The sequence below is a fragment of the Arvicanthis niloticus genome, chromosome 19, assembly GCF_011762505.2.
Source record: "Arvicanthis niloticus isolate mArvNil1 chromosome 19, mArvNil1.pat.X, whole genome shotgun sequence".
Taxonomy (NCBI): domain Eukaryota; kingdom Metazoa; phylum Chordata; class Mammalia; order Rodentia; family Muridae; genus Arvicanthis; species Arvicanthis niloticus.
Window position 1 is genome coordinate 33,590,414 of NC_047676.1, and position 72,089 is coordinate 33,662,502.

General features: G+C 39.3%; 1 long non-coding RNA gene and 1 pseudogene across 1 annotated transcript; both read right to left on the reverse strand.

Annotated features, from left to right (window-relative positions):
* Positions 1-4,854: 4,854 nt before the first annotated feature.
* LOC117723736 (R3H domain-containing protein 1-like) lies at positions 4,855-27,072 on the reverse strand (annotated as a pseudogene).
* Positions 27,073-30,561: 3,489 nt separating this feature from the next.
* LOC143435069 (uncharacterized) lies at positions 30,562-31,425 on the reverse strand. The gene is made up of 2 exons (XR_013105037.1): positions 31,286-31,425; positions 30,562-30,803 (listed from the first exon to the last, which is right to left on the reverse strand). It is a non-coding gene; the product is annotated as an uncharacterized LOC143435069 (long non-coding RNA).
* Positions 31,426-72,089: the final 40,664 nt, after the last annotated feature.

The window sequence follows — 72,089 nt, forward strand, 5'->3', positions numbered from 1 at the left end:
TTGGCTAATATCCAAAATATATAAAGAACTCAAGAATTTAAACACCAACAACCCAACTAACCCAATGAAGAAATGGGCACATTGCTAAACAGAGAATTCTAAACAGAGGCATCTTGAAAGACTAAGAAGCACTTAAAGAGGTGTTCAAAGCCCTTGGTCATCATAGAAATGCAAATCAAAACAACTTGGAGATTCCATCTTACACTGACCAGAATGGCTAACATGAAAAACTCAAGTGATAGCACTTGCTAGTCAGGATGTGGAGCAAGGAGAACATTCCTCTCCATTGCTGCTGGGAGTGCAAACTTGTACAACCATTTGCTATTTTTGAACTAAGATTCTGTCATTCTGGTACAGCCGGGGCTGTACCATGTCAAGCATGATTAACAAGAGACCAGCACCACTGAAGTGAAACCTTTGCATTACTGGGCCAACTGATACTGGTTAGCATGATCTAAGGAATTAGCAGTGATTGAGAAGAGACCAGCATCACTGAGGTAAAATCTTCTGGGAAGTGTTCCCTGGGAACACAGAGAAGTTTGTTCCAGAACTGCCCAAGATTGTATCTTGTAATGGCGGCCAGACATGGTAATGTGTAAGAGTCGAAAGAGTTACTCAGGTGCTGCTGGTTTTGAGCCATCATAGGGTCTTGGTGAGCATCTGAGGATTGGCATTGTGAGAGGCCAGGAGAGGCCATTAACGAAGGGTAGAGCCTCAGTGGCAGTTGAATACCAGGATTGAAGAGGTTGTGAAGAGAAGTTAAAGCTTGTCTCCACAAAGAAAACCTATGAGAGGCTATTGGTGAAAGTGCAAACCATCTGCAGCAGAAGACCCCAGCATTTTGGTGATGCCAGTGCTGTGGGATGAGCATCAAGAATTGCTGCAGCCATGGAGTGGAGCCTAGAGGACAATCTGTGGTTGCCACAGAGGGCAGAGTGGAAAAGTGAACCAAGCCCTTTGGAAGAATCCAAAAGATCATGAATAAAGTTCAGATATTGTATGGCTGAAGTTTGATTTTCATTGATTTGCTTGTTACTGTGCCCTGATTTTTCCCTCTTAATATAAGAAAATATTTGGTGTATTTTTTATTTTACTGAAGCCCAGAATTGAGACTTTTGAATGTTAAGAGGCTGGATTTTAAAATCAAATGACTATTTTAAATATTTATTTATTTATTTATTTATTTATCTACATTTTATTTTATTTTATTTGACACAGGGTTTCTCTGTGTGTTGCCCTGGCTGTCTTGGAACTCACTCTGCAGACCAGGCTAGCAAAGATCCAACTGCTTCTGCCTCCCAAGGGCTGAGATTAAATTATGCATCACCACAGTTCTGCTGAAACTGGCAATTTTAAAAGGGACTGAAATGTTAATGTGTTTGAATTTGTAAATACTGGGGGATTTTTAAAGTTATTTGTGGTTTTTGGTGTTGGGATATTATGGTTGATTGGTTTGGTTTGGCTTCGTTTGGTTTGGTTTCGTTTGGTTGGTTTTGGTTTGGTTTGGTTTGGTTTGGTTTGGTTTGGTTTTTTGAGATAGGGTTTCTCTTTGTAGCCTTCCCTGTCCTTGAACTCATTTTGAAGACCAGGCTGACCTCAGACTCAGAGATCTGCCTGACCCTACCTGCTGAGTCCTGGGATTAATAGCCTGTGCCACCACCACCCAGCTTAAAGTTATTTGTTTTTAATGTAAGATCTCGGAGACAAATAAGAAAGGATGTGTTGCAGCTTAATAGTGATATATTTGTGTGTCAAAGTTGATAAGGAGTCAGTTGTATTAGCTGGTTTGTGTCCATTTGATACAAATTAAAGTATTCAGCATTTTCTCAATTAGTGATCAATGGGGAAGGGCAGCCCGCTATGGGTGATGCCGTCCCTGGGCTGATGGCCCTGGGTTTTAAAGGTAACTTTATTTGCCTGATCTTACTGCCTCCATCTGCTAACCTAGGCCTAGGCTTGGGAGCTTCTAGCCTCCTTACAATCTTATCTCGGCCTGGAATGTTTTCAGCCTCTGAGACTTACTGCTGAATTAGCTCACCCCTTCCTAGTACCTTCTGTTTTCTGGTTGGATAATTCAACTCAACTGTTCCGGTTCAAACTCCTCTCCAAACTGACTGGATCAATCTGGCTTCTCTCAGTTTCTCACTGAATTACTCTGCTTGGCCTCATACAAACTTTGGCAATCCAGTCTAATCTTCTGGCTCCTTCTCATTCTCTGGCTCCTTCTGTTTTTACCTGTGTTTAGCTTGTTCTCTCTTCAACCTTTCTCAGTATAATTCTCCACTTTTCCCTTTCCTCTTACTTCTCCTGAGAGTTGAGCACATCTTCTTCTGTCAAATCTTTCTCTGATTCAACACTTTCAAACACTGGTGCTTCCTTCTACAAACTAACTTCACCTTCATTGTTTGGGATTAGAGATGAGTGCTAAGGGCTGAGACACACAACTATAAAAGGCTTCTCTCAGTAAATAACACAATCTCGGGGTTCACAGTATGATCAAATATCCTGCAATACTGAGATCTATAAGAAAACAGGCTGAGCAAACCAGGGGCAAATGAGCAAGCCAGTAATTAGCACCCTCCCAGTTCCGGCCTCCAGGTTCCTGTCCTGTTTGAGTTCCTGTCCTAGCTTCCTTCAATGATGAACTATATGGAAATGTAAACCGAGTCACCCTTTTCCTCCTCAACTTGTATTTGGCCGTGGTGTTTTGGCGAACAGGGAGTGAAAGTGAAAGTGCAGACCACCTGTGCAATGACAGATCCTAAGGTACATTAATGACTTCGTATGGAGAATTTGAATTCTCATGGCAATGTCCTCCATTCAAGCAGAGGAAAGAAGGAGGCTGAGAGCAGAGCTGCAGCAGGCCATTCAGAAAGGGCATCTTGAAGAGAACTCCTGGACTATAGCTCTGGAAGAAGTAAAGTGAGCTCAGTGAACATGAGAAATTCAGGAATCCCTTACAGAATCATCTCTGGGCTGCACAGTCAGTAGTCTGCATCCTGTCACACAGTACAAGAAAGAACTTTGAACAATGTGACCAGCAAGATTCTGTCCATGCTGCCTTGCTGTCCACTGTTTTTGATACCGCTAAAGCCGTGGAATGTCTCCTTTAGTTTTTGTGAGGATTCTTCATCCCAACCTTCAGAGGACCAGAGCAGTTTACATTCTTGGCAATAGTCTACAAGGGTCCCAGTTCTCCAAACCCTTCCTCACCTCCTCCCCAGCACTGGTTCTCCTTCGTTTTCTTGATGACTGACATTCTGACTGGGATGACAGGGAATCTCAGAGTAGCCTTAGTGCCTTCCTCAGCAGCAAGTGAGGATGAACACTTTCCCCAGGCAGATTGAAATTTGGGCTCCAGGTTCTGAAAACAGGCTGTTCACTTTGTCGGGCCTTTTGTTGGCTGAGTGATTTGGTATTCTTTAATGATCTGAATTCTTTGAATATTGAGAAACTAATCTGATGCCAGATAGAGAGCTATCAATCAATCAATCAATCAACAATCTGTGGGCACTTGACAAACTCTCAATCACTTCCTTTGCTGGAGCTAAGGTTTCAGTGTCATGTCATATCTTTGGCCAGATGGTGGCACTATTTCCATGGTAACCAGAATCCTCCTATTCAGAGAGTTTATCTGTAGGGATATCCTAAAGTTTTTAGGCTGCTTCGTTTTCTGGTAGCTTAGAGCTTTTGGGTATCATAGGATGGTCTTGGAACCATTTGAACTGGTATTTCTACAGAGGGAGGGAAATAAATGAATTTTACTTGTATCCATACAGTTTTTTTTTTCGTTTTTTCTTAGCCATCCAACTTTTTTTTTTACATTTGTAAACATTTATTCTCTTGAACTGAAAAAGGCTTGCATCAGCACATTGTACAGCCTTGCAAAATTACACAGAAAATGAAAATAAGGCTCCTTGTTCATAAGTACAATGAATCTTTGATGTCCAGTACTCTGCTGCAAACAATGAAAACAAAATTTAAACCACTTGAAAAGTTTTCAGCACTCGTCAAGTTTCATCAGGAGACAAAATTCCCAAAGAGGGCAGTGCTGATAAGTGGCAAGGACACTTATTAGTTGAGAAACTATAGAGAGCTATCAATCAATCAATCAATCAATCTGTCAGTCAGTCAGTCAAAAGTCGAATAATTTTTCTGCCTAGGATGACCCCTATTTCTTTTTAATCTAAGTGGTTTGATTAAGAAGCATTGAGAACATAATTTACCTTACAGTTAACGGCCATACTACCTAAATGAAGAAGGAAGGACCCTGTTGGGGAGTTCTGAATTTCCTGAAAATTTTTCTGTGTTTAGTAATTCAGTGGAGGAGTAATTGTTGATTTATGGGTCTCCTTAGCACGCTCAGCACACCCCCCACCCCAGCCCCAGAGGAGAGTTTTGACATGGTTTTGACTTGGTTATTCCGCTCCTGAATTCTTTTTCTCCCAAAGTCTGAGTTGTTTCACACTGTGCTGCCTGCAAAAAGAAATACAGGTTTCGACTGGTTATAATCGCTATGAAGAGTAATTTGCTGTACAATAGAGTTTTGGATCTGATACAAAAATTCAGAAATATAAAACATAATAATTTTAAAAGTTAGGAGGCATCTGAATAGCGTTTCCTTAGAAAACGCTGCTAACTCTGTATCATTCCTGTGTGGATTCCTATAGTCACTGGGGTGAAACGGGTATTTTCCCCCTACCTTTACTGGGTCCCTGAACTTTCTTCCAAAAGCTGTAACATATGGCCAAGCATCCCAGGAGTCTCTATATTACACACACTCCACTTAACAAGCCAATCAGATGGGAGAGGGCAGGGAATTATAGAGTGAGGGGTCCAAAGGTAGCGGCTGGTTTACTGAGAACTTGCTCTTTCCAAAAATGTGGAAGTCATAGTGCTTCTCGCTCATTCTCAGCTTAAACTGGTTCATCTGCTTCTTCAGTGCACTCTGTGCAGCTGAAATGGAGGGGAAAGTAGCTAGGGCAGTGTATGTAGAGCCCAGGTTACTGGTCTTAGAGAGCTAAGGGGTTGACAGTGTTATCCCCACTACCACAGCAGAGAGGGTGACATCATAACTGGGGCTGAAACTGGGGGTCCCAGAGCCATCGGATCTTGGCGCCAATTTTGAAGAGTTCCCCCCCAACAAGCTTCTCAGCTTCCATTCGAGTTACTCTGTCTGGTAGTTCTGTAATTTCCAAGACCTTGTCAACAACTGCTTCTCCTGCTCGAAGTGAAGAACCCCCAAACTCGGGAGACCCTTCTTCAAGTCTCAGGAAATCATGACCACCCAAAAATCACAAGAAACCATACCTGGATGCAATCAACAGAGATTTATTGGGGAGGCTGTTGGTTGGCTAGCCAAGGTCAAAACTGCTCTCCCAGTTACACATGATTGGTTCTATTTTCACTCGGATACACATGATTGGTTGCTTTACAAATTTTGAATACCAACAGGTTGTAACACTGGAAAGACCAAGGGGGTCGGGGTAACCCAGAACAGTGGAACATTTCAGAGGAACCTACCCTAAATGATTAGAATCATGTGAAAATCACTCTGCACAATCATTCTTCTCAAGAATGTAGTTTTACCATGTCACTGTGCCCTATCCTGTCATTACCAACTATTTCAGGTTGACTATTTTTCACTTATTCCAGTCATAGCCCCACCTAGATGGCTTGCATCTTTTTTTTTTTTTTTTTTTTTTTTTTTTTTTTTTTGGTCAGGAATGTGTCTTCCTGCTTTGGGCTTTTCCCACCCACTGGTGGGTCTACTCCCTGAGGCTTGAGGAACGTAATCCATCGAGTGTCCTCTGATTCATGGATAATGTCCTCCACCCAGAAGGAATGTGTCCCAGGGCAGTGACAGTAAAAGCTTTATAACCAGTTCCGTTTTTTTGGAACTAGTGAGCCTGAATATTTCATAAAATGGTCTTTATAATTTTTCATTCTACATCAGGTCTGTGAATGCAACTTTCTTAGCTGGTCTACATCCTCGGTTTCCATGCCTGCTGCCAGACTGACCGTGTTGATGTGGAATGTGTCCATGCAGAAGAGTAGGAGGGTTGTACTGCAGGGCTGGCCTAGCAGTGGGTACCTGGCATCTCCCTGTCCAGGAACAAACGGTCTAGCAAACTGGGACATGATGGAAAACAGTAGTCCCGAGGGACAGATGATCTTTAGCATAGACAGCTGAGCTGGTGCCAGTGACTGCACTGGAGAAGGTATGGGCTGCTCAGCTGAGGGCCCTGCTGGACAATATTATCCAGGTTGCTAAATTCCATACACTTCTGCCCTCTCTGATGGTCACAGTAGTATTTGTTTTGTTTCCACTGTGAGGGTGTGTGAATTATTTGGTAGGTTGAACTTCATGGTGATGTGTTTTGAGGAAATGGCACTTGTTCTGACCCTGGATGTTGTAAGTAACCGACTGCAGAGCTTAAATTACTTTGTTGGCCAGGTGGAATGACACTGTAGTAGACTGGCATTCCTGTTGTGGGCAGAGATCCTTGACTAGACTGATTAGGGAACACAACAGGCTGTTGGTAAGTCTGATGGGCAATTCCTTGAGAACCTTGAGGCAGTGAAACCTGATGTGATGGCACTGAGGGGTAGGGGATGACCACTCCTTGAATATTAGGTGCAGTGCTGTTTGGCTGGCCTCCTATGAGCCTTTGACTCTTAGGTGACTGAACTCCAACTATTCCTTGGTAGGTTGTTGCTGGGTGGGCATAACTTGCTAACCTGTGTGCTGTGCAGGCTGTGGCAGTGGTTGGTTTAGGTGTAAACTGTGATGAACAGAAGGGATGGGTCGGTGCTAAGGCTGGCTGGAATGATAGTGGCCTGGAGCACAGTAAAAGGCTGGCATCTGTGGTGAGGGCTTAGGAAGAAACCCCTGTGGTGGGAGCCGACTTTTAGCAGAAGGTGGCTAGATCAACTTTGCAGCCATCTCAAGCCTTAAACCCTGATAAGAGACTTGTTTTTCAACAGCCTACAACAGCTGAAGCACACTCTGATAAACATCTTGTTTATCCCACATAGCTTGTTTTGCTGTTTAGTGACCCCAGCTGCATGGTGCATGTGGTAAAGTGTCTTCAGCTGTGTTCTCCTGCTTGTGCTTATAAATACCCAGGATTTCCTTGCAATAGGGGGCAATAAAAGAGTCAATAGGAGACAGTAAAGGAGACTTGACTACACACCCTGTTGTGTCTCCATTCTTTGGGTCTCTTGCCCCTGCACCCCCACTCTCTCTCTTGACCAGAGCACTTAGCCCTAAGCATGAGGCAGCTCAGGCTGGGACACCCCTGCTGCTGGATCAAAGGCTGGCTGACAGGATGCCCAGAGGCAGAGAAACTGGCAGTGGGGACTCATTGCCCAGGTGGTAGGGAAGGAGGAGGGAGAGGTGGTGGAGGATGTGGGGGTGCTGCCATCACTAACTAGACTGCTGTGCTGACTGTAGAACAACAGTGGACTGGAACGTGGTGGTGTGAAGGTCAGAACCTTCAGCTGATGGCTGGCGGGCAAGACTCATGTGGCTGAACTGTAATCACTTGATAACATTTTTCTGAGTAACTTTTCACTGGCTTTTTCTTCATCTGTTTCATCTTTTGAGGGCTTTTCCTCTTTCTCAAATGATTGTGTCAACTCTATCTGAATTTTCTCCTGCAAATCAATATTGTTGTCAATACAATGTTCATTTTTCTCTGCTGAAATCTTCCCATAGTTTTCTGATTTGATAAGATTTTCGACTCTGGTTGTATCTCTCATTTCTGCCTCCAAATTTTTCATTGTTTCAGTTTCATCTTTTATAATAATATCAGACATCCTCATTAGCAAAGGTTATTTTAGAATTCTACAGAAAACTTGAAGCCTGATGTGTCCTCTGGATCTGAGATTGTGGTGTTCCACAAAAATAAAATAAAATAACCCAAGGTTCCTTTTCACAGTTGTCAGCCAGGATGTCAATTGTATTCAACCAACAACAGTAATCGGGAGGGAGGAGTCCCATGTCCTTGTCACCACTGGAGATTCCTGGGCTGCAATGGACTGACTGTCTTGGATCAACTGTATCCTCCGTTGCTCTCACTCACCTTTCTCCTCACTTGGCCCAGCACAAGGTCTAGCCATATTTATTCTGGATTTTTCCATTTGTTTCCAGCTCTACCTGTATTTGCCAGTAAATCCATAATAAAAACCTAAAGCCCTTAGTAGTATTCTGGTCTTCGGTTTTGTTTGTTTGTTTGTTTGTTTGTTTTTTAGTTTTTTTGCGGGGGGGGGTGTTTTGTTTGTTTGTTGTTGTTGTTTTCTGATTTTTTTTTCATTCAGTCTACACTACCACACCCAGCTCCGGCGTGTAAATAACATTTTTAGCATACAATAAATGAAACATTTGCGAGGAGTATTAGGCAGTTCTCAGTACGTCTTTATTTCGAAAATGAAGGCATTCGGTAGGGAAGCAAGCTTACAGGGAACAGGAGCAAACAGGAGTCTGCTGTTCTCTAAGGCTCCGTGGTGCCCAAGAATGAAGGGCACCCTGGGCAGTGAATCCACTCCAGGAGGCAAGACAGAAATGGGCCATCTCCTCAGCAGGGGTGTCAGGCTCACCCACTGGGCAAAATGCCCTGGCTCAGAGGTCTGGGCTTCCTGTCCTGTGGCCCCCAAGCTTGCATGGTGGTGCTTGGGCCTGATCCCTGACTCCCACCAGAGCCTCTTGTTTCTGGCCTCTGGCACAGAAAGTAGCCACTGAACTGCTGGGCTTGCTCTGCACACAGCAATACTGTATTACCAATAACAGCCTTGGGCAGCCCTGACCCAGCTCCTAAAAACTGTGTAGAGGGGCTAAGGCGCGCTACAGGGATGCAGACCAATGCAGGTGTCCCCGGGATAGTTTCTTCAGTCTTGCAAGGTTTAGAATAATAGATCTTGCTAAAGAGTTTGGGCACAGTGAGCCAGAAATGGCCACAGAGGATCTGCTGTAAAGTCTTAAACCAACTTGATTTTTTTCCGATGACAGTTTCTTTAGTCTAGCAAAGTTTAAAACAATAGATCTTTCTGATCTTGGGTATAGGGAGGCAGAGCCTGCCGCAGCCAGCAGGCTCTCCGGTTTTACAGGACTGTGTCACTGGGACAGCCCAGGGGAGTGAAGTGTGAGGCTGATGTCAAACTCTGCGATGGAAACGATAAAAATTATATCGTCCCCCCCATCCCCTCAGGCAGAAACCAAACGCTGCTGCCTAAGAGGGTGAACACATCTATCAAGATACTAGCCTTAAAAGGCCTACCCTGCTGAAAGGACCTAAAATCGCCCAGGAAGGCCAGCACTATGGGAGTGGTGCATTGCTGGGCTGGTGGAGAAATCACTGTGTAGTCTGCCCAGACTGATGTGTCTTCCCTAATGAGGTCTTTGCACTCACCAGGGGCTTCACAGATGAAGGTCAGATCTCTGCTGAAAATGCACAGGCAATTCTATTGCTGTGGGGGGGGCGCATACCTAGCTGCTCTGGTGTCTAAAGGGTCCCTGGACCCCTACTAAGCATTTGCCTTCAGCGTGGGGGGGGGGGGGGGTGAACCAGCTAGGCAACAAAACAACAAAACAAAAAACAAAATAAACCAGGCTAACCCTCTTGGTAGGAGCCACCTCTCTTGCTCTCCTTCCCCCTTCTCTCTTAGCCCAGTTTCGTTTTAGAGTTTTACAGATGCCCCTCCCACTACCCTCTTCCTCTCCTTCTCTTAAATCCATAATAAAATCCTAAACCCCTTAGGAATAGTCTGAATAGTCTGGTTCCCCTCTTCCTCTTCCTCCTCCTCCTCCTCCTCCTCCTCCTCCTCCTCCTCCTCCTCCTCCTCCTTCTTCTCTTCCTCCTCCTCTTCTTCCTTCCCTTTCTCCTCCCCTTCTTCTTTTCCTCCTCCTCCCCCTCTTCCTTCCCCCACTCCTTCTACTTCCTCCTCCTCCTCCTCTTCTTCTCATTCAGACTGCAGCACCACACCAATCTCTGTCCAGTAAATAATGCTTTTAAGAATAAAGTAAATTAAACATTTGCCAGAAGTTTTAGGATGTTGTCAATTCGTTTCTATTTTTAAAATGAAGGCTTTGGGAAAGGAAGCATGCTTGCAGGGAGCCATAGCCTGAAGAAAACAACACTGTGAAACAAGGCAAAGCAGTCTTCCTAGGCCAGGACCCCATGGGGTGGCACTCTCCAGCCATTCCTCCTGAGGTATGCTAAGCCTCAATCATGGGCAGACCAGATATTTGGCAGACTGTACAGCAACTTGCTGGTGGATAAAGATGTTAAGGGAAGAGAGAGAGAAAAGAGCTAGCAGGGGTTCTGTAAAGGCAAAATAAAAATCTGCTTTGTTGGTCAATAACTCTAGAATTCAGTTCTAAAAAAAAAAAGAAAGAAAGAAAAACCATTACAACCTTTGGTTAAGAAATTACAGTGGGATGGGTAGGTGGTTCAATGGTTAAGGGGCCTCAGCTCTTGAGGAAGCCTCAAGTTCAATGCTGGCAGACCACAGCCATCTGTAACTTTAGTTCAAGGAGATGCATCACAGACCTCAAGCCTCCAAGGATGACTGCATTTATGTGCACAAACTCTCAGATGCACACACACACACACACACACACACACATGCATACACACATGCACACGCACACATACTCACATACTTAAAAAAAAAACTAAAATATTAAATGACCACAGGAATTATGATGGGACCCATTACAAAGTGCTTCTGTCTTTGCAACTTTTTTTCTGTAAGTCAAGAATTAATTTTAAAAGAAAAGTTCTAAAAACTACATTCTCAAAACTACTTAGTAGGTGGGCATACAGACATAGCCTTTTGTCCCAGCACTTGGGAGGCTTATAAGATGTTCATTTTAACAAATATGAATATTTGTTACTAAGTCTTCAGTAGATTCTGATCACTATAAGGAGAATCTGTGTTGCAATTGGCAGTATGTACCCGATCATTCCAACACTGACCATGTATGCTTTCACTATTCCTTTCTAGTTTATTATGTGTTTTTGTTGTTTTTTTTTTAAATCTCATGTGCACAATGAAGGAGAGTTGGCTAAGTTACATTTAAGCAATTCTCTTATTGGTTTCAGTGGACTGCACTCTTTTAAGACATTTATTTTTTTTTTAACTTGGTCTTTTTCTTGATGATGCTGAGAATGGAACCCATAGCCTTTGCCATTCTAGACAAGTGTCAATTGGTGAGGTGAATTCCTAGTCCTCAGACTTGCATTTTTTCTTTTTTTTTAACAAGAAAATGTAGGTTGGAGAGGATGGTTAGATAGGTAAAGAGTTTTTCAGGAAAACCATGAGGACCAGACTTGATCTTCATCACCCACATAAAAGCCAGGTCTTGGGAAGTGTGCCTATAAACTCAACATGGACAGGCAGAGACAAGGAGGATCATGGGTACTTGCAGGCCAGCCTGGCTAGCTGATTCAATTAATCCAGGTTCAGTGAGAAAACCTGTCTCCTAAAGAAACGTGAAAGGTAATAGAGAAAGATACATGGCATTAACGTCTGACCTCCACATCCAGGCATGTGTACACACATACACACACACACACACACACACACACACTTTTTTTTAAGTTTGTAAAAACAAAGCTCAGTGTAAAGCATAAAAATAAAAGACATTTATGTTTGAGGGCCTAAGACTTGAACATCCATCAAAATCACCCTTAAAATGCCAAGATGACAAACTAGCAGAAAGGAAGTGTAAAACATAAGCATAGATTTTAAAATGTTGTGTGAAATACTAGAGGGAGATTAAAACCATTTGGCTTGTGATAGAACACTGAATGGAAAGGAATTGATAGCACACCCAAGTTGTACAAAGAACAACTGATGGAGATGTGTCAATATCCCTTTTCCATTAGGAAAAAACAAAAAAGAGCTGTGTGATGTAGACTATCCTGCCCTCGCCACTCTCACATTCTCTTCTGACAGTCTCTGGAGTTTTCTGGCATCTTGGGCTAAGGGGCCTCTAGCTTCTAGGTGGGCAGGGTCTGTCCATAATTATTAATAAGGAAGTACAGAAGTGATATTGCATTTATTCCTTGTTACCTGGACAACAGAATTATACAACTTCACTCACACTCTGACCAGACTTTTTCCAAGGACTCTCTTCACTCTAAAGCACTTGGAATGTCCTGTGATACAGATACTGTCATTTTCAAGTATTGACATTAAACTGTTGCTAGTGTGATAAATAAGGTTGCAACAAATGTGGTGCTGAGCCACCCAGAAGGGCATGGCAGAATCTCTTTTCACAGATACTTTGGTTGCAGTGAACAGGAAAACCCCAGCTCTTTCTGTTAAAAGAGCCAGTGAGTTTGAATAGAAACAGGATGTGAGAGCTGCAGTGGGCAAAGTTGAAGCAGGACTAAAATAGACATTAAGGCTGGAGGCACAGGCTCAGGACCACACTGTAGCCTGAGAGCTAGTCAGGAAAGGGAAGAGAAGAGTTTAGCACAAAGGCCATGGCTGGAGAGACAGTGGGAGAGAACACATCCACTCACCGCCCTCCTCCCTCTTCAGTGGACATTGGATGATGAGTGTCTTCCTTTGTCATTGTGACAACTGTTCTGTTCTTTCACAAATGCTTCATTCTATTAAATACCAGGCATTGGTCAGGAAGTTGGCAATGGTCCCTCTGCCCTGCAGTCCAGATTCTGTTCATGGGGGAGATGTAGGCAAACTGCATCAGAAATGGCATGTGAGGTCTTAGGTGTCTCCACCATGGGACAGAAACAAATACAGTCATCTCAAATCCATTCCCAGCTGGGCGGTGGTGGCGCACGCCTTTAATCCCAGCACTTGGGAGGCAGAGGCAGAGGCAGGCAGATTTCTGAGTTCAAGGCCAGCCTGGTCTACAGGGTGAGTTCCAGGACAGCCAAGGCTATACAGAGAAACCCTGTCTCGAAAAACCAAAAAAAAAAAAAAAAAGAAAAGAAAAGAAAAAAAAAGAAAAAAAAATCCATTCCCCTCTCCTCAGGCTTCATACTTCAAGTCTCTTGAGAATAACATCGAATTGGGGAAACACAGATCAAAACAGTTACAAGTATATATGTATGTTTTGCATATGATAAGGCATTTCATATTAATAAGCCGAAATTGTGCTATAGTAGTTTTATTCCCACATGGAGATAGGATTTTAAATGGCTACTTCATATGCAACATAAATATATACCATAGATAAAGACCTAAATATAAAAACTAAAATCTCCAGCTATAAGAGAATGTAGACTATCACTTTTTCTGTTTTCTCTTTGCAGTGCTGAGAACTGTGCTATGACAGGGAAGTGCTTTGCCACTGAACTACAGCCACAGTCACTAAAATAGCACTATGTCACTGAACTCAGACAAGCTATAGGAAGCAGCATATAAAGCAGATACTAATCTGAAACTTTGATAAGTTCATATATAGAGATCTAGCTAAGAACTACACCCGCTGGTCATAAATAAGCCAAAGCTGGTGCCATTCCTCAAGGAAATATACTGCATGCGTATGACAAAGGAGAAGTTTACAGACTATAAAATAAAGAATATATATACTTGACTTGCAATTATTTTGTTTAGATTATAATAAAGTTACTTGATTTCTAACTTTCTTTTCCTCCCTCCAACCTCTTGTTCACTTTCAAGTTCATAGCCTCTTTTTCTTTTATTGTTGCTACATATATGTGTATGTTTACGTAAATATATGTGCATAAATATATAAATACATCTGCTTAGTCCCTATAATATAAATTGTATGAATGTTTTCGGGGCTGACCACTTATTATTGGATAACCAATTGCTGTGCTTCCCTGAGAAAGGCCATTTCTCCTATTCTCAGCATTCCTTGGCTCCCTGTGGTTCTTTGTCTAGAGTGAGGACTTCATGAGCTCTCCCTACCCATTTAGCATGACTATTGGTATTAAATATGACCTTATTAAGTCCTTGGGATGCCCCTACCTCCACACCCCCACCAGTTGCAGATTTCCATTCATTCTCATGTCCATCTATCCATCTCTCCTGTCCCTCCCATACCTGATCCTGAACCCTCTATTCTTCTCCTCATCCCTTCTCCCACCCAGTTCCCTCCCTCTATCTGCCTCATATAACTATTTTACTCCCCCTTCTAAGTGAGATTCAAGCATCTTTTCTTGGCCTTTCCATCTTGTTTAACATCTTTGAGTCTGTGAGGTGTAGCATAGGTTTCCTGTGTTTCATAGCTAACATCCACTTATAAGTGAGTACATACCATGCATGCATGTCCTTTTGGGTCTGGGATACCTCACTTGAGATGATATTCTCAAGTTCCATCATTTGTCTGAAAAAAATCATGATATCTTTGTTTTTAATGGCTGAATTTCATTGTGTAGATGGACCACACTCTCTTTATGCAATCTTCAGTTGAGGGACATCTGGGTTGTTTCTAGTTTCCGGCTATTACGAATAAAGCTGCTATGAATATAGTTGACCAAGTGTCCCTATGGTATAATGGGACATCTTTGGGGTAGATGCCCAGGAATGGGATAACTGTGTTTTGAGTTAGAACTATTTCAGTTTTCTGAGAAATCAAGGCCACACCTCTTAATATAGCTACTCCCTATGAGCCAAGCATCCAAACACATTAGTCTATGGAGGCCATATCTATATGAACCACAACACTAGTCCATCCTCCTCAGCCTCCTAGACCGGAAACGGTTATGAGAACGTGCCACTAAGAGGTAGTCAGGTACAGGCTGCAGCATCTAAGCTCCAAAAAGGCTCAGTGTTTAAGGCAGGTCTCCACACAGCTTTCCATCTATTGTGCTTTCCACCTTGGAAATCCAACCCAAGAAGACACATTTTGTCCCTCGAAAAACAAATGCATGGAAAATTTTGTATTTGCATAAAGAATGATAAGCAGATGTTTTCCTGATTTAGATGAAATGGGGGTTTATTCATGAGACTTAGACAGAGTCATATTTACAGACTTATCAGGAACAAAAGACTCTGGGCAGGAGGAACTGAAGATCACCTAGCTTGTCCCGAATATTTGATGGGAAATGTTTCCCTGGCAGAGAATTTGTCTTTCTAGTGAGAATATAATGAGCATTGTCCTAGAAGAAAGAGTGTTGTTTTTTTTAAAAAAAAAAAAATCTCAACTGTTTGATTTTACCAATGAAGACTCAGAAGCTAGACACAGTGGTGAAAGCCTGCTAGCTTAGAGAGGCAGAGAAAGCACCCAGCTGACCTTCCTACTCCACCACCACTGGCCCAGAAGGAAAAAGCTCTTTCCCTTTCTTCGCACTGTCTTAAATATCCTCCAACTCAATGACCCTCCTTTCTCTTTAGTTACGTTCACTCACTATCAACAGGTTGCTTGTTCTGCCTCTCGATGGAAGGTTGACTTTATTTCCCAGTTTGCAATCTCGGGGTTGACAATGTGATCAAATATCCTACAACAAAAGAAGGAATGGGATGGAGGCTGTTTTAAACCTGTTCTTGGCTGTTTTCTCTAGAACATTTTCACAGTGTTCTAGAGAAATCAACTGGCAAAGACCATAACCAGTCATTTAAGGGGCAGCAGCTTGCTTCCCTGCAAGCATAGCTGCTTGCCCATATAAGTTCTTGCCTAGCAGGTAACACCTCTTGCCCATTTTCCTCTGTGCTCTTGAGGCATTTCTACCAGAGATCTTAATTTTTAATCTAGTACTGAATGGGAATCCGCTTTCTGTAGTCCTGAGTTAGAAGAGGAAACTGTATATGCTGATGTGAGACTGGTCTATGATCACCAAAATCTCCTGATTTCTACTTTGTTTTCGTTTAATCCAAAATTTTATGAAACTGCATAACATATGGCCATTTTCATGGAAGACTGTAATGTACTTCAGTCTTAAAGAACACACGATCGTGATTTTAATCACTAACAAGGTAGGTAAATGGCCGTTCCAAGTTAAATAACCCTCTCTAACGATGAACCAGCATGACTCCATCTTCAAATTTGAAGCCATCTTGTCATGTGGTCAAAACAAAGCTTGTTTCTATTTGACCATGTCTTGACTCATTTTCTGGAATTTGACTTATTCCACGTCCCATATGTTGACTGCCACCCTGATAAGATGTTCTGTCAGATAAACTTGAGACAGTCTACCAAGTTCCTATGTAACCAAAAACCCTTGGAACCTGCCCCTTGCCATGCAGTTTTGGGGGGAAATATCAATTTCACTTTCCCCTATGGTCACTGCTATTTTTTTCAAACCCTGATTTAGGGAGATTATCCTATATGACAGAAAGTAAAGCTTGCTTAATTTAGATAATGGTTCTTACTCTCCTTTGGTGGAATTAGCACCTAAGCCCAGACTCTATTCCCTGGAGGATCTAGGAGATCAGTCTGTGGACTAGTCATTTGACTCCTTGTGTCCAAGATACCTATTTAAGTTAGTATACCTGTGTCCAATTCTTTTCAAAATGTGTTTAAAGTTAACTTAGGGGTCAAGTGGGTGGGTAGGCAGGGAATCAAGCTCTTATTCCCCTTGGGACCTTCTCTTTGTTCCCACAGTCTTACGAGAATTCTACAAGGACAAAGTAGCAGGTCCAGTCTTAGCATGGCCATGGCTCAGTGACCAGACTGAAAGAGTCCTGAGCTTAACCAGTCAGTCCTAGTCACTAGGATGGCTGTCCTTCCTACCTGAAGATATTCAAGCAATATCTAAGCCAAACAACTTCTTCAACCTGACTCTAACACAACATTCTTACAGGTCAGGTATTCACAGTGACAAAGCAATAAAAAGTAGCTCAGACTTGTTTATTATATATTCCATCTCCATGGGATTCAAACTTAAAATATTCTACATGTTTAAATTTCATCTGCGTGAAATTTTGCAATGTCACAAACCAATCAAGTCTTGTTTAAAGAGTGCTGACCTGTGAGTTTCAAAATAATTCCCATTAGTATTTGCTGCCAAATTATTGGGGTTTTTTGTCAAATTTGTATTTGAAACAGAAGTTCTGCAAGTATGTCTTGTATTTTTTTTTATTGTTGATAAAAAATTGTAGAACTCTACTCCGAGTCTGTTCTTTACAAAAGAAATTATTGAGGGCTGTCATCCTCTCAGTGAATCCAAGATATATTATCTGAGTCTTCCCATCTCTGTGGATAGGTCCAGATGATGTAAAACTAAGGAAAATGTTAAAAATTCAAACAAAATAAAAGGATGTTGGACAGTATTTCTTTACAGTCTTTATTTTATTTCCTACATAGACTTCCTGAAAAATGAAGTTCAAAGAACAAACTCAAAGACCTTAAGAGATTATACTTAAATGTTCTCATCACACTGACATCTGTGTGATCACTCTCTAGCCTGGTGCATAACTTACCTCACAGGTTAGGTCTTACTGGGGAGAAAAAAATTCAACTACACTTCCTGGGAATACTGAAAAGGTAAAACTGCAACTCATAGTCCAACAAAGTACAAAAGGAGTATCTTGAAATCACACCGGATGTTGACCATGCTTAAACACTAGTACCCACATCCTCAGTAGAGATGCTGTAGAGAACACAGTTGGTACTGCAGGGAAAGGGTGGGCTGCAGAGTGAGAGCTACTAACTTTTCAGGCATTGTCTTGTGCAGGTGAAATCCCAGGAGAAAGATCAGAGCTGACTCTCCCAGTTCCTGAACACTGTTTTACAAACCTGCTTCCTCCACTCTAGGCCCAGGAACTGAGCAGATCCCAAAATGCAGCTCTGCCCCCCATCACACAGAACCCAGAGGGGGCTCCCAGGAACTCTAACCCGGGCAGTATCTTAGGTAAGCAGACAGCAATATCTGCCCCAAACAGGGAGTAGCTGGGATCTACAAGGACCCAGGAAGTCACTCCCGGCCCAGAGCACTAGTTCCTTCCAGTCTGGGCCAGAGCACTGAGGAGATCTTGGGCAGCAACTCTGCCCCCAATCTCTAAGAACCCACAGGAAGTGGGCTCCCAGAGCTCTAACCTGGGCAGTATCCTGTCTATGCCTGAGCACTGAGCAGATTTGGGGCCCCAGCTCTTACCCCAGTGGTTACACCCACCCCACAAAGTTCTGATACAACCAAGATAATAGGAAGAACAGGCTCCAGTCAGAGACAGGGCAAGTAGAACTAAGGAGATCCACATGGCAAAAGGCAAGCACAAGAACATAAGCATCAGCAACCCAGGGTACTTGGCAACATTAGAACCTAGTTCTCCCACACAAGAAAGTCCTGAATTCCCTGTATTACTAGGAAAGCAAGATTCAGATTTAAAATTACTTCTAATGATGATGATAGGGGGCTTTAAGAAAGACATAAATAACACTCTCAAAGAATTTGAGGAGAACACAGGTAAACAGGTAGAAGCCCTTAAAGAGGAAACACAAAAATCCCTTAAAGAATTACAAGAGAACACAACTAAACAGGTGAAGGAATTGAACAAAACCATCCAGGACATAAAAATGGAAATAGAAACAATCAAGAAATCACAAAGGGAGACTACCCTGGAGATAGAAAACCTAGGAAAGAAATCAGGAGTCATAGACACAAGCATCACCAACAGAATACAAGAGATAGAAGAGAGAATCTCAGGTGAAGAAGATACCATAGAAAATATTGACACAACTGTCAAGGAAAATGCAAAATGCAAAAAGTTATTGACACAAAATATCTAGGAAATCCAGGACACAATGAGGAGACCAAACCGAAGGATAATAGGTATAGATGAGAGTGAAGATTCCCAACTTAAAGGGCCAATAAATATCTTCAACAAAATTATAGAAGAAAACTTCCCTAAAGACCAAGATGCCCATAAACATACAAGAAGCCTATAGAATGCCAAATAGACTAGACCAGAAAAGAAATACCTCCTGTCACATTATAATCAAAACACCAAGTGCACAAAACAAAGAATATTAAAAGCAGTAAGGGAGAAAGGCCAAGTAACATATAAAGGCAGACCTATCAGAATTACACCAGACTTCTCACCAGATACTATAAAAGCTAGACGATGCTGGACAGATGTCATACAGACCCTAAGAGAACACAAGTGCCAGCCCAGGCTACTATACCCAGCAAAACTCTCAATTACCATAGATGGAGAAACCAAGATATTCCATGACAAAACCAAATTTACACAATATCTTTCCACAAACCCAGCATTACAAAGGATAATAGCAGGAAAGCTCCAATACGAGGAGGGAAATTATACCCTAGAAAGAGCAAGAAAGTAACCCTCTTCCACACAAAGATAACTTCACCTCTAATAACAAAAATAACAGGAAGCAACAATCACTGTTCCTTAATATCTCTTAACATCAATGGACTCAATTCCCCAATTAAAAGACATAGGCTAATGGACTGGATACATAAACAGGAACCAGAAATTTGCTGTATACAGGAAACCCACCTCAGTGCAAAGATAGACTCTAGCTTAGAGTAAAAGGCTGGAAAACAATTTCTCAAGCAAATGGTTCTAAGAAACAAGCTGGAGTAGCCATTCTAAAATCTCCAGCCTGAGAACACAAAGGGAGGGACTCATGGCTCTACCTGTATAGGTAGTTGAGGGTGGCCTTGCCAGGCATCAGTGGAAGTGGATAGTCTTGGTAGCTGAAAGTTTGGATTTCCTAGTGTTGGGGAATTGCAAGAGCAGGGAGGCAGGAATGAGAGGATGTTGAGAGCACACCCTCATAGTAATTGGAGGAGGGGGGATGGGGTAAAGGGTTAGGCATCAGTGGAAGTGGATGGCCTTGGTGGCTGAAAGTTTGGATTCCCTAATGTTGGGAAATTTGAGAGCAGGAAGGTGAAAATGGGAGGATGGTGGGAGGACACCCTCATAGAAACTCCCAGAATTATATGGATTAGACATGACGGAACCAGGCCTCTAGAAGACTAGATTCCAGAATTCAAGCAAACAGTTATCTTGATACTAAAATTTGTTTTGAGAATTGTATATTGCAGAATACATAGCTTTGGTGTATCTATTCATCAGGCAAGCTGAGCAGACCTGCTCAAACCTCTGATGCCCTGGAATTCCAGCTGGATGCAGTGAACACATAGTGTCAGAGGCTTATCAATTTCCTCTTCCCCTAACCCCTCTTCTAACATCTCAACACCCATAATCAGCTTGAAGAACTTAATGAAGAGTCAGCGCCCCTATTCCCTGGGCTTGGGGACTGAGGTGGTTAATATTGGGCTGTCTCTCTAGGGAAAAGTAGTGGTTTTGGTGGAACAGGGAGGATTAGCTAGGATTTATTGCATAGCCATAACCTACTGGTAGAAATATGTATAATTGTTATTAAGATAAAGTTATAATTTCTTAAATGGTACAAAATTCACTTTGATTTCAAATTTAAGGTTTTCCTTGGTATAAGCTTCTTATTAATATAAAAGTGAGATGAATGTTGTTACTATCATAGGCATTGTGCCTGTATAACACATTTAGGAATACAAGGCTTAGACCCAGTCCTTCTTTAACTTTTTTAACTGATTTGAGATGGCTAGACTGTGAGTTAAGGGACTATAGCAAATTCATGGCTTTTGAGTTTATTGTTAGGGTATTTTCTATATTTTCTTTAGAAATAGCTGAGAGGAGTTAGCAGACAACAGTCCAGATTGCCTTACATGGATAATTGGTTTTCAAAACATCAGAAATCCACAGAATTGACGTTACAAACATTCCTGTATTAATGTTCATTTTGATTAGAGACCTGTCCAATTGTGGTGAGACAGCCACTAGGCAAGAATTGCCTCTTTCCATCTACAGACAAATTACTGTCCAGAAAAGGACATACTTGCAGAATAGTCAACTGATTATATCTGCCAAGACAGAGTAATCAGCCCTTAATAATTCTGCATCACTAGGTTTGTCAGATGATACTGGATGCTTCAACATTCTATAATATAGGGACTGTTGAGGTGTTCAGCAGTAGCTATAAAATGGCTAAGTTTTAGAAGCTATGCTTTGTGCTTCCAATAATTTCAGTTAACTCAGTCATTCTGGATTTCTGATGGGATTGAAAACTTATAGTCTCATAGCCAATCCTTGCTATTTACTTTGAGAGAAAAGATTTGAGAGGATGGTTTTCAGGTGACATACATTCTAAAGCCAAGAAAAAAAAAAAAAAAAAAAAAAAGCCAGGTTCAGAACTAAGTCTTTTATTTAGGAGAGATGACAGAAGTTCTGCTTAGTCAACAAAATGATGGACTGGGTATTAGGTCTATCTTGCACCTTACTGACATAAATTGGTACAGTTATGCTCTAACTGTATTTTGAGAGAAAGGTTTTATTTTAATAGGAAGGGTGATATGTAGGAGGAGTTAAGGTGGGAGGAGTACAGAGAGGAAGAAGAGGAGTAAGGAGAGGAGAAGGAGAGGAGGAGCTAGGTGATGAGAGAGAAAGAGAGAGGGGGGCCAGACATGGAGGCAGATGTTCACATGTCTCTGCCAGTAAAAGACATTTGATATATATCTAGATTGGGTATCAGGTTACACTTCTGATTGATATTGAGCATTATCAAACTTTTTTTTTTTTTTGGTTTTTCGAGACAGGGTTTAGACCAGGCTGTCCTGGAACTCAGAAATCTGCCTGCCTCTGCCTCTGCCTCCCAAGTGCTGGGATTAAAGGCGTGTGCCACCACCGCCCGGCTGCATTATCAAACTTATAAAGCCTTTGGTTAACATTAAAAAAAAAAATTGTGTAAAAGCAAAAAGGAGAAGGGGGTATGGGATAGGGGTTTTCTAGTGAGGGGAAATGGGGAAAGGGGATGGCATCTGAAATGTAAATAAAATATCCAATAAAAAATAAATTCAGGTTCTTTCTTTCCTTCCTTCTGTGGTCCTTTTCTTCTTTCCTTCCTTAATTCTTTGATTCAAAAAATTTTCCAGTCTGTCCCAGAACTCACTGTGTAAATCAGGCTGATCTGGAACTCACAGGGATCCACCTGCCTGAGTGAACATGCCTAACTCAGATCTAGTTCCTACAGGGGCTAGACTTAGTGGAAGACCAACAGTTGAAGTAAGGATTAGAAAATACCAAGCTCTTCCAAGACTGGAAGTGCATAAAGGCCACACTCTCAAAGCCAGGAGGCTGGGTTTTCTGTGACTGGGCCAGTATTGCCAAGATCATCCACTCCAGAGGTTGTCGAACCACTCCAGGTAAGTCAAGTTGTGCAGCACAAATTTGGGATCTGCTAAAATAAAAAAAATTCTCTTGACAAGGTGTGCCAGTTTGTACTTGTTATCCCTACCCTAAGGAGGTAAAGAAAAGCAAATCTGAGTCCAAGACCAGCCTAATCTACACAGAGCTCCAGAATAACCAGGACTACATAGAAATGTCTCAAACAGAAACATAAAAGATACCCCTAAAGGGCTGGAAAAATGGCTCAGCAGTTAAAAGCACTGACTGCTCTTCCAGGGGTCCTGAGTTCAATTCCCAGCAACCACATAGTGGCTCACAACCACCTCTAATGGGGACTGATGCCCTCTTCTGGTGTGTCTGAAGAAAGCTATGGTGTACTCATATAAATAAAATAAAATCTTTAAAAAAAAGAAAGAAAGAAAGAAAAGAAAGAAAAAAGATACCCCTGGCGTATTATATGCACCTGAAGGAGGCAAAAGGTGAGGGTTCTCCTGGACAAAGGCTACTTTTGAATTTGGAGGGTTGGGGACTCAGTATGGCATTAATGATCTTGCCTGGCATGCACAAGACCCATGTTCTATCTGGTAAATCCAGGCTGGAGGAAGCAAGGCAAGGTGGTAGTGCCAGGAGATCCCCTAGATTAATCTGAAAGGAAAGGTCTGGGTAGCTGTCACGCCCCGCTCGACCAGCAAGGAAGATGCAAACAACTGGATCCTTCTCAACAGTCTTTATTGCAGAAGTGCTCTTTTAGTTTTCAGGAGGAGACCCTGAATGCCCAGGGCGAGCTGCTTATATACCCTCAGCCCTGGGTGGGGAAGGGGGGGGAGGGGGAGGGGGAGGAGCATGTGGAGGTGCGCGATTGGTCAGAATTGCAGTTCCTCATTAGCATATCACATTAGCATACCCCACCCAGGAGGGGTGATTGGTCAGGATTGTGGTACCCCATTAGCATACCCTGCTCGATTGATTGTGGTACCTCATTAGCATACCCCATTTGGGAGGGGTTTGGTGCCAAACTGAGTTGATGCATGTACAGTGCACTATTTACTCTTAGCCGATACCAGAGGCCGAGGCCAGAGCCATCTTGACCTGCAGAGTCATGTTGGCAGCCTACAAGTAGCTCAGTAGAAGTCCATGATAATTCAGAGTTTTCCCAAATTCTCAAAGTTGCTGCCCATGTGCAATCTATGGCTCAGCACACATGAGCAGCAGGATGTCCACCAAGGTCCCCAGGAGGACTCCATCTGAAGAGAGAAAACCACTGTTAGTCCTATGACTAATATGTTCACTCCACCCCTCATCTTTTCCCTAGGGCTGATGGGAACAAGCAAAAGAAACTTGTCCTAAGTACTGCCATTTTGTTTTCAGGCTCCATTTTAATCATAGGGTGAAACTAACTTCAAGTTCCCAGGCCCTGAGGCAGCTGGGGACTTCCCAGTAGCTAACTACCTTCTGATATTCATCTTTCCTTCCCCCAAACATAGCAACTGTTTCTAATACAAAAGAATAAATAGATTTGATTGGTTGGGCTATAAAACCTACATTCTCTATCAGTTGACATAGTTCAACCACAAAAGGAAATAAGAGGTTTTCAAGCTTAAGGCTGGGTATGGGAGCGAAGTCACAGTTCCGTTCCCAAGTCTGTTATCTGCCCTGATCAACCAGTAGTGGCTTGACTCCAATAAATTTTTGTCACATGCATTGCCCTGGTGTGTGAGCTATGTTGGCTTCCATACCTTGACCATCTCAAAAACAAATATGACATACGAATTTCCACGTGTCTAATACTTTGTTCCTCTGTATCTTTGTTTTTGTCGTCCACATCTCCTGGGGATACTTGTTGCTCCCTCCAGCTCTCACCCTGGAAGACCTCCGTGCCCCTCTTCATGGCACAGTTATTATATCCAGGGCAGTATCTCAGGCAGTCCCACCTCTCAAATACAAAGGAAACATAGTATGGTTCCCAATCAACAATCCAGTCATCCTCATAGCATTGGCTTGGCTTTGTGCAGAAATAAAGTAGCCAGAACTTGGAATATCATAAACTCAGGACTGACAAGATGTGTGGACTCGGCAGTGCCTGCTCAGCAGAATCTCCTGTTTTTTGGTTTGTTTTTTGTTTTTTGTTTTTTTTGTTTTTTTTTTTTTTTTCCATAAAACAGGGACAGGATGGTTCCATCACCTTGGCTTCACCAAGACAATGCTGAGGGCAACTCCTGGACCTTTTGATTCAGAATGTACCAGTTACTTAGTTGTTGGTGTCTGAGAATCACCACAGGAACCACTCAAACACTGATCTCAGTCAAATAGGGATGGTTTATTGAACACCACACCTCAAGACTGATCAATCAGGGCCACATTCCAGGCTCAAGAGCTGAACTGTGACCCCCAAGTCAAGGTCCTATGAGGCTTTATAAGCCTGAGATCCACAAACATCTGTGCTAAGTAATTTCATCAATCAGGATGTAGGGATGGGAGGAAGCATTCCTTAGATACATGTCTTTGTTGTACACTAATTCTTCTCCCATTGGTTGGGGTATTCAACTGCAGCAGGGTACTTGCCTTGTCTAACATTCATGTCTTAATTTGTCAACCAAGACGGGACTTGTCTAACGTTCATGTCTTAACTTGCTAACCAGGATGTCAGTTACATACAGTACATTTTTTTTTCTGTCAAGTAGGATGTCAGTTCCCAGGAAGGTCTTGGGAACTTAAACTTTACTTGACCCCTAATCACAATGGAAGTCTTATTCTAAATAAATGCAGGTATCTATTTTTGTTGGGGTTCATCCAGAGATAGCTTATAAAGGCAAACACCACAAAAGCTTATACAAAGGTGCAGGAAGTGCTGCTGGTGTGGCTCTGGTTCAAGCTTATTTTAAGCAACTAAACCAAGCAATTCTACTGACTTCTCTCATGATTGCTTTCCGGGGGGGGGGGGGGGGGGGGCGGGGGGGGCCAGAACATAACAGAATATGTAATCAACTTGGGCATGAGAAAGTTTCCTAATAACAGCAGAAACATCACATGACAAAGTTTTCTTATAATATTAGGAACAGAACAGAATAGCAGGCTAGCCAGGTAACAATGACCTAGACCTTAACATTTTTACCTAGACATTAATATTTTATCTAGGCCTTAATATTTTACCTAGACCTTAACATTAGTTATACTCTGACTTCTTGGCCCCTCCCAACCGCTACCCTGCAGAGAGCTGGGTTGTAAACCTACAATCCCAGCAGTTAGTTGCATATGACTGACACCTGGCTAGACATGGGTAAATTTTAAGTCCTGTGGAATCACAGTCAGGGAGTGTGGACAGTACCTGTGGTGCAAACAACTTCATGTCTGGCTTCAGCTTGTTTTACTCCTCTTGCCTGGAGTGGCCTGGTGCACAGAGCCAGGGACCCCTGCAGATCTAAAGGAAACCTGATAAAATGAAGGATCTTTAAAATCAGGGAAGCAATAATCCTACCACACAGACAGCGCCATCACAGGAAACCTGATGGAACTCTTGAGACAAAACTAAGAAAACCATTCAGCTGCCCCCATGAGTCCTCTGTGAAAAGGAACAGTATAGGCTCAGGATGCCCCAAGACTAAGTTCTCAGCACAGAGATTTGTTTCAGAGGAACAAAGGACAGGGAATAAGGGACAAAGACAGGAGATAAAGGATAAAGGAGAAGGAGAAAGAGACAAGAGAGAAGGGAACAAGGTACTATGCCAGGGAGGGAGGAGACTGCTTCTGGAGAAAGGGGAGACAGAAGTGACCAATAGGAAAATGGCAGTTTTTAAAGGGAAAGGAGGAAATCTTGTGTTAGAATGAGGTGTTTGATTTTAATTGGGCGTACAAATAAAGTGAGCCAAAGGGAGCCTTTGATCGGTGGACATCAGTCAATACTTTAATAGCTAGACCTTGGTAGTCAGCCTCAGGAGGAGGAAGTGGACAAACAAGGGAATACATCTTGATAGCTAGCTTTAAGAATCTAATCGAATCGAATCGAATTGAATCAAATCTAATAGTTTTTAGCAAGGCAGAGGGAATGGGGGAGAAAGGCAAGGCCTGCCAGAGCCATGTTTGCCATGGCTGCACTAAAGGATGTAATTTAGACACAGTTAGTTTGGGTCCCTTCATGTACACCATTCCCAGAGAGAAATGTGTCCACCAAGCCAGCAGCTACCAGAAAAACTCTGCTCTAGAGATCCTGGGAGTGTCTGGCTCAGGTAATCTTCAAGTGAAAGTCTGGGAAGAAACTTCAGGCTAAGTTTCCCTGTTTGCACCAGGCAGGGGGGCCTACAGCCAGAACTGTAGCCATACCAAAAAAAAAAAAAAAAAAAAAAAATCAGAATCAGCTCCAGAAACAGTGACATCAAACAATGTCCTCTGGCTCAAAACAGGGGGGAACATGGTCCATCCAAAAGCAGTGCTTCTTCCTTTGACAAAACAAGAACCTAGAGACTCTGTCCCCAACATCTGCTATCTTGTCTCAGCTTTCTTCAGTCAGTGTTTGGAGGGCAGAGGTAAAGAATTTCTGATCCAGGTGGGAGGAATTCATCAATGGTTGGCCCCCTTATGGGATTTCTAGGTTGGTTCCCTCGCTCATCTGCTGTGGAACTGTAAGGAACACTGATGGGCAAGTTTCTCTAGGGCATGTTGACTTGAAGTCTTTGAGATAAATACCAAAACAGGTAAGGCTGGGACCCATGGAATGTTGTTGTTGTTGTTGGTAGTGGTGGTGGTGGTGGTGGTGGTTTTTCTTTCTTTTTTTTTTTTTTTTTTAGATCCTCCATCTTGTCCTCCATAGAGGCCAGAGTGGTTTACTTTCCCACCAACAGTCTGCAAGAGTTCTCTCTTCTCTTCTCCATCCCTGCCCCCTGCCCCCTCACAGCCTCTCCAGCACTGGCTCTCCTCTGCTTTTTTGAGAACCAGCACTGCCATTCTGGCAGGGATGAGGAGTCTCTGAGTAGTGTTAGTACCTTCCTCAGCTGGCCAGCAAGGATGAACCAACACCTCCCCCATGCAGATTGACATTTGCACTTCAGCCTCTGAAAGCAGGCTTGTTCACTCTGTCAGGCATGCTGTTGGTTCAGTGACTTGGTGTTTTCTTCTTTCTCTTCTTTAAAACCCTGGGTTCTTAGTGTCTTCTAAAAAGGAATCATCTTCCAGACAAGAAGCTATCAGCAGGTTCCTCCCCTGCAGTTTTTGAGCATTTCCTTTGCTGGGTCTAAGGTTTTCAGTTTCATGATGTTTCACTTGCCAGTTGCTGAAATTACTTCCTATTCAGGAAGTGCTTGGGCCATGAGATTTTGTTTGTTTGGGGGTTTTTTGGTTTTTTTTTTTTTTGTTTGTTTGTTTGTTTGTTTGTTTTGGTTGCTGTTTTGATTTTGTTGTTGTTGTTGTTGTTTGGTGGGGTTGATGTTTTTGCTTTGTTTTGTTTTGTCTGTCAGCTTTTGGAACCTCAGGTATCACAGAGGGTGACAGAGAGAGGAGTTCTTCTAGTGACCACCCAGTTTTCCAAGGACAGTTTGATGATGAAGGTACGATCACTCACTTCTTAAAAGTTTATTTTTTGCATCTTGGTGAAAACTCAGGTGTAGCTTCTGGCATGGGCTTGTCTTATAGAAGAAGCTGATCTATCTATCCAGGTATCTGTCAGCACTCTGGCTGCTGTTTCTACTTCTCATGGCTCTGGGAGACTCCCAGAAATCAGGCATGGTAACAGTTCCTGTATTGTTTCTTTTCAGAACAATTTGGCTATCCTGGATATCTTGCAACTCCACATGGGTTGCAATGATTAAGAAAACTGACCCAAAGCCTGACTAGGTGAAGGTAGTGTGAAAATAAAATTTGAAAGCAGCATTGAAACAATAACAAAAAATTCATGGTCGGCAAAGACCACCAACAATTTGATAAATATAGTTATAATAAAATATTAAGTCCCTGCAGGGGCAGGGTGACCAAAAATAAAGGTATGTAAGGGCGTGCCCAGACAAGTCCAAACAAGCCCAAGTGAGTAATGGGCTATCTGGTGTTTACTTCTCTCTCCTTCTCTTTCTGGGAGGTCCCAGGTTCTGCAAGTTCTGCCAGTTATGCAAGTTGCTGATGTTTGAAATATCCAATCATATGTAACCTTGCCAAATTTTCCCGCTCTCCCCAACCCCTACCCATAAATATCCCAAGATTCCTGGGTTCTGGGTCTGAACCTCTATCTCCTGTGTGAGATATGTTCCGGCCCGAGGGCCCTCGTCATTAAACCTCCTCTGCAATTACATCAAGAAGGTCTCTCGTGTGTCCTTTGGGGCGTGCAGGTCCGGACTTGGGTGAGGGTCCCCTTTGCGGGGGGTCTTTCAGTAGCTGCACTGATGGTGGCTGTGCTGAGGTGACTGGCCTGGACTTCGAAGCCACCCGCCCCTACAAATGCAAGTAGAGAGCTGGGATGACAGGTGTGCTCCACCTCACCCAAATCTCCCCTGTAAATAACACTTAAAAGAGTAATCGAAACATAGGCCAAGATCATGAGGCAGATACCAGTGCATTTTTATCTTCAATGAAGGCAGTGGGTAAGGAAGCATGCTTGCTGGAAGCAGCGGCACTTGCTGTTCTCCCTGTTACCAAGCACTGAAGGGCAGTGGGCAGATGGAAAGAGGACACTAAGTATCAATCAGCTCTGAGAGGCCTGAAAAAAAAAATGTCTTCCCCAATTGGGGACTGGGGGACAGGCTAACTATATTGACCAAGGCACCCCAAACATCAGGGTTTTGGGAGTGCTCTGGGGCTGCTGCAGTGGTGGGCCTGCATGGCACATCTGAGGGATACTGCTCTGGGACCATGGCTCTATTGTCTGTCTCCCAGCTGCCTGGAGAACCTGCCAAGCCCCCAACACCAACCTGGGAAGCAGTTCCTCAAGAGACATCAGTCTTCATCTCATAAAATCTCTCCTGGGGGCAGGAAGCAAGGCATTGACCAAGAAAGCAACTCTCCCCAAGTCTTCCCCTTGAGGCTGGGGTCCAGTCACTGTTCCTCCTCGGGCATCCAAAGCCTCCACCACTTGTACAGACTACACATCTGGCTCATGGCACAAACAGAGCTCTCACAGCAGGAGGACTTATATAGCTACTTGGAATCTCATGGTTTCTCTGTGACAGTTTTTCGGCCTTACAACATTAATACAATAGAGGTTGCTTAAAACTTGAATGCCAGGAGGCAGAGTCTGCCTCAGGCAGTGGGTTCCCAATTTTTTTTTTGTTTGTTTGTTTGTTTGTTTTGTTTTGCTTGGGGGGCGTGGGTGTTTTTAGTCTACCCACTTCTGAGCCAGGACTCCAAACCCATGAAGGAAAAAGGATGATAAGGACGAGAAGAAACTAAAATTATTTTCTTCTTAAAAACTGAAACCAAACAATGCCACCACAAGGTGAACACTTTTTGCCAAAAAATTTAAAAAATAAATCGAAGGCCAACTATGCTGAGCCCATCCAGAAGCACCTAGAAGGGCCCTCACTAAGGGAGGGAGCTCTAGGGGACTGCTGCCAAAAGGACTGTGCTCCCCTGCCCTGCAGGGCCCCATTGTAGCAGAGGACTCCAGGTGGAGTCCCTCTGTCCCCCATCTTGCCTTCCCCGAAGGAATTATTATTATTTAATTATGTCATACTGTTTCTTGGTCCCATGTCACCTCTTTATACCACTGATTGAATCATATCATCATCCATCCACCACTTAATTACATTTTGAGAACCTCATTTAATTATGTGTATTTGATTACAAGACATTTCATCTTTTCTTCAATTTCAAACTTAACTTTTTGGATAGAGTGTGGCAGAGCCTGCCTAACCAACTGGGCTGTCCCTACTTGCAAACACCAAACATGCTGTAGAAGAAGCAGATAGTAAAGTTTCTGAGGAAAACAGTTTAAATTAAATCGTTCTGAAAACCGGAAACCTGACTCTGCTACCAGATAGAAAAGGATGAACCACACACATCCTGCAGAAAAAAAACAAGCAGTAGGCAATCCATGCTGTAAAGATCCAGAAATGCATCACAAGACTGCACTGGGAGTGTGTGTGCGGAGGTCTCTGGCTCCAAGCAGAGTGGGGGCCACAGAAAACTCACACTTCATGATGTCTTCCAACAGGGAGAGATTCACCAGACTATTCCAGCAGCAGGTCAGTAAGATTTAACCAAAAGTAACTAAAACCACATATGTATTTGAATTAAAAATTGTATTTACCAAACAAGGACTCTGGGTGGCTCAATCCTGCCTGATGCTGGCTGAGCTAGAGTGACAGGGCTGCAATTTGCAGCAGACCTCCTCCTGCCTCAGCAGGGTAGAACCCTGGGATGACAGTTAAGCACCTTTCTGCCCCACCTGGGTCTAGTGTGTAAATACTGTTTTTGAGCATAAGATAAAGAACAACATGGCCAGAAAACGAATGCAGTTCTCAGGGTGTTTTTATTTCGAAATTGAAGGCAGTGAGTAATCAAGCAGGATTTGCAGGGTGCAGGAGCCCCAGGGAGCCTGCTGTTCTCTAAGTCTCCCTGGGGTCACTGATTGCAGGGCAGCAGCCAGGTGGGAAGGAGATGACTGGGCAGGGAAGCCATTCCAGGAGAGCAGAGCAATTTCGGTAAAATGTTCAGCAATTTGGATAAAATGTTCAGCAATTTCCTCAAGGTTTCTAGATGACAGAAATGGTAAATTCTTACAAATGGTAAATTGTTCAGCAATTTTGGTAAACTGAGGCAGAGGGCCACACTGAAGCCATAATATCTTTTTTTTTTTTTTTTTTTTTTTTTTGGTTTTTCTAGACTGTGTAGTCCTGGCTGTCCTGGAACTCACTCTGTAGACCAGGCTGGCCTCGAACTAAGACATCCACCTGCCTCTGCCTCCCAAGAGCTGGGATTAAAGTCCTATGCCACCACTGCCCAGCAAGCCCTAATATCTTATTGTAGAATTTCTTGGTAACAGTTATTATTATTATCATTATCATTATCATCATCATCATTCCTAAACCTGTAAGAATTATTAACATTAACATTAACATTAACATTATTATCATTATCATCATCTTCATTATTTTTCTTACAATCTTACAATTCATTATTATTCTTACAATTCTTAAATTGTTCATCAGTTTGGTTTTAATGAGGTAGATCCTACCATAGCCGGTGTGCTGCTGTAGCATCTTATAGTTATCGGTATCGGATTTTCAGTTTTCTGTAGTTCGATACAACAGATCTTGCTTTCCAATTTAGATAGAGTGAGGCAGAGCCTGCCTCTCACACTGGGCTGTCCCTTTTTATAGCCACCTAGTTGTGCGTGGGGAGGGGGAGCGTGCGTGGGGGGGGGGGGGTTGAGCTGGGGCAGGGCGGGGCTCCATTCTCACTGGCTGCCACAGCACAAGCAGGATGTGGAGAAGGCAGATAGTAAACTTTCTTGCAAAACCGGTTTTTAAAATAAACCCTTCTGAAAAACCTAAACCAGACTCTGCTACCAGATAGAAAAGGCTGAACCACATAACCTGCAGAAAAATGAACCAGCCAAACAGGCTGAAAGGATCCAGAAAGGCAACAAACTGGCTGCTCCTCGCCCAGCAGGGAGGGCATTTGCTCCAGTATCTAATAAGACACTGAGCTTTAAATTGGAAGCTGCTGGCAAAGATGGGGTGTAAACAGCAACAGCATCAAATTCTGGAAAGACCCAGTTTCCCACTGGGGAGCCTGAGCAGCACTAGACACTGTACTTGACTCTCCTGATAAAACATCCAGCAGCAGATCCTTAAGATTTAACTTCCATCAAATTTTGGAATCAAACTTAACATTTGTATTATGTCCTTACATTTGTATTGTAACAATTCTTGAGTTTAGGATTAACTTTTGAAGAAACAGTATTGGTTTTCATCTACAAGTACTGTTTACCCTGCAATGCCAAAAATATGTTTTGTGACTGTAACGTTTGGCCATCTCCTTCTTGGACGATTTTTCTTCAACTCATGTCAGCATCAGTTCTTTATTTCAATTCATTAAGTTTCAATATTTTATTATCTTACTTTTAATTTCATTCATTAAATTTCACTGCATCTTCTTTTTGCAATCCATCATTTTATTTCATTTATTTTTATATCAGTTACATTTCATCCACTGTCTTTTATTAAAAGTCATGCACTAGATGTCAGGCCTAAACTTTCTTTCATAATGTCACAAAATCGTTTTATTTAGCTTGAATTTAGTCTAGTATCTACTTGGGTTGTCATTTCATGTAGCCCTTTGTATTGTTTCATTTCTTCCTTTTCCTTCATTACCTTTGATTCCATTAGAATCAATTGCATTAAATTATATTTTTTCATCCTCCCAAGGCATTATCATGGAGCTTTTCCTCTTATTTTGTTGATACTGTCTCACTTTATGTCATTATTTCATCTCATTTTATATTATTCTGTCTCATTTTTCTGATACCGTCTCACTTTATGTCCTTATAATAATCTCATTGTTTTAATTAATATCGTGTAAATATTCATCACGTGAAATTTAATTGCCTTGCGTATATTTTGCTTCATATTTCTATTTAATTTTATTACATATTCCATGTAACTACATTTTCATTCACAGTAGTTTTATTTGTTAACTTACTTATATATTTTATTTTATGTTTTCATGTTTTATTTACTACACTTCCTAACATCATATGCTGTTAAACTTTATTTTCGTTGAGTAAAATTTGATCATCCTTTTTCTCTCTTTTATTACATGAAATATAATAGCTTTCATTAAATTTATTTCTAGTTTCCCAATCATGTCATCTCATCCTTTTACTTTCTTTCATGATTATAGTTTAGTCCATTTTTTTCTCTTACACTCACTCTCTAAGTTTCACTTCAAAGCCTGTTTTCCTTCTACAGTTACTCTTATTATGTTGCAATTCCCTTCATTATTAGATCACAATTTTTTAGCTTCTTTTCATTATCTCATTTCAGGGGTCTACTTGTTCCTGCATTTTGAAAAGGTTTCATTCATTTGAATTAAGTGAATACTTATTATTTAAAACAAAAAATATATAAAATATATAATAACATATAAACATAAAACATGAACATGACAATAAGTTATACAATTTTAATTTTAAATATTTATTTATGGTTTTTCATATAACTTTTTTTCTAAATCTGTTTGAATTAAAGCGATCTTAAACGATTTCTTTTCATTTGTTATGTCATTTAGTCATGTCTTTAGCCTACTTCACCGTTTCCTGTACAATTCTTTTGTTACACTTCATTATATTTGAATCCATTGCGTCAAGTTATGTTAAGTTAGTTACTTAAAATTGAAACTCTTATATTGAATTATTGTTAATGGTTAGATTAAATTAAATTGCATTAAATGAAGTTATCTTCCATCCCTTTCAGCTCTTTGTTTTATATTTCATGTCCTATCAGTCCATTTTTCGATATCTCTCTTTGTATCATCTCCGTTGTTTTTTTCTTTCACTTCACTTCATTACATTACATTGCTTTTGATTACTAAATGTTGTATCGCATTTCGACTCCTTTCACGATTTTAATTCCACGTCCTAAGCTCTCCTCCTTTCACCTCATTCTCTATAATCATCTCATTATTTTCCTTGATTTTCTGTAATTCTTGCACTACAGGACATCTAATTGTCTCCAATAAATTTTACTTATTTCTGTTCAATTTCGTTCCAGCTATGTACTTCATTTCATTACATTTTTATTCACAGTACTTTCATTTTTTCAAAATTCCTTCATTTGTTTTTAGTAATTTTTCACTTTTTTTATTTTACAATTCTTTTTCTTATTGGATATTATATTTATTTACATTTCAGGTGTTGTCCCCTTTCTCCACTTCCCCTTCCTTGAAACCCCCTATCACATCCCCCTCCTCCTGTTTGCTTTTATACCATTTTAATTACATGTGAGTATTAAGGTCAGGTCTAGGTTGAGTGACTAGCAATACAATAGATGCAAATAGTCAAAGAACAAGCCAGACCATAAACACAAATAGTCAAAGAACAAAGAAGGCAAGAAAGTTCTGTGAACACACCTGTGATCACTGTTTCTAAGGGCTTATCAGGATGACCAAAATATCTGAGCCTACTTCTCTGTCCTAAGCCAAAGGCATTTTCATGTCTGAAGCCTATTTCTTTGTTCTAGCCTAAGATTTAGATTCCTGTCTGAAATTGTACTTTCCTTTTCAATTCATTAATCGATATTTCATTTTTACCTATATGTTTAATTTTCATTTTTATTCATTTAGCTATTTAGTCATATATTTTATTTTTCTCCTGTAAATTTTTTTTATTTTCAACTCTTCCTTCCTTCCATCTTTGTTTGCTTGCTTGCTTCCTTCCTTCCTTCCTTCCTTCCTTCCTTCCTTCCTTCCTTCCTTCCTTCCTTTGAGGGCAATGAACCAGCCATTTAATTGGAACTCAGGAAGGCAGAAGTTTCAGGGCTGCCCACCTTACCCCTCTTCTAAATCCAGATTATATTGGCCAGGGCCATCTGTACAGCTGGGGAGACCAGATCCAGCTGGAAGGTGCTTCAAAAGAGAAGGGCATGGATAAAAAGAAAACCGGGACAGAGTCCCCAAAGGAAAATCTTTACAACAAGGGGTTCTCCTCTCCTCCTCTCCCTAAAAGCAAAGTGTTACATAAGCTCAAAATAAAATATAAACTATAAAGTAAAAATGCTGCATTAGAAGAGTTTGTTGTGTTAAGCCTTTATGATAGGGAGACTGGCCCTAAAGTCTCAAACATCCAGTAAAATCCATGCAAGTGCAGCCTATACCTAAAGTACTATGTAAATATTGCATTGAAAAAGCCCTCACTGGCTGCCACAGCACAAGCAGGCTGTGGAGAAGGCAGAGAGTCAACTTTCTTGCAAAATCGGTTTAAATAAAGCCTTCTGAAAAACCGAAAGCAGACTCTGCTACCTACCTAATAGAAAAGGGTGAACCACACAGCCAGCAGAAAAAGGAACTGAAGGAAGGCCAACCAGGCTGAAAGGATCCAGAAAGGCAACCAACTGGCTACTCCTCACTCACCCAGCAGGGCATCTGCTCCACTATCTAATAAGACACTGAGCTTTCAAATGGAAGCTGCTGGCAAAGATGGGGTGTCAACAGCAACAGCAGAAAATTCTGGAAAGACCGAGTTTCCCACTGGGGAGCCTGAGCAGCACTAGACATAGCAGCAGGTCAGTAAGATTTAACTAAAAGTAACTAAAACCACTTATGCATTGAATTAAAAATTGTATTTACCAAACAAGGACTCTGGGTGGCTCAATCCTGCCTGATGCTGGCTGAGCTAGAGTGACAGGGCTGCAATTTGCAGCAGACCTCCTCCTGCCTCAGCAGGGTAGATAGAACCCTGGGATGACAGTTAAGCACCTCCCAGGCCCACCTGGGTCTAGTGTGTCAATACTGTTTTTGAGCATAAGATAAAGAACAACATGGCCAGAAAACAGAGAATGCAGTTCTCAGGGTGTTTTTATTTCGAAATTGAAGGCAGTGAGTAATCAAGCAGGATTTGCAGGGTGCAGGAGCCCCAGGGAGCCTGCTGTTCTCTGAGTCTCCCTGGGGTCACTGATTGCAGGGCAGCAGTGGACCCGCGGGGGTCCCTCCTCTCCCACCACAGCCTCTGGCTTCGGGCTGCCAGGACTGAAGGCAGGCACCCAGCTGCCAGGCTCCCATGGCACTCTGCTAGGATCCCTTTGCCAGGGAGAGCCCACAGAGCCCTGAGCCAGGCTGGGGAGTGCTTCCTCCCTGGAAATGCACTCAGCCCCTGAGGAGAACTGTCCCAGGGGCAGCAAGCAGGGCACTGACCAAGGCTGCAGCCATTCCCCAGTCTGGACCCCACAAGGCCTGGGCTCTGCAGCTGCTCTTCTCTCCCAGGCCTCCCCAGCCTCCTCCACTCTCACACAGCAGATATTTGGCTCCCTGGCACAAATAGGAGTCCCAATAGGAACATCTGTGGAGCAGTCAGGGTGGTTCATCTCCTGCTCTCTCAAGGTTTCTGGATGGCAGTTTTTCATTCTTGCACAAGGTAAATTGCTCAGCAGTTTGGATACCATGAGGCAGAGCCGACCTAGGCCAGTCTGCTGCTGGAATATCTTAGTATAGAGTTTCTCCGTAAAAGTTTTTATGCTTATTATTATCATCATCATCATCACCGTCATCATCATCATTATTATCCTTGAAACTGTAAGAGTTTTCATTATTATCATTAATATCATTATTATCATCATCGTCGTCAGCTTCTTTCTCTTCATCATTGTTATCCTTACAATGGTAAAAGTTATCATCATCATCATCATCATCATCATCATCATCATCATCATTATCCTTGAAACGGTAAGAGTTATTATTATCGTCATCATTATTAATATCATTATTATCATCATCGTCATCATCTTCTTTCCCTTCTTCATTGTTATCCTTACAACGGTAAAAATTATCATCATCATCATCATCCTCATCATCATCCTCATCATCATCAATAATATTATTATTAGAATCGCAAATTTTTCAGCCATTTGGTTTCAATGAGAGGGAGCCAACCGAAGCCAGTCCGCAGCTGTAATATCCTATTATAGAATTTCGCAGTAACAGTTTTTTGTTTTTACAAATGGTCAATTTCTCCGCAGTTTGGTTTCAGGAAAGGCAGAGACTACTGGGTCCGGTCTGCTGCTGCAGTATCTTAGAATACAAGTTCTCAGTATCAGTTGTTCAGTTTTCCATACAACAAATCTTGCTTTCCAATTTAGATAGAGTGAGGCAGAGCCTGCCTCTCACACTAGGCTGTCCCTTTTTATAGCCCCCACCCACCACCACCAAGTTGGGGAGAAGGGTGGGGCAGCAGGGCGGAGCTCTGCCCTCATTGGCTGCCACAGCACAAGCAGGCTGTGGAGAAGGCAGAGAGTCAACTTTCTTGCAAAATCGGTTTAAATAAACCGATTTTTAAAATTTTGTTTAAATTAGCCGATTTTTAAATCGGTTTAAGTAAACCGATTTTTTTAACTCGGTTTAAAGAAATCGGTTTTTTTAAATTCGGTTTAAATAGACCGATTTCTTTTTTTAACTCGGTTTAAATGAAACTGATTTTTTTTTAAACTCGGTTTAAATAAACCGATTTTTTAAAAAACTCGGTTTAAAGAAACCGATTTTTAAAAACTCGGTTTAAAGAAACCGATTTTTTAAAAACTCGGTTTAAATCAACCGATTTTTTTTTTTAAAGTCGGTTTAATAAACCGATTTTTTTTCTCGGTTTAAATAAACAGATTCTTTAAATCGATCAATTGCATTAAATTATATTTCCTTTCATCCTTCCAAGGCTTTATCATGGAGCTTTTCCTCTTATTTTGTTGATACTGTCTCCGTTTCTGTTGTTATTTCATCTCATTTTATATTTTTCTGTCTCATTTTTCTGATGCTGTCTCACCTCATGTCCTTAGAATAATCTCATTGTTTTAATTAATATCAGGTAAGTGTTCATCACATGAAATTTAATTGCCTTGAGTATATTTTGCTTCATATTTCTATTTAATTTTATTACATATTTCATATCAGTACATTTTCATTCACAGTAGTCTTATTTGTTAACTTATTCATATATTTTACTTCTATGTTTTCATGTTTCATTTACTTACACTTCATAATATCATCATATGTTGTTATACTTTATTTTCTTTGAGTAAAATTTGATCATCCTTTTTATCTTTTATTACATGAAATATAATAGATTTCATTAAATTTATTTCTAGTTTCCCAATCATGTCATCTCATCCTTTTACTTTCTTTCATGATGATAGTTTAGTCCATTTTTTTTCCTTACACTCACTCTCGCAGTTTCACTTCAATGCCTGTTTTCCTTCTACAGTTACTCTTTTTCTGTTGCAATTCCCTCCATTATTTGATCACCATTTTTTTAGCTTCTTTTCATTATCTCATTTCATGGTTCTACTTGTTCCTGCATTTTAAAAAGGTTTCATTCACTTAAATTAATGGATTACTTATTATATAAAACACAAAAGATATAAAATATAGAATACAATAACATCTAAAGATAAACATAAAACATGAACATGACAGTAAGTTAAATTCCCAGTGCTTACATTTTTTTTTTATTCTTTCAGTGTTTCATTGCCCTTAGCTCGTTGCCTTTTTATTTTAACACCATTTCATTTTGTTTTGTGTCATTTCATTCTTAAATCTCACCTCATTTGTGTGTCTCTTTATGTCACATCATATTTCATCTGGACTCATGTCAATATTTTAATTCCATGTCCTGATCTCTCCTCATTTTCCCACCTTCTTTATCATCATCATCATCTTATTAGTATAACTAATTTTCTGAACCTATATCATCACCTGAAATTTGTGTCTATTAAATTTTACTCCATATTTCCATTGAATTTAATTGCAGTTTTCTACTTCATTACATTTTGTTCACAGTAGTTTCCTTTCTGTAATATTTTTATTCATTTTATTTTGTACAATTTTAAATATTTATTTACGGTTTTTCATATAACTTTCTTTCTAAATCTGTTTAAATTAAAGCGATCTTAAACGATTTCTTTTCATTTGTTATGTCATTTAGTCATGTCTTTAGCCTACTTCACCGTTTCCTTTACAATTCTTTTGTTATACTTCATTATATTTGAATCCATTGCGTCAAGTTATGTTAAGTTAGTTACTTAAAATTGAAACTCTTATATTGAATTATTGTTAATGGTTAGATTAAATTAAATTGCATTAAATGAAGTTATCTTCCATCCCTTTCAGCTCTTTGTTTTATATTTCATGTCCTATCAGTCCATTTTTCGATATCTCTCTTTGTATCATCTCCGTTGTTTTTTTCTTTCACTTCACTTCATTACATTACATTGCTTTTGATTACTAAATGTTGTATCGCATTTCGACTCCTTTCACGATTTTAATTCCACGTCCTAAGCTCTCCTCCTTTCACCTCATTCTCTATAATCATCTCATTATTTTCCTTGATTTTCTGTAATTCTTGCACTACAGGACATCTAATTGTCTCCAATAAATTTTACTTATTTCTGTTCAATTTCGTTCCATCTATGTACTTCATTTCATTACATTTTTATTCACAGTACTTTCATTTTTTCAAAATTCCTTCATTTGTTTTTAGTAATTTTTCACTTTTTTTATTTTACAATTCTTTTTCTTATTGGATATTATATTTATTTACATTTCAGGTGTTGTCCCCTTTCTCCACTTCCCCTTCCTTGAAACCCCCTATCACATCCCCCTCCTCCTGTTTGCTTTTATACCATTTTAATTACATGTGAGTATTAAGGTCAGGTCTAGGTTGAGTGACTAGCAATACAATAGATGCAAATAGTCAAAGAACAAGCCAGACCATAAACACAAATAGTCAAAGAACAAAGAAGGCAAGAAAGTTCTGTGAACACACCTGTGATCACTCTTTCTAAGGGCTTATCAGGATGACCAAAATATCTGAGCCTACTTCTCTGTCCTAAGCCAAAGGCATTTTCATGTCTGAAGCCTATTTCTTTGTTCTAGCCTAAGATTTAGATTCCTGTCTGAAATTGTACTTTCCTTTTCAATTCATTAATCGATATTTCATTTTTACCTATATGTTTAATTTTCATTTTTATTCATTTAGCTATTTAGTCATATATTTTATTTTTCTCCTGTAAATTTTTTTTATTTTCAACTCTTCCTTCCTTCCATCTTTGTTTGCTTGCTTGCTTCCTTCCTTGCTTCCTTCCTTCCTTCCTTCCTTCCTTCCTTCCTTCCTTCCTTCCTTCCTTCCTTCCTTTGAGGGCAATGAACCAGCCATTTAATTGGAACTCAGGAAGGCAGAAGTTTCAGGGCTGCCCACCTTACCCCTCTTCTAAATCCAGATTATATTGGCCAGGGCCATCTGTACAGCTGGGGAGACCAGATCCAGCTGGAAGGTGCTTCAAAAGAGAAGGGCATGGATAAAAAGAAAACCGGGACAGAGTCCCCAAAGGAAAATCTTTACAACAAGGGGTTCTCCTCTCCTCCTCTCCCTAAAAGCAAAGTGTTACATAAGCTCAAAATAAAATATAAACTATAAAGTAAAAATGCTGCATTAGAAGAGTTTGTTGTGTTAAGCCTTTATGATAGGGAGACTGGCCCTAAAGTCTCAAACATCCAGTAAAATCCATGCAAGTGCAGCCTATACCTAAAGTACTATGTAAATATTGCATTGAAAAAGCCCTCACTGGCTGCCACAGCACAAGCAGGCTGTGGAGAAGGCAGAGAGTCAACTTTCTTGCAAAATCGGTTTAAATAAAGCCTTCTGAAAAACCGAAAGCAGACTCTGCTACCTACCTAATAGAAAAGGGTGAACCACACAGCCAGCAGAAAAAGGAACTGAAGGAAGGCCAACCAGGCTGAAAGGATCCAGAAAGGCAACCAACTGGCTACTCCTCACTCACCCAGCAGGGCATCTGCTCCACTATCTAATAAGACACTGAGCTTTCAAATGGAAGCTGCTGGCAAAGATGGGGTGTCAACAGCAACAGCAGCAAATTCTGGAAAGACCGAGTTTCCCACTGGGGAGCCTGAGCAGCACTAGACATAGCAGCAGGTCAGTAAGATTTAACTAAAAGTAACTAAAACCACTTATGCATTGAATTAAAAATTGTATTTACCAAACAAGGACTCTGGGTGGCTCAATCCTGCCTGATGCTGGCTGAGCTAGAGTGACAGGGCTGCAATTTGCAGCAGACCTCCTCCTGCCTCAGCAGGGTAGATAGAACCCTGGGATGACAGTTAAGCACCTCCCAGGCCCACCTGGGTCTAGTGTGTCAATACTGTTTTTGAGCATAAGATAAAGAACAACATGGCCAGAAAACAGAGAATGCAGTTCTCAGGGTGTTTTTATTTCGAAATTGAAGGCAGTGAGTAATCAAGCAGGATTTGCAGGGTGCAGGAGCCCCAGGGAGCCTGCTGTTCTCTGAGTCTCCCTGGGGTCACTGATTGCAGGGCAGCAGTGGACCCGCGGGGGTCCCTCCTCTCCCACCACAGCCTCTGGCTTCGGGCTGCCAGGACTGAAGGCAGGCACCCAGCTGCCAGGCTCCCATGGCACTCTGCTAGGATCCCTTTGCCAGGGAGAGCCCACAGAGCCCTGAGCCAGGCTGGGGAGTGCTTCCTCCCTGGAAATGCACTCAGCCCCTGAGGAGAACTGTCCCAGGGGCAGCAAGCAGGGCACTGACCAAGGCTGCAGCCATTCCCCAGTCTGGACCCCACAAGGCCTGGGCTCTGCAGCTGCTCTTCTCTCCCAGGCCTCCCCAGCCTCCTCCACTCTCACACAGCAGATATTTGGCTCCCTGGCACAAATAGGAGTCCCAATAGGAACATCTGTGGAGCAGTCAGGGTGGTTCATCTCCTGCTCTCTCAAGGTTTCTGGATGGCAGTTTTTCATTCTTGCACAAGGTAAATTGCTCAGCAGTTTGGATACCATGAGGCAGAGCCGACCTAGGCCAGTCTGCTGCTGGAATATCTTAGTATAGAGTTTCTCCGTAAAAGTTTTTATGCTTATTATTATCATCATCATCATCACCGTCATCATCATCATTATTATCCTTGAAACTGTAAGAGTTTTCATTATTATCATTAATATCATTATTATCATCATCGTCGTCAGCTTCTTTCTCTTCATCATTGTTATCCTTACAATGGTAAAAGTTATCATCATCATCATCATCATCATCATCATCATCATCATTATCCTTGAAACGGTAAGAGTTATTATTATCGTCATCATTATTAATATCATTATTATCATCATCGTCATCATCTTCTTTCCCTTCTTCATTGTTATCCTTACAACGGTAAAAATTATCATCATCATCATCATCCTCATCATCATCCTCATCATCATCAATAATATTATTATTAGAATCGCAAATTTTTCAGCCATTTGGTTTCAATGAGAGGGAGCCAACCGAAGCCAGTCCGCAGCTGTAATATCCTATTATAGAATTTCGCAGTAACAGTTTTTTGTTTTTACAAATGGTCAATTTCTCCGCAGTTTGGTTTCAGGAAAGGCAGAGACTACTGGGTCCGGTCTGCTGCTGCAGTATCTTAGAATACAAGTTCTCAGTATCAGTTGTTCAGTTTTCCATACAACAAATCTTGCTTTCCAATTTAGATAGAGTGAGGCAGAGCCTGCCTCTCACACTAGGCTGTCCCTTTTTATAGCCCCCACCCACCACCACCAAGTTGGGGAGAAGGGTGGGGCAGCAGGGCGGAGCTCTGCCCTCATTGGCTGCCACAGCACAAGCAGGCTGTGGAGAAGGCAGAGAGTCAACTTTCTTGCAAAATCGGTTTAAATAAACCGATTTTTAAAATTTTGTTTAAATTAGCCGATTTTTAAATCGGTTTAAGTAAACCGATTTTTTTAACTCGGTTTAAAGAAATCGGTTTTTTTAAATTCGGTTTAAATAGACCGATTTCTTTTTTTAACTCGGTTTAAATGAAACTGATTTTTTTTTAAACTCGGTTTAAATAAACCGATTTTTTAAAAAACTCGGTTTAAAGAAACCGATTTTTAAAAACTCGGTTTAAAGAAACCGATTTTTTAAAAACTCGGTTTAAATCAACCGATTTTTTTTTTTAAAGTCGGTTTAATAAACCGATTTTTTTTCTCGGTTTAAATAAACAGATTCTTTAAATCGATCAATTGCATTAAATTATATTTCCTTTCATCCTTCCAAGGCTTTATCATGGAGCTTTTCCTCTTATTTTGTTGATACTGTCTCCGTTTCTGTTGTTATTTCATCTCATTTTATATTTTTCTGTCTCATTTTTCTGATGCTGTCTCACCTCATGTCCTTAGAATAATCTCATTGTTTTAATTAATATCAGGTAAGTGTTCATCACATGAAATTTAATTGCCTTGAGTATATTTTGCTTCATATTTCTATTTAATTTTATTACATATTTCATATCAGTACATTTTCATTCACAGTAGTCTTATTTGTTAACTTATTCATATATTTTACTTCTATGTTTTCATGTTTCATTTACTTACACTTCATAATATCATCATATGTTGTTATACTTTATTTTCTTTGAGTAAAATTTGATCATCCTTTTTATCTTTTATTACATGAAATATAATAGATTTCATTAAATTTATTTCTAGTTTCCCAATCATGTCATCTCATCCTTTTACTTTCTTTCATGATGATAGTTTAGTCCATTTTTTTTCCTTACACTCACTCTCGCAGTTTCACTTCAATGCCTGTTTTCCTTCTACAGTTACTCTTTTTCTGTTGCAATTCCCTCCATTATTTGATCACCATTTTTTTAGCTTCTTTTCATTATCTCATTTCATGGTTCTACTTGTTCCTGCATTTTAAAAAGGTTTCATTCACTTAAATTAATGGATTACTTATTATATAAAACACAAAAGATATAAAATATAGAATACAATAACATCTAAAGATAAACATAAAACATGAACATGACAGTAAGTTAAATTCCCAGTGCTTACATTTTTTTTTTATTCTTTCAGTGTTTCATTGCCCTTAGCTCGTTGCCTTTTTATTTTAACACCATTTCATTTTGTTTTGTGTCATTTCATTCTTAAATCTCACCTCATTTGTGTGTCTCTTTATGTCACATCATATTTCATCTGGACTCATGTCAATATTTTAATTCCATGTCCTGATCTCTCCTCATTTTCCCACCTTCTTTATCATCATCATCATCTTATTAGTATAACTAATTTTCTGAACCTATATCATCACCTGAAATTTGTGTCTATTAAATTTTACTCCATATTTCCATTGAATTTAATTGCAGTTTTCTACTTCATTACATTTTGTTCACAGTAGTTTCCTTTCTGTAATATTTTTATTCATTTTATTTTGTACAATTTTAAATATTTATTTACGGTTTTTCATATAACTTTCTTTCTAAATCTGTTTAAATTAAAGCGATCTTAAACGATTTCTTTTCATTTGTTATGTCATTTAGTCATGTCTTTAGCCTACTTCACCGTTTCCTTTACAATTCTTTTGTTATACTTCATTATATTTGAATCCATTGCGTCAAGTTATGTTAAGTTAGTTACTTAAAATTGAAACTCTTATATTGAATTATTGTTAATGGTTAGATTAAATTAAATTGCATTAAATGAAGTTATCTTCCATCCCTTTCAGCTCTTTGTTTTATATTTCATGTCCTATCAGTCCATTTTTCGATATCTCTCTTTGTATCATCTCCGTTGTTTTTTTCTTTCACTTCACTTCATTACATTACATTGCTTTTGATTACTAAATGTTGTATCGCATTTCGACTCCTTTCACGATTTTAATTCCACGTCCTAAGCTCTCCTCCTTTCACCTCATTCTCTATAATCATCTCATTATTTTCCTTGATTTTCTGTAATTCTTGCACTACAGGACATCTAATTGTCTCCAATAAATTTTACTTATTTCTGTTCAATTTCGTTCCATCTATGTACTTCATTTCATTACATTTTTATTCACAGTACTTTCATTTTTTCAAAATTCCTTCATTTGTTTTTAGTAATTTTTCACTTTTTTTATTTTACAATTCTTTTTCTTATTGGATATTATATTTATTTACATTTCAGGTGTTGTCCCCTTTCTCCACTTCCCCTTCCTTGAAACCCCCTATCACATCCCCCTCCTCCTGTTTGCTTTTATACCATTTTAATTACATGTGAGTATTAAGGTCAGGTCTAGGTTGAGTGACTAGCAATACAATAGATGCAAATAGTCAAAGAACAAGCCAGACCATAAACACAAATAGTCAAAGAACTAAGAAGGCAAGAAAGTTCTGTGAACACACCTGTGATCACTCTTTCTAAGGGCTTATCAGGATGACCAAAATATCTGAGCCTACTTCTCTGTCCTAAGCCAAAGGCATTTTCATGTCTGAAGCCTATTTCTTTGTTCTAGCCTAAGATTTAGATTCCTGTCTGAAATTGTACTTTCCTTTTCAATTCATTAATCGATATTTCATTTTTACCTATATGTTTAATTTTCATTTTTATTCATTTAGCTATTTAGTCATATATTTTATTTTTCTCCTGTAAATTTTTTTTATTTTCAACTCTTCCTTCCTTCCATCTTTGTTTGCTTGCTTGCTTCCTTCCTTGCTTCCTTCCTTCCTTCCTTCCTTCCTTCCTTCCTTCCTTCCTTCCTTCCTTCCTTCCTTCCTTTGAGGGCAATGAACCAGCCATTTAATTGGAACTCAGGAAGGCAGAAGTTTCAGGGCTGCCCACCTTACCCCTCTTCTAAATCCAGATTATATTGGCCAGGGCCATCTGTACAGCTGGGGAGACCAGATCCAGCTGGAAGGTGCTTCAAAAGAGAAGGGCATGGATAAAAAGAAAACCGGGACAGAGTCCCCAAAGGAAAATCTTTACAACAAGGGGTTCTCCTCTCCTCCTCTCCCTAAAAGCAAAGTGTTACATAAGCTCAAAATAAAATATAAACTATAAAGTAAAAATGCTGCATTAGAAGAGTTTGTTGTGTTAAGCCTTTATGATAGGGAGACTGGCCCTAAAGTCTCAAACATCCAGTAAAATCCATGCAAGTGCAGCCTATACCTAAAGTACTATGTAAATATTGCATTGAAAAAGCCCTCACTGGCTGCCACAGCACAAGCAGGCTGTGGAGAAGGCAGAGAGTCAACTTTCTTGCAAAATCGGTTTAAATAAAGCCTTCTGAAAAACCGAAAGCAGACTCTGCTACCTACCTAATAGAAAAGGGTGAACCACACAGCCAGCAGAAAAAGGAACTGAAGGAAGGCCAACCAGGCTGAAAGGATCCAGAAAGGCAACCAACTGGCTACTCCTCACTCACCCAGCAGGGCATCTGCTCCACTATCTAATAAGACACTGAGCTTTCAAATGGAAGCTGCTGGCAAAGATGGGGTGTCAACAGCAACAGCAGCAAATTCTGGAAAGACCGAGTTTCCCACTGGGGAGCCTGAGCAGCACTAGACATAGCAGCAGGTCAGTAAGATTTAACTAAAAGTAACTAAAACCACTTATGCATTGAATTAAAAATTGTATTTACCAAACAAGGACTCTGGGTGGCTCAATCCTGCCTGATGCTGGCTGAGCTAGAGTGACAGGGCTGCAATTTGCAGCAGACCTCCTCCTGCCTCAGCAGGGTAGATAGAACCCTGGGATGACAGTTAAGCACCTCCCAGGCCCACCTGGGTCTAGTGTGTCAATACTGTTTTTGAGCATAAGATAAAGAACAACATGGCCAGAAAACAGAGAATGCAGTTCTCAGGGTGTTTTTATTTCGAAATTGAAGGCAGTGAGTAATCAAGCAGGATTTGCAGGGTGCAGGAGCCCCAGGGAGCCTGCTGTTCTCTGAGTCTCCCTGGGGTCACTGATTGCAGGGCAGCAGTGGACCCGCGGGGGTCCCTCCTCTCCCACCACAGCCTCTGGCTTCGGGCTGCCAGGACTGAAGGCAGGCACCCAGCTGCCAGGCTCCCATGGCACTCTGCTAGGATCCCTTTGCCAGGGAGAGCCCACAGAGCCCTGAGCCAGGCTGGGGAGTGCTTCCTCCCTGGAAATGCACTCAGCCCCTGAGGAGAACTGTCCCAGGGGCAGCAAGCAGGGCACTGACCAAGGCTGCAGCCATTCCCCAGTCTGGACCCCACAAGGCCTGGGCTCTGCAGCTGCTCTTCTCTCCCAGGCCTCCCCAGCCTCCTCCACTCTCACACAGCAGATATTTGGCTCCCTGGCACAAATAGGAGTCCCAATAGGAACATCTGTGGAGCAGTCAGGGTGGTTCATCTCCTGCTCTCTCAAGGTTTCTGGATGGCAGTTTTTCATTCTTGCACAAGGTAAATTGCTCAGCAGTTTGGTACCATGAGGCAGAGCCGACCTAGGCCAGTCTGCTGCTGGAATATCTTAGTATAGAGTTTCTCCGTAAAAGTTTTTATGCTTATTATTATCATCATCATCACCGTCATCATCATCATTATTATCCTTGAAACTGTAAGAGTTTTCATTATTATCATTAATATCATTATTATCATCATCGTCGTCAGCTTCTTTCTCTTCATCATTGTTATCCTTACAATGGTAAAAGTTATCATCATCATCATCATCATCATCATCATCATCATCATCATTATCCTTGAAACGGTAAGAGTTATTATTATCGTCATCATTATTAATATCATTATTATCATCATCGTCATCATCTTCTTTCCCTTCTTCATTGTTATCCTTACAACGGTAAAAATTATCATCATCATCATCATCCTCATCATCATCCTCATCATCATCAATAATATTATTATTAGAATCGCAAATTTTTCAGCCATTTGGTTTCAATGAGAGGGAGCCAACCGAAGCCAGTCCGCAGCTGTAATATCCTATTATAGAATTTCGCAGTAACAGTTTTTTGTTTTTACAAATGGTCAATTTCTCCGCAGTTTGGTTTCAGGAAAGGCAGAGACTACTGGGTCCGGTCTGCTGCTGCAGTATCTTAGAATACAAGTTCTCAGTATCAGTTGTTCAGTTTTCCATACAACAAATCTTGCTTTCCAATTTAGATAGAGTGAGGCAGAGCCTGCCTCTCACACTAGGCTGTCCCTTTTTATAGCCCCCACCCACCACCACCAAGTTGGGGAGAAGGGTGGGGCAGCAGGGCGGAGCTCTGCCCTCATTGGCTGCCACAGCACAAGCAGGCTGTGGAGAAGGCAGAGAGTCAACTTTCTTGCAAAATCGGTTTAAATAAACCGATTTTTAAAATTTTGTTTAAATTAGCCGATTTTTAAATCGGTTTAAGTAAACCGATTTTTTTAACTCGGTTTAAAGAAATCGGTTTTTTTAAATTCGGTTTAAATAGACCGATTTCTTTTTTTAACTCGGTTTAAATGAAACTGATTTTTTTTTAAACTCGGTTTAAATAAACCGATTTTTTAAAAAACTCGGTTTAAAGAAACCGATTTTTAAAAACTCGGTTTAAAGAAACCGATTTTTTAAAAACTCGGTTTAAATCAACCGATTTTTTTTTTTAAAGTCGGTTTAATAAACCGATTTTTTTTCTCGGTTTAAATAAACAGATTCTTTAAATCGATCAATTGCATTAAATTATATTTCCTTTCATCCTTCCAAGGCTTTATCATGGAGCTTTTCCTCTTATTTTGTTGATACTGTCTCCGTTTCTGTTGTTATTTCATCTCATTTTATATTTTTCTGTCTCATTTTTCTGATGCTGTCTCACCTCATGTCCTTAGAATAATCTCATTGTTTTAATTAATATCAGGTAAGTGTTCATCACATGAAATTTAATTGCCTTGAGTATATTTTGCTTCATATTTCTATTTAATTTTATTACATATTTCATATCAGTACATTTTCATTCACAGTAGTCTTATTTGTTAACTTATTCATATATTTTACTTCTATGTTTTCATGTTTCATTTACTTACACTTCATAATATCATCATATGTTGTTATACTTTATTTTCTTTGAGTAAAATTTGATCATCCTTTTTATCTTTTATTACATGAAATATAATAGATTTCATTAAATTTATTTCTAGTTTCCCAATCATGTCATCTCATCCTTTTACTTTCTTTCATGATGATAGTTTAGTCCATTTTTTTTCCTTACACTCACTCTCGCAGTTTCACTTCAATGCCTGTTTTCCTTCTACAGTTACTCTTTTTCTGTTGCAATTCCCTCCATTATTTGATCACCATTTTTTTAGCTTCTTTTCATTATCTCATTTCATGGTTCTACTTGTTCCTGCATTTTAAAAAGGTTTCATTCACTTAAATTAATGGATTACTTATTATATAAAACACAAAAGATATAAAATATAGAATACAATAACATCTAAAGATAAACATAAAACATGAACATGACAGTAAGTTAAATTCCCAGTGCTTACATTTTTTTTTTATTCTTTCAGTGTTTCATTGCCCTTAGCTCGTTGCCTTTTTATTTTAACACCATTTCATTTTGTTTTGTGTCATTTCATTCTTAAATCTCACCTCATTTGTGTGTCTCTTTATGTCACATCATATTTCATCTGGACTCATGTCAATATTTTAATTCCATGTCCTGATCTCTCCTCATTTTCCCACCTTCTTTATCATCATCATCATCTTATTAGTATAACTAATTTTCTGAACCTATATCATCACCTGAAATTTGTGTCTATTAAATTTTACTCCATATTTCCATTGAATTTAATTGCAGTTTTCTACTTCATTACATTTTGTTCACAGTAGTTTCCTTTCTGTAATATTTTTATTCATTTTATTTTGTACAATTTTAAATATTTATTTACGGTTTTTCATATAACTTTCTTTCTAAATCTGTTTAAATTAAAGCGATCTTAAACGATTTCTTTTCATTTGTTATGTCATTTAGTCATGTCTTTAGCCTACTTCACCGTTTCCTTTACAATTCTTTTGTTATACTTCATTATATTTGAATCCATTGCGTCAAGTTATGTTAAGTTAGTTACTTAAAATTGAAACTCTTATATTGAATTATTGTTAATGGTTAGATTAAATTAAATTGCATTAAATGAAGTTATCTTCCATCCCTTTCAGCTCTTTGTTTTATATTTCATGTCCTATCAGTCCATTTTTCGATATCTCTCTTTGTATCATCTCCGTTGTTTTTTTCTTTCACTTCACTTCATTACATTACATTGCTTTTGATTACTAAATGTTGTATCGCATTTCGACTCCTTTCACGATTTTAATTCCACGTCCTAAGCTCTCCTCCTTTCACCTCATTCTCTATAATCATCTCATTATTTTCCTTGATTTTCTGTAATTCTTGCACTACAGGACATCTAATTGTCTCCAATAAATTTTACTTATTTCTGTTCAATTTCGTTCCATCTATGTACTTCATTTCATTACATTTTTATTCACAGTACTTTCATTTTTTCAAAATTCCTTCATTTGTTTTTAGTAATTTTTCACTTTTTTTATTTTACAATTCTTTTTCTTATTGGATATTATATTTATTTACATTTCAGGTGTTGTCCCCTTTCTCCACTTCCCCTTCCTTGAAACCCCCTATCACATCCCCCTCCTCCTGTTTGCTTTTATACCATTTTAATTACATGTGAGTATTAAGGTCAGGTCTAGGTTGAGTGACTAGCAATACAATAGATGCAAATAGTCAAAGAACAAGCCAGACCATAAACACAAATAGTCAAAGAACTAAGAAGGCAAGAAAGTTCTGTGAACACACCTGTGATCACTCTTTCTAAGGGCTTATCAGGATGACCAAAATATCTGAGCCTACTTCTCTGTCCTAAGCCAAAGGCATTTTCATGTCTGAAGCCTATTTCTTTGTTCTAGCCTAAGATTTAGATTCCTGTCTGAAATTGTACTTTCCTTTTCAATTCATTAATCGATATTTCATTTTTACCTATATGTTTAATTTTCATTTTTATTCATTTAGCTATTTAGTCATATATTTTATTTTTCTCCTGTAAATTTTTTTTATTTTCAACTCTTCCTTCCTTCCATCTTTGTTTGCTTGCTTGCTTCCTTCCTTGCTTCCTTCCTTCCTTCCTTCCTTCCTTCCTTCCTTCCTTCCTTCCTTCCTTCCTTCCTTTGAGGGCAATGAACCAGCCATTTAATTGGAACTCAGGAAGGCAGAAGTTTCAGGGCTGCCCACCTTACCCCTCTTCTAAATCCAGATTATATTGGCCAGGGCCATCTGTACAGCTGGGGAGACCAGATCCAGCTGGAAGGTGCTTCAAAAGAGAAGGGCATGGATAAAAAGAAAACCGGGACAGAGTCCCCAAAGGAAAATCTTTACAACAAGGGGTTCTCCTCTCCTCCTCTCCCTAAAAGCAAAGTGTTACATAAGCTCAAAATAAAATATAAACTATAAAGTAAAAATGCTGCATTAGAAGAGTTTGTTGTGTTAAGCCTTTATGATAGGGAGACTGGCCCTAAAGTCTCAAACATCCAGTAAAATCCATGCAAGTGCAGCCTATACCTAAAGTACTATGTAAATATTGCATTGAAAAAGCCCTCACTGGCTGCCACAGCACAAGCAGGCTGTGGAGAAGGCAGAGAGTCAACTTTCTTGCAAAATCGGTTTAAATAAAGCCTTCTGAAAAACCGAAAGCAGACTCTGCTACCTACCTAATAGAAAAGGGTGAACCACACAGCCAGCAGAAAAAGGAACTGAAGGAAGGCCAACCAGGCTGAAAGGATCCAGAAAGGCAACCAACTGGCTACTCCTCACTCACCCAGCAGGGCATCTGCTCCACTATCTAATAAGACACTGAGCTTTCAAATGGAAGCTGCTGGCAAAGATGGGGTGTCAACAGCAACAGCAGCAAATTCTGGAAAGACCGAGTTTCCCACTGGGGAGCCTGAGCAGCACTAGACATAGCAGCAGGTCAGTAAGATTTAACTAAAAGTAACTAAAACCACTTATGCATTGAATTAAAAATTGTATTTACCAAACAAGGACTCTGGGTGGCTCAATCCTGCCTGATGCTGGCTGAGCTAGAGTGACAGGGCTGCAATTTGCAGCAGACCTCCTCCTGCCTCAGCAGGGTAGATAGAACCCTGGGATGACAGTTAAGCACCTCCCAGGCCCACCTGGGTCTAGTGTGTCAATACTGTTTTTGAGCATAAGATAAAGAACAACATGGCCAGAAAACAGAGAATGCAGTTCTCAGGGTGTTTTTATTTCGAAATTGAAGGCAGTGAGTAATCAAGCAGGATTTGCAGGGTGCAGGAGCCCCAGGGAGCCTGCTGTTCTCTGAGTCTCCCTGGGGTCACTGATTGCAGGGCAGCAGTGGACCCGCGGGGGTCCCTCCTCTCCCACCACAGCCTCTGGCTTCGGGCTGCCAGGACTGAAGGCAGGCACCCAGCTGCCAGGCTCCCATGGCACTCTGCTAGGATCCCTTTGCCAGGGAGAGCCCACAGAGCCCTGAGCCAGGCTGGGGAGTGCTTCCTCCCTGGAAATGCACTCAGCCCCTGAGGAGAACTGTCCCAGGGGCAGCAAGCAGGGCACTGACCAAGGCTGCAGCCATTCCCCAGTCTGGACCCCACAAGGCCTGGGCTCTGCAGCTGCTCTTCTCTCCCAGGCCTCCCCAGCCTCCTCCACTCTCACACAGCAGATATTTGGCTCCCTGGCACAAATAGGAGTCCCAATAGGAACATCTGTGGAGCAGTCAGGGTGGTTCATCTCCTGCTCTCTCAAGGTTTCTGGATGGCAGTTTTTCATTCTTGCACAAGGTAAATTGCTCAGCAGTTTGGATACCATGAGGCAGAGCCGACCTAGGCCAGTCTGCTGCTGGAATATCTTAGTATAGAGTTTCTCCGTAAAAGTTTTTATGCTTATTATTATCATCATCATCATCACCGTCATCATCATCATTATTATCCTTGAAACTGTAAGAGTTTTCATTATTATCATTAATATCATTATTATCATCATCGTCGTCAGCTTCTTTCTCTTCATCATTGTTATCCTTACAATGGTAAAAGTTATCATCATCATCATCATCATCATCATCATCATCATCATCATCATTATCCTTGAAACGGTAAGAGTTATTATTATCGTCATCATTATTAATATCATTATTATCATCATCGTCATCATCTTCTTTCCCTTCTTCATTGTTATCCTTACAACGGTAAAAATTATCATCATCATCATCATCCTCATCATCATCCTCATCATCATCAATAATATTATTATTAGAATCGCAAATTTTTCAGCCATTTGGTTTCAATGAGAGGGAGCCAACCGAAGCCAGTCCGCAGCTGTAATATCCTATTATAGAATTTCGCAGTAACAGTTTTTTGTTTTTACAAATGGTCAATTTCTCCGCAGTTTGGTTTCAGGAAAGGCAGAGACTACTGGGTCCGGTCTGCTGCTGCAGTATCTTAGAATACAAGTTCTCAGTATCAGTTGTTCAGTTTTCCATACAACAAATCTTGCTTTCCAATTTAGATAGAGTGAGGCAGAGCCTGCCTCTCACACTAGGCTGTCCCTTTTTATAGCCCCCACCCACCACCACCAAGTTGGGGAGAAGGGTGGGGCAGCAGGGCGGAGCTCTGCCCTCATTGGCTGCCACAGCACAAGCAGGCTGTGGAGAAGGCAGAGAGTCAACTTTCTTGCAAAATCGGTTTAAATAAACCGATTTTTAAAATTTTGTTTAAATTAGCCGATTTTTAAATCGGTTTAAGTAAACCGATTTTTTTAACTCGGTTTAAAGAAATCGGTTTTTTTAAATTCGGTTTAAATAGACCGATTTCTTTTTTTAACTCGGTTTAAATGAAACTGATTTTTTTTTAAACTCGGTTTAAATAAACCGATTTTTTAAAAAACTCGGTTTAAAGAAACCGATTTTTAAAAACTCGGTTTAAAGAAACCGATTTTTTAAAAACTCGGTTTAAATCAACCGATTTTTTTTTTTAAAGTCGGTTTAATAAACCGATTTTTTTTCTCGGTTTAAATAAACAGATTCTTTAAATCGATCAATTGCATTAAATTATATTTCCTTTCATCCTTCCAAGGCTTTATCATGGAGCTTTTCCTCTTATTTTGTTGATACTGTCTCCGTTTCTGTTGTTATTTCATCTCATTTTATATTTTTCTGTCTCATTTTTCTGATGCTGTCTCACCTCATGTCCTTAGAATAATCTCATTGTTTTAATTAATATCAGGTAAGTGTTCATCACATGAAATTTAATTGCCTTGAGTATATTTTGCTTCATATTTCTATTTAATTTTATTACATATTTCATATCAGTACATTTTCATTCACAGTAGTCTTATTTGTTAACTTATTCATATATTTTACTTCTATGTTTTCATGTTTCATTTACTTACACTTCATAATATCATCATATGTTGTTATACTTTATTTTCTTTGAGTAAAATTTGATCATCCTTTTTATCTTTTATTACATGAAATATAATAGATTTCATTAAATTTATTTCTAGTTTCCCAATCATGTCATCTCATCCTTTTACTTTCTTTCATGATGATAGTTTAGTCCATTTTTTTTCCTTACACTCACTCTCGCAGTTTCACTTCAATGCCTGTTTTCCTTCTACAGTTACTCTTTTTCTGTTGCAATTCCCTCCATTATTTGATCACCATTTTTTTAGCTTCTTTTCATTATCTCATTTCATGGTTCTACTTGTTCCTGCATTTTAAAAAGGTTTCATTCACTTAAATTAATGGATTACTTATTATATAAAACACAAAAGATATAAAATATAGAATACAATAACATCTAAAGATAAACATAAAACATGAACATGACAGTAAGTTAAATTCCCAGTGCTTACATTTTTTTTTATTCTTTCAGTGTTTCATTGCCCTTAGCTCGTTGCCTTTTTATTTTAACACCATTTCATTTTGTTTTGTGTCATTTCATTCTTAAATCTCACCTCATTTGTGTGTCTCTTTATGTCACATCATATTTCATCTGGACTCATGTCAATATTTTAATTCCATGTCCTGATCTCTCCTCATTTTCCCACCTTCTTTATCATCATCATCATCTTATTAGTATAACTAATTTTCTGAACCTATATCATCACCTGAAATTTGTGTCTATTAAATTTTACTCCATATTTCCATTGAATTTAATTGCAGTTTTCTACTTCATTACATTTTGTTCACAGTAGTTTCCTTTCTGTAATATTTTTATTCATTTTATTTTGTACAATTTTAAATATTTATTTACGGTTTTTCATATAACTTTCTTTCTAAATCTGTTTAAATTAAAGCGATCTTAAACGATTTCTTTTCATTTGTTATGTCATTTAGTCATGTCTTTAGCCTACTTCACCGTTTCCTTTACAATTCTTTTGTTATACTTCATTATATTTGAATCCATTGCGTCAAGTTATGTTAAGTTAGTTACTTAAAATTGAAACTCTTATATTGAATTATTGTTAATGGTTAGATTAAATTAAATTGCATTAAATGAAGTTATCTTCCATCCCTTTCAGCTCTTTGTTTTATATTTCATGTCCTATCAGTCCATTTTTCGATATCTCTCTTTGTATCATCTCCGTTGTTTTTTTCTTTCACTTCACTTCATTACATTACATTGCTTTTGATTACTAAATGTTGTATCGCATTTCGACTCCTTTCACGATTTTAATTCCACGTCCTAAGCTCTCCTCCTTTCACCTCATTCTCTATAATCATCTCATTATTTTCCTTGATTTTCTGTAATTCTTGCACTACAGGACATCTAATTGTCTCCAATAAATTTTACTTATTTCTGTTCAATTTCGTTCCATCTATGTACTTCATTTCATTACATTTTTATTCACAGTACTTTCATTTTTTCAAAATTCCTTCATTTGTTTTTAGTAATTTTTCACTTTTTTTATTTTACAATTCTTTTTCTTATTGGATATTATATTTATTTACATTTCAGGTGTTGTCCCCTTTCTCCACTTCCCCTTCCTTGAAACCCCCTATCACATCCCCCTCCTCCTGTTTGCTTTTATACCATTTTAATTACATGTGAGTATTAAGGTCAGGTCTAGGTTGAGTGACTAGCAATACAATAGATGCAAATAGTCAAAGAACAAGCCAGACCATAAACACAAATAGTCAAAGAACTAAGAAGGCAAGAAAGTTCTGTGAACACACCTGTGATCACTCTTTCTAAGGGCTTATCAGGATGACCAAAATATCTGAGCCTACTTCTCTGTCCTAAGCCAAAGGCATTTTCATGTCTGAAGCCTATTTCTTTGTTCTAGCCTAAGATTTAGATTCCTGTCTGAAATTGTACTTTCCTTTTCAATTCATTAATCGATATTTCATTTTTACCTATATGTTTAATTTTCATTTTTATTCATTTAGCTATTTAGTCATATATTTTATTTTTCTCCTGTAAATTTTTTTTATTTTCAACTCTTCCTTCCTTCCATCTTTGTTTGCTTGCTTGCTTCCTTCCTTGCTTCCTTCCTTCCTTCCTTCCTTCCTTCCTTCCTTCCTTCCTTTGAGGGCAATGAACCAGCCATTTAATTGGAACTCAGGAAGGCAGAAGTTTCAGGGCTGCCCACCTTACCCCTCTTCTAAATCCAGATTATATTGGCCAGGGCCATCTGTACAGCTGGGGAGACCAGATCCAGCTGGAAGGTGCTTCAAAAGAGAAGGGCATGGATAAAAAGAAAACCGGGACAGAGTCCCCAAAGGAAAATCTTTACAACAAGGGGTTCTCCTCTCCTCCTCTCCCTAAAAGCAAAGTGTTACATAAGCTCAAAATAAAATATAAACTATAAAGTAAAAATGCTGCATTAGAAGAGTTTGTTGTGTTAAGCCTTTATGATAGGGAGACTGGCCCTAAAGTCTCAAACATCCAGTAAAATCCATGCAAGTGCAGCCTATACCTAAAGTACTATGTAAATATTGCATTGAAAAAGCCCTCACTGGCTGCCACAGCACAAGCAGGCTGTGGAGAAGGCAGAGAGTCAACTTTCTTGCAAAATCGGTTTAAATAAAGCCTTCTGAAAAACCGAAAGCAGACTCTGCTACCTACCTAATAGAAAAGGGTGAACCACACAGCCAGCAGAAAAAGGAACTGAAGGAAGGCCAACCAGGCTGAAAGGATCCAGAAAGGCAACCAACTGGCTACTCCTCACTCACCCAGCAGGGCATCTGCTCCACTATCTAATAAGACACTGAGCTTTCAAATGGAAGCTGCTGGCAAAGATGGGGTGTCAACAGCAACAGCAGCAAATTCTGGAAAGACCGAGTTTCCCACTGGGGAGCCTGAGCAGCACTAGACATAGCAGCAGGTCAGTAAGATTTAACTAAAAGTAACTAAAACCACTTATGCATTGAATTAAAAATTGTATTTACCAAACAAGGACTCTGGGTGGCTCAATCCTGCCTGATGCTGGCTGAGCTAGAGTGACAGGGCTGCAATTTGCAGCAGACCTCCTCCTGCCTCAGCAGGGTAGATAGAACCCTGGGATGACAGTTAAGCACCTCCCAGGCCCACCTGGGTCTAGTGTGTCAATACTGTTTTTGAGCATAAGATAAAGAACAACATGGCCAGAAAACAGAGAATGCAGTTCTCAGGGTGTTTTTATTTCGAAATTGAAGGCAGTGAGTAATCAAGCAGGATTTGCAGGGTGCAGGAGCCCCAGGGAGCCTGCTGTTCTCTGAGTCTCCCTGGGGTCACTGATTGCAGGGCAGCAGTGGACCCGCGGGGGTCCCTCCTCTCCCACCACAGCCTCTGGCTTCGGGCTGCCAGGACTGAAGGCAGGCACCCAGCTGCCAGGCTCCCATGGCACTCTGCTAGGATCCCTTTGCCAGGGAGAGCCCACAGAGCCCTGAGCCAGGCTGGGGAGTGCTTCCTCCCTGGAAATGCACTCAGCCCCTGAGGAGAACTGTCCCAGGGGCAGCAAGCAGGGCACTGACCAAGGCTGCAGCCATTCCCCAGTCTGGACCCCACAAGGCCTGGGCTCTGCAGCTGCTCTTCTCTCCCAGGCCTCCCCAGCCTCCTCCACTCTCACACAGCAGATATTTGGCTCCCTGGCACAAATAGGAGTCCCAATAGGAACATCTGTGGAGCAGTCAGGGCGGTTCATCTCCTTGTCTTTCAAGGTTTCTGGATGGCAGTTTTTCATTCTTGCACAAGGTAAATTGCTCAGCAGTTTGGATACCATGAGGCAGAGCCGACCTAGGCCAGTCTGCTGCTGGAATATCTTAGTATAGAGTTTCTCCGTAAAAGTTTTTATGCTTATTATTATCATCATCATCACCGTCATCATCATTATTATTATCCTTGAAACTGTAAGAGTTTTCATTATTATCATTAATATCATTAATATCATTATTATCATCATCGTCGTCAGCTTCTTTCTCTTCATCATTGTTATCCTTACAATGGTAAAAGTTATCATCATCATCATCATCATCATCATCATCATTATTATTATCCTTGAAACGGTAAGAGTTATTATTATCATTATTATTAGTAATATCATTATTATCATCGTCGTCGTCAGCTTCTTTCTCTTCATCATTGTTATCCTTACAATGGTAAAAGTTATCATCATCATCATCATCATCATTATTATTATCCTTGAAACGGTAAGAGTTATTATTATCATCATCATTATTAATATCATTATTATCATCATCGTCATCATCTTCTTTCCCTTCTTCATTGTTATCCTTACAACGGTAAAAATTATCATCATCATCATCCTCATCCTCATCATCATCAATAATATTATTATTAGAATCGCAAATTTTTCAGCCATTTGGTTTCAATGAGAGGGAGCCAACCGAAGCCAGTCCGCAGCTGTAATATCCTATTATAGAATTTCGCAGTAACAGTTTTTTGTTTTTACAAATGGTCAATTTCTCAGCAGTTTGGTTTCAGGAAAGGCAGAGACTACTGGGTCCGGTCTGCTGCCGCAGTATCTTAGAATACAAGTTCTCAGTATCAGTTGTTCAGTTTTCCATACAACAAATCTTGCTTTCCAATTTAGATAGAGTGAGGCAGAGCCTGCCTCTCACACTAGGCTGTCCCTTTTTATAGCCCCCACCCACCACCACTAAGTTGGGGAGAAGGGTGGGGCGGCAGGGCGGAGCTCTGCCCTCATTGGCTGCCACAGCACAAGCAGGCTGTGGAGAAGGCAGAGAGTCAACTTTCTTGCAAAATCGGTTTAAATAAACCGATTTTTAAAATTTGGTTTAAATTAGCCGATTTTTAAATCGGTTTAAATAAACCGATTTTTTTACTCGGTTTAAAGAAATCGGTTTTTTTAAATTCGGTTTAAATAGACCGATTTCTTTTTTTAACTCGGTTTAAATGAAATTGATTTTTTTTTTTTAAACTCAGTTTAAAGAAACCGAGTTTTTTAAAAACTCGGTTTAAATCAACCGATTTTTTTTTTTTTTTTAAAGTCGGTTTAATAAACCGATTTCTTTTTCTCGGTTTAAATAAACAGATTCTTTAAATCGATCAATTGCATTAAATTATATTTCCTTTCATCCTTCCCAGGCTTTATCATGGAGCTTTTCCTCTTATTTTGTTGATACTGTCTCCGTTTCTGTTGTTATTTCATCTCATTTTATATTATTCTGTCTCATTTTTCTGATGCTGTCTCACCTCATGTCTTTAGAATAATCTCATTGTTTTAATTAATATCAGGTAAGTGTTCATCACATGAAATTTAATTGCCTTGAGTATATTTTGCTTCATATTTCTATTTAATTTTATTACATATTTCATATCAGTACATTTTCATTCACAGTAGTCTTATTTGTTAACTTATTCATATATTTTACTTCTATGTTTGCATGTTTCATTTACTTACACTTCATAATATCATCATATGTTGTTATACTTTATTTTCTTTGAGTAAAATTTGATCATCCTTTTTATCTTTTATTACATGAAATATAATAGATTTCATTAAATTTATTTCTAGTTTCCCAATCATGTCATCTCATCCTTTTACTTTCTTTCATGATGATAGTTTAGTCCATTTTTTTTTTCTTACACTCACACTCGCAGTTTCACTTCAATGCCTGTTTTCCTTCTACAGTTACTCTTTTTCTGTTGCAATTCCCTCCATTATTTGATCACCATTTTTTTAGCTTCTTTTCATTATCTCATTTCATGGTTCTACTTGTTCCTGCATTTTAAAAAGGTTTCATTCATTTAAATTAATGGATTACTTATTATATAAAACACAAAAGATACAAAATATAGAATACAATAACATCTAAAGATAAACATAAAACATGAACATGACAGTAAGTTAAATTCCCAGTGCTTACATTTTTTTTATTCTTTCAGTGTTTCATTGCCCTTAGCTCGTTGCCTTTTTATTTTAACACCATTTCATTTTGTTTTGTGTCATTTCATTCTTAAATCTCACCTCATTTGTGTGTCTCCTTATGTCACATCATATTTCATCTGGACTCATGTCAATATTTTAATTCCATGTCCTGATCTCTCCTCATTTTCCCACCTTCTTTATCATCATCATCTTATTAGTATAACTAATTTTCTGAACCTATATCATCACCTGAAATTTGTGTCTATTAAATTTTACTCCATATTTCCATTGAACTTAATTGCAGTTTTCTACTTCATTACATTTTGTTCACAGTGGTTTCCTTTCTGTAATATTTTTATTCATTTTATTTTGTACAATTTTAAATATTTATTTACGGTTTTTCATATAACTTTCTTTCTAAATCTGTTTAAATTAAAGCGATCTTAAACGATTTCTTTTCATTTGTTATGTCATTTAGTCATGTCTTTAGCCTACTTCACCGTTTCCTTTACAATTCTTTTGTTACACTTCATTATATTTGAATCCATTGCGTCAAGTTATGTTAAGTTAGTTACGTAAAATTAAAACTCTTATATTGAATTATTATTAATGGTTAGATTAAATTAAATTGCATTAAATGAAGTTATCTTCCATCCCTTTCAGCTCTTTGTTTTATATTTCATGTCCTGTCAGTCCATTTTTCGATATCTCTCTTTGTATCATCTCCGTTGTTTTTTTCTTTCACTTCACTTCATTACATTACATTGCTTTTGATTACTAAATGTTGTATCGCATTTCGACTCCTTTCACGATTTTAATTCCACGTCCTAAGCTCTCCTCCTTTCACCTCATTCTCTATCATCATCTCATGATTTTCATTGATTTTCTGTAATTCTTGCACTACAGGACATCTAATTGTCTCCAATAAATTTTACTTATTTCTGTTCAATTTCGTTCCATCTATTTACTTCATTTCATTACATTTTTATTCACAGTACTTTCATTTTTTCAAAATTCCTTCATTGGTTTTTCCGTAATTTTCCCTTTTTTATTTTACAATTCTTTTTCTTATTGGATATTATATTTATTTACATTTCAGGTGTTGTCCCCTTTCTCCACTTCCCCTTCCTTGAAACCCCCTATCACATCCCCCTCCTCCTGTTTGCTTTTATACCATTTTAATTACATGTGAGTATTAAGGTCAGGTCTAGGTTGAGTGACTAGCAATACAATAGATGCAAATAGTCAAAGAACAAGCCAGACCATAAACACAAATAGTCAAAGAACTAAGAAGGCAAGAAAGTTCTGTGAACACACCTGTGATCACTCTTTCTAAGGGCTTATCAGGATGACCAAAATATCTGAGCCTACTTCTCTGTCCTAAGCCAAAGGCATTTTCATGTCTGAAGCCTATTTCTTTGTTCTAGCCTAAGATTTAGATTCCTGTCTGAAATTGTACTTTCCTTTTCAATTAATTAATCGTTATTTCATTTTTACCTATATGTTTAATTTTCATTTTTATTCATTTAGCTATTTAGTCATATATTTTATTTTTCTCCTTTTAATTTTTTTTTATTTTCAACTCTTCCTTCCTTCCATCTTTGCTTGCTTGCTTGCTTGCTTGCTTGCTTGCTTCCTTCCTTCCTTCCTTCCTTCCTTTCTTTGAGGGCAATGAACCTGCCATTTAATTGGTACTCAGGAAGGCAGAAGTTTCAGGGCTGCCCACCTTACCCCTCTTCTAAATCCAGATTATATTGGCCAGGGCCATCTGTACAGCTGGGGAGACCAGATCCAGCTGGAAGGTGCTTCAAAAGAGAAGGGCATGGATAGAAAGAAAACGGGGACAGAGTCCCCAAAGGAAAATCTTTACAACAAGGGGTTCTCCTCTACTCCGCTCCCCAAAAGCAAAGTGTTACATAAGCTCAAAATAAAATATAAACTATAAAGTAAAAATGCTGCATTCGAAGAGTTTGCTGTGTTAAGCCTTTATGATAGGGAGACTGGCCCTAAAGTGTCAAACATCCAGTAAAATCCATGCAAGTGCAGCCTATACCTAAAGTACTATGTAAATATTGCATTGAAAAAGCCCTCACTGGCTGCCACAGCACAAGCAGGCTGTGGAGAAGGCAGAGAGTCAACTTTCTTGCAAAATCGGTTTAAATAAAGCGTTCTGAAAAACCGAAAGCAGACTCTGCTACCTACCTAATAGAAAAGGGTGAACCACACAGCCAGCAGAAAAAGGAACTGAAGGAAGGCCAACCAGGCTGAAAGGATCCAGAAAGGCAACCAACTGGCTACTCCTCACTCACCCAGCAGGGCATCTGCTCCACTATCTAATAAGACACTGAGCTTTCAAATGGAAGCTGCTGGCAAAGACGGGGTGTCAACAGCAACAGCAGCAAATTCTGGAAAGACCGAGTTTCCCACTGGGGAGCCTGAGCAGCACTAGACATAGCAGCAGGTCAGTAAGATTTAACTAAAAGTAACTAAAACCACTTATGCATTGAATTAAAAATTGTATTTACCAAACAAGGACTCTGGGTGGCTCAATCCTGCCTGATGCTGGCTGAGCTAGAGTGACAGGGCTGCAATTTGCAGCAGACCTCCTCCTGCCTCAGCAGGGTAGATAGAACCCTGGGATGACAGTTAAGCACCTCCCAGGCCCACCTGGGTCTAGTGTGTCAATACTGTTTTTGAGCATAAGATAAAGAACAACATGGCCAGAAAACAGAGAATGCAGTTCTCAGGGTGTTTTTATTTCGAAATTGAAGGCAGTGAGTAATCAAGCAGGATTTGCAGGGTGCAGGAGCCCCAGGGAGCCTGCTGTTCTCTGAGTCTCCCTGGGGTCACTGATTGCAGGGCAGCAGTGGACCCGCGGGGGTCCCTCCTCTCCCACCACAGCCTCTGGCTTCGGGCTGCCAGGACTGAAGGCAGGCACCCAGCTGCCAGGCTCCCATGGCACTCTGCTAGGATCCCTTTGCCAGGGAGAGCCCACAGAGCCCTGAGCCAGGCTGGGGAGTGCTTCCTCCCTGGAAATGCACTCAGCCCCTGAGGAGAACTGTCCCAGGGGCAGCAAGCAGGGCACTGACCAAGGCTGCAGCCATTCCCCAGTCTGGACCCCACAAGGCCTGGGCTCTGCAGCTGCTCTTCTCTCCCAGGCCTCCCCAGCCTCCTCCACTCTCACACAGCAGATATTTGGCTCCCTGGCACAAATAGGAGTCCCAATAGGAACATCTGTGGAGCAGTCAGGGCGGTTCATCTCCTTGTCTTTCAAGGTTTCTGGATGGCAGTTTTTCATTCTTGCACAAGGTAAATTGCTCAGCAGTTTGGATACCATGAGGCAGAGCCGACCTAGGCCAGTCTGCTGCTGGAATATCTTAGTATAGAGTTTCTCCGTAAAAGTTTTTATGCTTATTATTATCATCATCATCACCGTCATCATCATTATTATTATCCTTGAAACTGTAAGAGTTTTCATTATTATCATTAATATCATTAATATCATTATTATCATCATCGTCGTCAGCTTCTTTCTCTTCATCATTGTTATCCTTACAATGGTAAAAGTTATCATCATCATCATCATCATCATCATCATCATTATTATTATCCTTGAAACGGTAAGAGTTATTATTATCATTATTATTAGTAATATCATTATTATCATCGTCGTCGTCAGCTTCTTTCTCTTCATCATTGTTATCCTTACAATGGTAAAAGTTATCATCATCATCATCATCATCATTATTATTATCCTTGAAACGGTAAGAGTTATTATTATCATCATCATTATTAATATCATTATTATCATCATCGTCATCATCTTCTTTCCCTTCTTCATTGTTATCCTTACAACGGTAAAAATTATCATCATCATCATCCTCATCCTCATCATCATCAATAATATTATTATTAGAATCGCAAATTTTTCAGCCATTTGGTTTCAATGAGAGGGAGCCAACCGAAGCCAGTCCGCAGCTGTAATATCCTATTATAGAATTTCGCAGTAACAGTTTTTTGTTTTTACAAATGGTCAATTTCTCAGCAGTTTGGTTTCAGGAAAGGCAGAGACTACTGGGTCCGGTCTGCTGCCGCAGTATCTTAGAATACAAGTTCTCAGTATCAGTTGTTCAGTTTTCCATACAACAAATCTTGCTTTCCAATTTAGATAGAGTGAGGCAGAGCCTGCCTCTCACACTAGGCTGTCCCTTTTTATAGCCCCCACCCACCACCACTAAGTTGGGGAGAAGGGTGGGGCGGCAGGGCGGAGCTCTGCCCTCATTGGCTGCCACAGCACAAGCAGGCTGTGGAGAAGGCAGAGAGTCAACTTTCTTGCAAAATCGGTTTAAATAAACCGATTTTTAAAATTTGGTTTAAATTAGCCGATTTTTAAATCGGTTTATTTAAACCGATTTTAAATCGGTTTAAATAAACCGATTTTTTTTTTTACTCGGTTTAAAGAAACCGGTTTTTTAAACTCGGTTTAAATAGACCGATTTCTTTTTTTAACTCGGTTTAAATGAAGCTGATTTTTTTTTTTTTAAAACTCGGTTTAAATAAACCGATTTCTTTTTTTAACTCGGTTTAAATAAACCGATTTTTTAAAAACTTGGTTTAAATAAATCGATTTTTTTAAAACTGGGTTTAAAGAAACCGATTTTTTTTAAACTCGCTTTAAAGAAACCGATTTTTTTTTAAAGTCGGTTTAAAAAACCGATTTTTTTTTTTACTCAGTTTAAATAAACCGATTCTTTAAATCGATCAATTGCATTAAATTATATTTCATTTCATCCTTCCAAGGCTTTATCACGGAGCTTTTCCTCTTATTTTGTTGATACTGTCTCAGTTTCTGTCGTTATTTCATCTCATTTTATATTATTCTGTCTCATTTTTCTGATACCGTCTCACCTTATGTCCTTATAATAATCTCATTGTTTTAATTAATATCAGGTAAGTGTTCGTCACATGAAATTTAATTGCCTTGAGTATATTTTGCTTCATATTTCTATTTAATTTTATTACATATTTCATGTCAGTACATTTTCATTCACAGTAGTTTTATTTGTTAACTTATTCATATATTTTACTTCTATGTTTGCATGTTTCATTTACTTACACTTCATAATATCATCATATGTTGTTATACTTTATTTTCTTCGGGTAAAATTGGATCATCCTTTTTATCTCTTTTATTACATGAAATAGAATAGCTTTTGTTAAATTTATTTCTATTTTCCCAATCATGTCATCTCATCCTTTTACTTTCTTTCATGGTGATAGTTTAGTCCATTTTTTTTCCTTACACTCACTCTTGCAGTTTCACTTCAATGCCTGTTTTCCTTCTACAGTTACTCTTTTTCTGTTGCAATTCCCTCCATTATTTGATCACCAAATTTTAGCTTCTTTTCATTATCTCATTTTATGGCTCTACTTGTTCCTGCATTTTAAAAAGGCTTCATTCATTTGAATTAACAGATTACTTATTATATAAAACAAAAAAATGTATAAAATATATAATACAATAACATTAAACATAAAACATGAACATGACAGTAAGTTAAATTCCCAGTGCTTATATTTCTTTTTATTCTTTCAGTGTTTCATTGCCCTTAGCTCATTGCCTGTTTATTTCCTTTTAACACCATTTAATTTGTTTTGTGTCATTTCATTCTCATGAATGAAATTTCAACTCATTTGTATGTCTCCTTATGTCACATCATATTTCATCTGGACTCATATCAATATTTTAATTCCATGTCCTGATCTCTCCTCATTTTCCCACCTTCTTTATCATCATCTTATTGGTATAAATAATTTTCTGAACCTATATCATCACCTGAAAATTGTGTCTATTAAATTTTACTTCATATTTCCATTTAAGTTAATTGCAGTTTTCTACGTCATTACATTTTGTTCACGGTAGTTTCCTTTCTGTAATATTTTTATTCATTTTCTTTTATACAATTTTAAATATTTATTTACGGTTTTTCATATAACTTTCTTTCTAAATCTGTTTAAATTAAAGCGATCTTAAACGATTTCTTTTCATTTGTTATGTCATTTAGTCATGTCTTTAGTCTACTTCATCGTTTCCTTTACAATTCTTTTGTTACACTTCATTATATTTGAATCCATTGCGTCAAGTTATGTTAAGTTAGTTACGTAAAATTAAAACTATTATATTGAATTATTATTAATGGTTAGATTAAATTAAATTGCATTAAATGAAGTTATCTTCCATCCCTGTCAGCTCTTTGTTTCATATTTCATGTCCTGTCAGTCCATTTTTCGATATCTCTCTTTGTATCATCTCCGTTGTTTTTTTCTTTCACTTCACTTCATTACATTACATTGCTTTTGATTACTAAATGTTGTATCGCATTTCGACTCCTTTCACGATTTTAATTCCATGTCCTAAGCTCTCCTCCTTTCACCTCATTCTCTATCATCATCTCATGATTTTCATTGATTTTCTGTAATTCTTGCACTACAGGACATCTAATTGTCTCCAATAAATTTTACTTATTTCTGTTCAATTTCGTTCCATCTATTTACTTCATTTCATTACATTTTTATTCACAGTACTTTCATTTTTTCAAAATTCCTTCATTGGTTTTTCCGTAATTTTCCCTTTTTTATTTTACAATTCTTTTTCTTATTGGATATTATATTTATTTACATTTCAGGTGTTGTCCCCTTTCTCCACTTCCCCTTCCTTGAAACCCCCTATCACATCCCCCTCCTCCTGTTTGCTTTTATACCATTTTAATTACATGTGAGTATTAAGGTCAGGTCTAGGTTGAGTGACTAGCAATACAATAGATGCAAATAGTCAAAGAACAAGCCAGACCATAAACACAAATAGTCAAAGAACTAAGAAGGCAAGAAAGTTCTGTGAACACACCTGTGATCACTCTTTCTAAGGGCTTATCAGGATGACCAAAATATCTGAGCCTACTTCTCTGTCCTAAGCCAAAGGCATTTTCATGTCTGAAGCCTATTTCTTTGTTCTAGCCTAAGATTTAGATTCCTGTCTGAAATTGTACTTTCCTTTTCAATTAATTAATCGTTATTTCATTTTTACCTATATGTTTAATTTTCATTTTTATTCATTTAGCTATTTAGTCATATATTTTATTTTTCTCCTTTTAATTTTTTTTTATTTTCAACTCTTCCTTCCTTCCATCTTTGCTTGCTTGCTTGCTTGCTTGCTTGCTTGCTTCCTTCCTTCCTTCCTTCCTTCCTTTCTTTGAGGGCAATGAACCTGCCATTTAATTGGTACTCAGGAAGGCAGAAGTTTCAGGGCTGCCCACCTTACCCCTCTTCTAAATCCAGATTATATTGGCCAGGGCCATCTGTACAGCTGGGGAGACCAGATCCAGCTGGAAGGTGCTTCAAAAGAGAAGGGCATGGATAGAAAGAAAACGGGGACAGAGTCCCCAAAGGAAAATCTTTACAACAAGGGGTTCTCCTCTACTCCGCTCCCCAAAAGCAAAGTGTTACATAAGCTCAAAATAAAATATAAACTATAAAGTAAAAATGCTGCATTCGAAGAGTTTGCTGTGTTAAGCCTTTATGATAGGGAGACTGGCCCTAAAGTGTCAAACATCCAGTAAAATCCATGCAAGTGCAGCCTATACCTAAAGTACTATGTAAATATTGCATTGAAAAAGCCCTCACTGGCTGCCACAGCACAAGCAGGCTGTGGAGAAGGCAGAGAGTCAACTTTCTTGCAAAATCGGTTTAAATAAAGCGTTCTGAAAAACCGAAAGCAGACTCTGCTACCTACCTAATAGAAAAGGGTGAACCACACAGCCAGCAGAAAAAGGAACTGAAGGAAGGCCAACCAGGCTGAAAGGATCCAGAAAGGCAACCAACTGGCTACTCCTCACTCACCCAGCAGGGCATCTGCTCCACTATCTAATAAGACACTGAGCTTTCAAATGGAAGCTGCTGGCAAAGACGGGGTGTCAACAGCAACAGCAGCAAATTCTGGAAAGACCGAGTTTCCCACTGGGGAGCCTGAGCAGCACTAGACATAGCAGCAGGTCAGTAAGATTTAACTAAAAGTAACTAAAACCACTTATGCATTGAATTAAAAATTGTATTTACCAAACAAGGACTCTGGGTGGCTCAATCCTGCCTGATGCTGGCTGAGCTAGAGTGACAGGGCTGCAATTTGCAGCAGACCTCCTCCTGCCTCAGCAGGGTAGATAGAACCCTGGGATGACAGTTAAGCACCTCCCAGGCCCACCTGGGTCTAGTGTGTCAATACTGTTTTTGAGCATAAGATAAAGAACAACATGGCCAGAAAACAGAGAATGCAGTTCTCAGGGTGTTTTTATTTCGAAATTGAAGGCAGTGAGTAATCAAGCAGGATTTGCAGGGTGCAGGAGCCCCAGGGAGCCTGCTGTTCTCTGAGTCTCCCTGGGGTCACTGATTGCAGGGCAGCAGTGGACCCGCGGGGGTCCCTCCTCTCCCACCACAGCCTCTGGCTTCGGGCTGCCAGGACTGAAGGCAGGCACCCAGCTGCCAGGCTCCCATGGCACTCTGCTAGGATCCCTTTGCCAGGGAGAGCCCACAGAGCCCTGAGCCAGGCTGGGGAGTGCTTCCTCCCTGGAAATGCACTCAGCCCCTGAGGAGAACTGTCCCAGGGGCAGCAAGCAGGGCACTGACCAAGGCTGCAGCCATTCCCCAGTCTGGACCCCACAAGGCCTGGGCTCTGCAGCTGCTCTTCTCTCCCAGGCCTCCCCAGCCTCCTCCACTCTCACACAGCAGATATTTGGCTCCCTGGCACAAATAGGAGTCCCAATAGGAACATCTGTGGAGCAGTCAGGGCGGTTCATCTCCTTGTCTTTCAAGGTTTCTGGATGGCAGTTTTTCATTCTTGCACAAGGTAAATTGCTCAGCAGTTTGGATACCATGAGGCAGAGCCGACCTAGGCCAGTCTGCTGCTGGAATATCTTAGTATAGAGTTTCTCCGTAAAAGTTTTTATGCTTATTATTATCATCATCATCACCGTCATCATCATTATTATTATCCTTGAAACTGTAAGAGTTTTCATTATTATCATTAATATCATTAATATCATTATTATCATCATCGTCGTCAGCTTCTTTCTCTTCATCATTGTTATCCTTACAATGGTAAAAGTTATCATCATCATCATCATCATCATCATCATCATTATTATTATCCTTGAAACGGTAAGAGTTATTATTATCATTATTATTAGTAATATCATTATTATCATCGTCGTCGTCAGCTTCTTTCTCTTCATCATTGTTATCCTTACAATGGTAAAAGTTATCATCATCATCATCATCATCATTATTATTATCCTTGAAACGGTAAGAGTTATTATTATCATCATCATTATTAATATCATTATTATCATCATCGTCATCATCTTCTTTCCCTTCTTCATTGTTATCCTTACAACGGTAAAAATTATCATCATCATCATCCTCATCCTCATCATCATCAATAATATTATTATTAGAATCGCAAATTTTTCAGCCATTTGGTTTCAATGAGAGGGAGCCAACCGAAGCCAGTCCGCAGCTGTAATATCCTATTATAGAATTTCGCAGTAACAGTTTTTTGTTTTTACAAATGGTCAATTTCTCAGCAGTTTGGTTTCAGGAAAGGCAGAGACTACTGGGTCCGGTCTGCTGCCGCAGTATCTTAGAATACAAGTTCTCAGTATCAGTTGTTCAGTTTTCCATACAACAAATCTTGCTTTCCAATTTAGATAGAGTGAGGCAGAGCCTGCCTCTCACACTAGGCTGTCCCTTTTTATAGCCCCCACCCACCACCACTAAGTTGGGGAGAAGGGTGGGGCGGCAGGGCGGAGCTCTGCCCTCATTGGCTGCCACAGCACAAGCAGGCTGTGGAGAAGGCAGAGAGTCAACTTTCTTGCAAAATCGGTTTAAATAAACCGATTTTTAAAATTTGGTTTAAATTAGCCGATTTTTAAATCGGTTTAAATAAACCGATTTTTAAATCGGTTTAAATAAACCGATTTTTTTTTTTACTCGGTTTAAAGAAACCGGTTTTTTAAACTCGGTTTAAATAGACCGATTTCTTTTTTTAACTCGGTTTAAATGAAGCTGATTTTTTTTTTTTTAAAACTCGGTTTAAATAAACCGATTTCTTTTTTTAACTCGGTTTAAATAAACCGATTTTTTAAAAACTTGGTTTAAATAAATCGATTTTTTTAAAACTGGGTTTAAAGAAACCGATTTTTTTTAAACTCGCTTTAAAGAAACCGATTTTTTTTTAAAGTCGGTTTAAAAAACCGATTTTTTTTTTTACTCAGTTTAAATAAACCGATTCTTTAAATCGATCAATTGCATTAAATTATATTTCATTTCATCCTTCCAAGGCTTTATCACGGAGCTTTTCCTCTTATTTTGTTGATACTGTCTCAGTTTCTGTCGTTATTTCATCTCATTTTATATTATTCTGTCTCATTTTTCTGATACCGTCTCACCTTATGTCCTTATAATAATCTCATTGTTTTAATTAATATCAGGTAAGTGTTCGTCACATGAAATTTAATTGCCTTGAGTATATTTTGCTTCATATTTCTATTTAATTTTATTACATATTTCATGTCAGTACATTTTCATTCACAGTAGTTTTATTTGTTAACTTATTCATATATTTTACTTCTATGTTTGCATGTTTCATTTACTTACACTTCATAATATCATCATATGTTGTTATACTTTATTTTCTTCGGGTAAAATTGGATCATCCTTTTTATCTCTTTTATTACATGAAATAGAATAGCTTTTGTTAAATTTATTTCTATTTTCCCAATCATGTCATCTCATCCTTTTACTTTCTTTCATGGTGATAGTTTAGTCCATTTTTTTTCCTTACACTCACTCTTGCAGTTTCACTTCAATGCCTGTTTTCCTTCTACAGTTACTCTTTTTCTGTTGCAATTCCCTCCATTATTTGATCACCAAATTTTAGCTTCTTTTCATTATCTCATTTTATGGCTCTACTTGTTCCTGCATTTTAAAAAGGCTTCATTCATTTGAATTAACAGATTACTTATTATATAAAACAAAAAAATGTATAAAATATATAATACAATAACATTAAACATAAAACATGAACATGACAGTAAGTTAAATTCCCAGTGCTTATATTTCTTTTTATTCTTTCAGTGTTTCATTGCCCTTAGCTCATTGCCTGTTTATTTCCTTTTAACACCATTTAATTTGTTTTGTGTCATTTCATTCTCATGAATGAAATTTCAACTCATTTGTATGTCTCCTTATGTCACATCATATTTCATCTGGACTCATATCAATATTTTAATTCCATGTCCTGATCTCTCCTCATTTTCCCACCTTCTTTATCATCATCTTATTGGTATAAATAATTTTCTGAACCTATATCATCACCTGAAAATTGTGTCTATTAAATTTTACTTCATATTTCCATTTAAGTTAATTGCAGTTTTCTACGTCATTACATTTTGTTCACGGTAGTTTCCTTTCTGTAATATTTTTATTCATTTTCTTTTATACAATTTTAAATATTTATTTACGGTTTTTCATATAACTTTCTTTCTAAATCTGTTTAAATTAAAGCGATCTTAAACGATTTCTTTTCATTTGTTATGTCATTTAGTCATGTCTTTAGTCTACTTCATCGTTTCCTTTACAATTCTTTTGTTACACTTCATTATATTTGAATCCATTGCGTCAAGTTATGTTAAGTTAGTTACGTAAAATTAAAACTATTATATTGAATTATTATTAATGGTTAGATTAAATTAAATTGCATTAAATGAAGTTATCTTCCATCCCTGTCAGCTCTTTGTTTCATATTTCATGTCCTGTCAGTCCATTTTTCGATATCTCTCTTTGTATCATCTCCGTTGTTTTTTTCTTTCACTTCACTTCATTACATTACATTGCTTTTGATTACTAAATGTTGTATCGCATTTCGACTCCTTTCACGATTTTAATTCCATGTCCTAAGCTCTCCTCCTTTCACCTCATTCTCTATCATCATCTCATTATTTTCATTGATTTTCTGTAATTCTTGCACTACAGGACATCTAATTGTCTCCAATAAATTTTGCTTATTTCTGTTCAATTTCATTCCAT